The sequence below is a fragment of the Adiantum capillus-veneris genome, chromosome 13 (assembly GCF_014529385.1).
Source record: "Adiantum capillus-veneris isolate H3 chromosome 13, ASM1452938v2, whole genome shotgun sequence".
Classification (NCBI taxonomy): Eukaryota; Viridiplantae; Streptophyta; class Polypodiopsida; order Polypodiales; family Pteridaceae; genus Adiantum; species Adiantum capillus-veneris.
In genome coordinates, this window is record NC_140943.1 from 15,244,010 (window position 1) to 15,316,098 (window position 72,089).

Below are 72,089 nucleotides of genomic sequence, written 5' to 3' on the forward strand. Positions count from 1 at the left end.
GAGGATGTGAAGGGAAAACAGGTGGAAGATGGCTATATTAGTGATGTGCTACAATCTACTTTTGATCAGATCCAGGAACTTTTACCAAGTTTAGAAGAGCCGGATGCTTATGCTGAAGACATATACCAGGATGAAGAAGTCATTATCAATGCTTTCCTATGCGAGTTTGATGCATGTGGTACTACCCAAATGGATATGCCTAGCTGCGAAAGTGCTAATTTAGAGGGGGTGACTGAAAATCTCCTCCTTTGTGAGTATAGATCTGCTAGTAGCATTGCGGATTGTGAAGTACCTCAGCTAGACGAGGTGGAAGAAGAGGAGTGCATTGATAGAGTAATATGTATGTCTTGTATATATGGGGTAGCAGATGTGATGCAGATGACTCATGAAATTGTGCCTTATTTAGAGCTAGATGCAACAAGCTTTCACAATTCCATGGTAGAGGAAGGAATGACAGATGCAGATTCTCTGCATGAGGATTGGGGTTCTACGGATGAAGCTATGAATCTTCAAGATTCACAAATCAAAGATAGAGAAGTGTTTGGGAATGCTATACAGGTTGAAGTGACATTAGAGGATAGAGTAGAAGAGCAAGAAACCTCTTCGGATATGGTCTGTGATTGGGGTGATATTTCTGATCTGTGTGAAGATGCAAATAAAGATGCTTTCCATAAAGTGCCTACTATACAGGGTTCTAAGAATTTCGGTTGCCTGCAGGTATGCAAACAATATCTGAGGCATAAAAGGGATTTAGGTCTTGTGTCACAGGTTATAAATTGCAAGCAGGTTTGTCAGCATCTATCTGCTATGGATAGGAAGGGTATACATGGTGATGCCTTGAAGCAAGAAGAGCATGCTAGCTCTATGCTGACACCAGAGTCATGTAATGAAGAAGGGTTCTCCCTAGATGAGTGGAGTCATGATTCAATTGAAAATAATTTAGGGATGGGTCAAAAAGGAAGAAGGGGTGAAGATATTGTATCAGAGACTAAGTCCAAGGAGGTTTTTGAGCAGTCGGTTACAAGTGACCGGGAGCATACCTACCAGGATGATTTGGAAAGGAAATTAGACACCATATTTGAGAGGTATGCAAAGTTTTATGATGTAAAGCTGGAGAGGTATTTGGTAAAAGGTGAGAGAATTGATGAGAGGTTTACCATGCATATTTTTGAGGTTTCTCTCGATGTTGAGAAAGGCTATCTAGAGGATTCTTTTGAGAATGCAGATTCAGACTTCTATGCGAAAGAGGTACATATGGATGTAGAGGTTGGTGAGAAGGTTGAAGTGAAGTTTCAAAAATCTTTCGAGTATATTATAAGAAGCCTGGAAGTGTTTTTTGAAGAGGAGGATGAGGAACTTATGTCTCTTCGTCATGAAGATTTTGCGCATAATGGAGATTTGTTACAGATGTTTTGGAGACAGATCTATATAACAATTCCTTCTGATCCGAGAGGAATTAAAAGATGCGGAGAATCTCAATGCTTAGTACAATACAAGTTTTTGAGTTACCCATATGATCCTAGAGGAGGTCATGGGATGACAGGGGATACAATTGCTTTCACAAGTTACCATGAGGCTGGCACATGCCGGAGGATGTGCAGGTTTAGAGGGGGTGGATGTCGTGTTGTGACACGTACATAGTGGGAACACATGCTACAAGAGTTATCTTGTAACTTTTTAGATACATAGTTATATTTTCTATAATGTACATATGCATATTTAAGTATAATAATACGCCTTCTATCTCATCCTATTATTTTTCTCAAGGGTAACCTATTCTTACTTTACCATCAGAAAATACTATGGGAAAAGCGTTGTGAGCGGGATGGAAACACATAGAACGCCTCTATAACGACCCGACACACACTCTTGGGAATACACACACACACACACACACACACTATGGGGCACCACTCGGCTTACACAACACACCTGGCTGAGACAGGGAACACACCTATGGAGCGAGAGGAGAGAGACTTCCCACTTGCCCACTCAACACAGAGATACACACACACACGCACACACCCAAAAAACTCAGCTCAAAAGAGGAGAATTTCTGATGTTTAGATACAAATGAGCTTGGGCCAACACCAATGGGGCAAATAGTTTACACAGTATTAAAGAAATACACGAGATACAATCACAAAGTTAAGTAGAGGCTTCACTCATCGGAGAAGATTACACAGCAAAAACAGCAAAAAAAGAGTGAGTAATTTTTCAAAATGGACAGCGTCATCGCATCCGGAACGGCCCAAAACCCCAGTCTACAATGTCAAAGTGCTCAAATCCGACCTCGGATGAGCAGTTTATGGCCAAAACAGGCTTCAAAAACCCCAAAAACACACCTGCGGCATTTCCTCCTCTCTTCTCCACGTTTTTTCTGGTCTTCTCTCTGTTTTTTTAGTTCCCACACTTAGCTTTATTAGTTGGGCACCCTTGTCCTTTTAGACGACCTCAAACGGACCCCGAACAAGCCAAAAAATGACATCGCAGTGCATAGTTGTCACCCTGCTGCATCCATGCGCACACCTGGCACTCAGCTTTTCCCAATAATGCATCCCGCAACCACGTGAAGTAGGCCCAAAAATTTATCCTCATGATGACCTTTCTGCATAAGTATCACAAGAAAACACCCACGTCGTGTCTGTAGTCCTCCGCGTGCAAGTACTGACCCCATTCGACGTCCAGACGCCACTAGATGCCATCTGAAGCACCTGCTTACCTCATGTCGTCGGCCCGCGGATAGCTTCCTCGAGAAGTTTTACGTGCTAACAACTCCTCTTTATTATAGAAAAAACACAGTGGTACTGGTAATAGTGAAAATCGATGCACTATGTACACCCTGTCCTACCTGTACACATGTGGGCCCCACGTAACCACCTGGCTAAGGAAAATGGGCAATCCTTTATTCGATGCACCATGCATGTGTATATACATATGCGCAATCCCTTGCTCCAAAAAACTCTTGACAGCGTCAATAGCTCCGCCTCTTTAACTTGGGGCAAAAAGCATTGATTCTTTATTTCTACTATCACATTATTATGTCACACCCTAGCTAGATCCTATATCTAGGGTAAACTCCAATATATATATATATATTTCTTATTTTTCTTATATTTCTTTTTAAATAGCTACTAGGAGGGAATCAAATCCTAGTGGAACACTAGGTGGCATGATTTCAAAGATACACTTATTTTAATGCATTATTGCAAGCATGATAACAAAAATTTGTCAAGGATCAATGTCATGCTTTCATATGGCATGAGGTGTCCTTTGGAATCAAATGAAAGTTTAAGGTAAGGGGACCACAGGAAGACTTTTGCTGTCAGAAATGGACCCTATTTTGATGATTTTTCTACACAAGGTTCCAATCCGAATTGGAAAACGATTTTAAAATGAAAATCGTAGCTAATGAGCTGAATTTTCTGTCCATATTTTTACTTTTTTATTTGGAGCCACAGTCGAGGAGATATGATCAAAATACTCGACCCCAATCTGCCCACATCATGCAGGGACATATCATTTCCAACTTTTCCAGTTTCTGTTCACACTGGATCTTCTCTTCTTGTGTAAACCCTTGGGGGTTCTCTTCACCTATAAAAGGGGACCTCTTCTTCCTTGAAAACAACTCAAGCATTCAAGCCATTGATGAGAGGAATTCATGAGGGAGTGAGTAGTAATGCCAAATTGTACTTAGCCATTAACATAAGCCTAAGCCTACACTTTCTCCTAGAGGAAGACTAGCCATCCTTGCATGCTATCCTTGGAAGATCAACTCTAATCAAAGAAGGGCGTGGACTTGGCGTATCAATCAAAGTTGAATTCTCCCCTCTTCTTCTCTCTCCATCAATAATGGTGCCGAAGGGTTTGTCAAGTAAGATGTGTTCTACATTGATGTTTTCTTGATTTCTTGTTGTTTTATTTTTCATCTCTAATCCAACACACACACATATATATATATATATATATATATATATATATATATATTTAATCTCATCTCCTTAACCAAACCTATCTCTCTCACTCTTAGTAGTTCATCCTCTCTACAAATTTTAGGTTCTCCTTGCTACAGGTACATCTCTCCCCGTAGTATCCCTATTGCCTACGGGTAAGAATAGGGCTTGGGAGGGAAACTTCTCATCGCTTCACTTCTCTCATACCTACATTTCTCACATACTATCCTAGATGAATAACCCATATGATGATCATTTCTATCACTTTCACTCTGTACGATCTATTAGAATTAACGTATGGATTAGCCGTAAAATACACTTTCAACAACGTATAGTGTTTCTCTTTGGCCCAGAAAGGCTTAATGAAATACTTCTATCACTGGATCCCATCATACTACCTGTCATAGACTATAACTTTTCTTTTGACGTAAGCGTAGTTATCTTGCTATGAACCAAGAGGATTTGTACACACAATTAATCCCAATCACTAGACAAAATATATATATTATGGTAAGCACAAAACTACAATTCGTAGCCTATTTGGTCAGCCTAGATTGAATGCCATTAACTCATCTATTAACCCTTTCATATTACCCATGATACGATATGACCATAGCCTTGATGTTTTCATCTTTGTGTTGTTTTGACACTCTCTTTTGTGTTCTTTCTTTGTGTGTGTGAGTGCAAGAGAGAAAGAGTAGGGCTTCTTTGATTGCACTTCCTTCCAAACCCTAGTTCTCATGGCATCTATGGTTTAACTCTTTCATATAGTTTTTGTTGAGTTCTCTCACAAACTCTCACAGCCATAAGCCCGGTGCTTTCCTGGCAAGACCGCAAATTTCTCGACAACGTTAGCAGAACTCCTAAGGTTAAGGCCAAACATGTGGACCACAATAGGAAAATGCCTAGAAAAATTTGGAGTGAAAGACCCCACCTTAAAGCTACAAGAAGGAATCAGAGAGCTGGACAGGCCTGAACTAAACACTAGGCCAGTACCATTGAAAAGGGTTGGAGAATATTGCGAGGGAGAAGGTAGAGTTCCAGGGAGTATTTTCCAAGGCTATTGTTGACAATGGAGTGGGAGTTGCTATCGCCACCAAGGAAATCTGGAAAAAATAGGGAAAACCAGCTTTGAGGGCTACCAGAATGAAACTGCAATTGGTAGATGGGTTCATGGAGAAGCCATCAGGACTCTTAGAAAAAGTGATTGTCACTTCGTGCGGAATCGAGTATGAGCATACATTTGCAAGAGTCGATTTCGACAAAAAGAACAATTATGAGATCATCTTGGGACGACCATTCATGCGACGATTAAAGATGGTCCAAGATTGGGGTTATGACCACATATACCTCAGACATGGCGAGACAACAACTAAAATACACCTGAAAGACCATAGTTACAAAGATGTGAACCAAACACCTGTGGAAGAGTTTGATTCGCCTACAGTAGGAGGATCAGAACTACCAGCATGGTTAGGGCAACCAAAAGAGCTATGGATGTGCGGAGCTTCACATTGTGGAAGCTTAAGAAGAGAGGAATGCATCTTAGAAAGAGCAATTGAGGACAAGGAGTATATTTCGGAACCTTTCCCTGAAGATGTCTTGGAACCTCTAGAATGGGAACACATACTAGCAACATTGGATGTTTGTACCATTACCGATAATCCAACAACAAAATTTTGGGATAAGGATGGCTATGATGTGTTACCCTATTACATGGTAAGTGTTATACCAGAAAAAGAGACGATAGAACCATCAGAACAAGAAGAGTTTTACAACTCCTCTGAATATTTAGCAGTAAATGATGATGCAGAGAATGAGTGTTTAGACATCTCAAGTGAGCGTGGAAATGAAACAGAGAATATCAAGTTTTATGATTTTGCTTATCAACACCCTAGACGCCAAGAACGCTATAAGAGGAAACGAGCAGGAAACAAAGCTAGAGAGAACCTGATGCCCAGGATAAAAGGTAAAACTCACTATTTGATGCTTGTAAAAGCAGAGGATTGTGTAAAAGATCAAATATCAGGAAGATTCTCAAAAAATCGAATAGAAAGAACGCGAGAGGAAATAAAACAGGTACGAAAAGCTAAAACCGAAACAAAAGCACAAAAATCTCAAAAATAAAAAAAAGAAACAACAAAAGACCAAGAGTGGACCAAACTGGAGCGTAAACAGAAATACCAAGAACTGAAACGTTCTATGAGAGAGATATGGACTACTGAAGAAGATAGTGATGATAAAGGGGAGTCAGAAAAGGGGAACATGAATGTACCATCACACTATCGAAAATTTACTATCCAGGACAAAAAAATCATCATGACACCACCAGTCACGGAAAGAACCAACCAAGAATCTTACTATGGGCCTGAAAATGCAAAAAAAATAGACCTCGCAGAACCAGGTGAAAAGCCTCAGCCGGTCTATATAGCTAACAATGTAGAGCGTGAGGAGGAAGAACAGTTAACACAACTTCTCAAGAAGTATAAAGATGTGTTCGCTTGGTTCTATAAAGACCTCAAAGGAGTTGATCCATTGATATGCCAACATACAATTCCTTTGAAATCGGATGCAAAACCTAGCAAACAACGTCCTTATACATATAATGACACATTTGCTAAACGAATCAAAGAAGAGATCGATAAACTGATGGAAGCTGAATTCATCTATGAGATTGAACATACAGATTGGGTGTCACCCATAGTGGTAGTTCCCAAAAATAATGGAAAACTACGAGTGTGTGTAAACCTCAAAAAGGTGAATGCAGCAACCATAAGGGATAATTATCCCTTGCCAATCACAGAACATGTACTTGAGCGAGTGGCCGAAAAACGGGCTTATTCCTTTCTGGATGGGTTTTCAGGGTACAACCAACTGGCAATAGCAAGGGAGGATCAACACAAAACAGCGTTTGCCACAGAATGGGGGATTTATACGTATCAATTTATGCCATTTGGCTTAACTAATGCACCAGCCACTTTCCAAAGGTTAATGAATCACGCATTCAAGGAATACCTAAGAATATTCTTAGAAATTTACATGGATGACCTGTGTGTACACTCTCTTCTACGAGAGGAACATATTGACCATTTGCAAAAAGTCTTTGAAAAGTGCAAGACATATCGAATATGTCTTAACCCGGAAAAGTGTGTATTTATGGTTAAGCAAGGCCGAATTTTAGGACACATTGTCTCAAGAAATGGCATAACCACAGACCTAGACAAAGTCAAAGTCATTGTAGACCTACCCAGGCCTACTAATGCAAAACAAGTGCAATCCTTCATGGGACACTGCGGATATTATCGAAGATTCATATACATGTATGCGGTTATCGCACAACCTCTGTATCGTTTTCTAGTCAATTTCGAGTGGACCGAGGAGTGTGAAACTTCATTCCAAATGCTGAAGGAAAACCTTCTATCAACACCTGTACTAAAGGCACCAGATTGGGAAAAGATATTCCATGTGCACATTGATGCTTCAGCATATGCCATTGGAAGTATTCTAGCTCAACCTGGAGATGGAACAATGGATTTTCCGGTTTGCTATGCGAGCCGACAGTTAAACAGTGCGGAAAAGAACTACACCACCACCGAGCGGGAAGGGTTAAGAATGATTTATGTTGTAAAGAAATTTCGGCATTATTTGCTTGCAAACAAATTTGTGTTCTTCACAGATTATCAAGCTCTTTTGTACCTAGTAAATAAACCTTGCAATACAGGGAGAATCGTACGCTGGTTTATTATATTGCTAGAATTTGACTTCACAGTGGTGGTCAAAAAGGTTAAAACCCATCTACGAGCGGATCATCTTTCACAGATACACAACGGGGAAGCTCCTGAAGGAGTAGATGATGACATACCAGATGCTTATCTTTTCAACATTGAAATGGTACCCAAATGGTCTCAGGAAATTGTTAGCGTTCTTTCCTTTGGAAGTGGTTTTGATAATACGGAATGCAGATCCAGACATCAAATAATTCGACAAACAAAAAACTTCCAGTTGGTAGCAGGACGGCTGTATCATTTTGGATCAGACCTAATATTACGATTATGTATAAATCCGAAAGAATCCGAGAGCTACCTTGAAGAGGCACATATCCAGGATTGTGCATTTCATTGTTCAACAGTGAAGACACACTAGAGACTGAAACAGTTAGGAGTTTATTGGCCAACTATGTATGCGGACATGCATTCTTATGTTACCAATTGTACTATATGTAGTGCCAAACGACCAGTGAATCAAGCAACTTTGTTTCAGGTAAACATAGCACCCGCATGGAGTCAATATATCATTGACTTCTTGACCACCAGGACGTTCCCTGAGAACATCACAAGAGCACGGGAAAAAGCTATAGAGCTGGAATCTTGTGACTTTTAGTTAATTGGGAACCAACTCTATAAGCGAGGTAAGGACAATCAACTTAGAATCTGTGCAAGTGAAAGTGAATACCTGCTGATTCTAGAACATGCACATAGCGGAATAAGTGGAGGCCATTTTTCGAGCGCGATAAGACGACAAAAATTGTCTTAACCATAGGAATTTGGTGGCCTACGTTGCACATGGATGCTGAAGAGTTTGTAGAGCGTTTTGACGCATGTCAACGCACCAAGGTGCCAATACAAAGAGATGAGATGCCATTACGGCCAATGATGGGAGCAAGAGCATTTGCAAAATGGGGCATTGATTTCGTCGCACCTATATCACCCCCTGCATATCGCACACATACCCAATATATCATTGTGGCTACGGACTATCTCACAAAATGGGTCAAAGGCAAAGTAACACAAAAAGATGATGCACGCACCACGGCACAATGTTTGTATGAGAATGTTTTTGTACGTTACGGGTTACCAATAGAAATTGTCAGTGATCGTGGAACACATTTTATCAATGAAGTCATTGAATATCTGCTAGAGGAATTCATGGTCATACATAGGAAGTCCGCACCATACCATCCACCGGCCAATGGGCAAGCTGAGGCCACTAATAAAACACTATGCATGGTTCTCACTAAAATAGTGTCAGAATCAAGAACACATTGGGATCAGCAGCTACACTCAACACTATGGGCATACAGGGTAGCTTATAAAACATCGATAGGAACAACACCATACAACATGGTGTTTGGCCTAAATGCTATACTACCCATAGATTTTTTAATTCCAACTCTAGGAGTAGCAAAAAGCTTGGAATGGACAGGGCATGAGATCTCTTCAAGAATTGGTGATCTTGAAAAGCTAGATGAACTCCGCTTATGAGCTGTCGCTTCAATCTATGCTAAAAAGAGAAGACAAAAATAATTTTTTGATTAACATGTGCGTACCAAAGAGTTCAAAACAGATGATTACGTACTTGTTTATAACTTGAAGCAACATGCCAAGAAACTTAAAAAGCGAGGGATGGGACCATTTGTGATTAGTGATCTATCACAAAGTGGAGCTGTCAAGCTTGCTACATTAGTAGGTGAAGAAATGCCAAACTGGATTAGTGGATGTCGACTGAGGAGGTATCATCTACCACTCACACAGGAGATGCTCCAACAAATTCATCAAGGAAAACAAAGAATGAAGGAAAAACAGAGAGTACGGGAGGAAGCTCAATCCGAAGCACAAGAACGCATTGCAAAAAGACGGCTTCAGCGACAACAACAACAAAGTGGACCACCATTACGAATCAATGCCATTTGACTGACGAAGTTGGAGGAAGAAACATTGCAGCCAATAATTGCAGCCAAAGTGGGCAACAATCAAGTTGAATCAACAGCCTTGCTTGATTCGGGTGCTCAAGTAAATTTGATCTCTTACGGATTATACCAACAGATCAAAGTCACAGGTCAACTTCATCCGACTCCTCAAGTGCTGGAAAGTAGCACATCACACCTGTTGAAAACATTGGGATGGACTACATTGCATGTACAGATACAACAATATATTTACCCACACAAATTCTATGTGGTGACAGAGGAAAGCACACAACACCCAATGATGCTGGGGCAACCTTGGCAAAAAGAGTACAATGTGCAGATAGATTGGAAAGCAAAGGCAGTCAAAATTCTGCATGAACATGAACAACAGGTGATAGCTTTTGCTCAGCACTACCAGCATGCTCAACTGAAAGCCATGCAATCACTGGAAACAAAGCCAAAAGCACAAATTCCATCAAAGAACAACATGATACCCGAGACCAAAAATCAGGTAAAAGCCAACCATACTACTTACAAACACATGAAGTCAATGGCTACAATGCAAAAATCTAGGCTACCAAAACAAGGAAAACAAGTATAGATACGGAAGGATAGAAATGACATGGCAGACAAACAACAATGCAACAAAAGGATTCCAACAAAGCAGATGGTTCAACCACAAACCAGGGGCATAAAACAGATATGGATCCTAAAGAAAATGCTTAGCCATAACCCAAATGTCATTCCCATTTGGATACCAAAGCAAAAGCAAAAGGAACTCCCTTCAGTACAAGCAACAATGGAAAGAAAACAGCTGCATTTCAAAAAGGAAAACCGACATATGTGGATGCCAATAAAAGAAAAACCACTTGCAAACGAGAAAGTGTCAAACCATCTACAAAAACCGGTAGCAACAACATACCATTGGAAAGCAAAGGCAATACGGCCCATAACCATTACGGCCCAGCCAATTTTGTCCTTCGAAACAGCTACGACTCCATCAACAGTGTCGGCACAGCAATTGCCTTTTGCAAAAAAGACAATTAAACAGAGAGCAGTAGAGTTAAAGCTGTTACTTGCAAAGAAAGCAGGAAACCTCGACGGCGAATGCCAATAAGCATCTTGCTTATTCCCTTCTCTTGCACAACATTAATTTTTCCATGCATTGACCGAGTATGCATAACGTAGGGCCACATTAATCGGCCAGGCATTAGCACAATTTTTTCAACCTATGCACGACACATACTCCGAGGCGATACCTTGTCGTCCGGGAGGACTCCAGCTAGGAGGGGGGAGGCATTCTAGAGGCACTCTCAAATGCGGAACCAATAACAGAAACAACAAAAAAGGGCATGATTTTCGACTATTTTAAGGGTTGTTGTTTGATTGCAAAATTTTCTGGAGTAACCCAAGTATATATGCCCTTATACAGAATGAAGCTACAGGTATATGGGGCCAAACGCCAAATCAAGCCCCTAGGTGTGTGTATATAAGTAGAAATAGCCATTTTTCAGGCAAAATATTGGTAAAACAAAGAAATCCGGCCATAAAAATTGCATGTGAGTGTATATAATGTGTTGCGATGATGTTTGTGATTTATTATGATTTTTGGGGATTTTTTGGGTTTGATTTGCTATTTTCCTTTTAATTTTGCTAATTTTCGGTAGAAAAACTTCAAAAATACAAAAAGCAGGTGAAAATAGTTGTAATGAAAAAAAAAAAATGGGGATGATCAGTGACTATAGGACAACCTATGGTACAGTGGGGGTGCAATTATGAGACTGGAGCGGAAAGCGTGTTTTGGCCAGATTTTGACCGAAATGCCAAATTTCTGGTAAACAGAGCAAATGGAGTCCAAATCAAGAAATTTTTGAGCCTAAACCGCATCTCGCAAGAAGATAGGAGCACATGTCAAATTTCATGAAAAGTGGTTCGAGGACCTCCATTATAAAAAATTTTCACCCCATTTTTAGCTCATTCTCACTATTGACTTTGTGGAGAGAGCTTCTGCCACCTAGAATTGATCGACCTTCCAGCAACTTCTACGACGCGCACGACTACACAACGAGCTCCAGACATGAGAGGTAGGCTCACCACCTTGAGCTTTTCGCGCATGTTTGACATTATGTCGCGAAAACTAGCGTAGGGGTCACACACAAAGCGAGCGGTAGAGACCTACAAGTAGAGACGGCGGCCTAACGGCTAACCCGAAAGCAACAAGACTTCATCGGAAGCTTACCCTAGTCTAGGAGACCAGTCCTGGATAGCCAAAGGCAGTAGGAAACCATCGAGAAAAACCCTTTATTCCCAGAAACCCGCAAGAGGCCACCAAATAGGAAATCTGCGAAACGGCGACCAAATGCTACCAAAATTCATGGGTAAGAGTATCTCGACATGCTAGACAAGTCTATATGACCCGCATGACCCGAAGCGGTACTAAAATTCAGAAAACGGCATCAGACACACAAAGCGTTAAATTGCACTTGCGGCCAAACCGCAAGCCCGTTTGCCACCAAACTTCACGAGCGGCTTTCCTAGACCATCAACAACCAAGTCCTATGGTGGTAGACCACCACAAATCATCAAAGGTATGTAAACGCAACCATGGGTGCTTCTAGAGCGACAAATTGCCAAATGGAGCTCCGGTGAAGCCAAAGTCGACAAAAACCATACGGCAAGGATCCCCAAGGGATCGGGAAGCTATGGAGACCAACATCAAGAAATTTCATCGCCAAAAAGCACTCCAAAACTTCAGAAAACGGCTCGGAGGCTCTGAAGTCCACACAGGGAGTTGTTCTCTATCCATTTGACTTTTTTGTTGAAAGTAGGCTCAAAAGGGACTTAGGGGAGCCAAGGGCAAGCACTGGGAGCACCAGCAATGAAAAAATCACCAGGAAACATCCTACATGTAGGATATCTCAAGGGCACTTTTTGGCACAAAATCCAACATCTCTCATCCTGCACATGTTCTGAATGACATTTACAAGCTATCCACCAAGTTTCATCACATTTGGACCAAATTTGACCTCATATGCATGGAAAAACGCAAAGTTAGGACATAGACGCAATAACGGGCCATAGACCTACCAAATCTTGTCCAAATCCCATGAAACTTGCACAGCACATTCACCAACACATCAACAAACAATCTGTGTGGTCAGGGAGAAAAAATGATGAAATAGACATCCTACGCGTAGGATGTCTATTTGACCTTTTTGACATGCAAGGGATGATTTTTCATTCCAGATCCAATCACCTCATCATCAGGAGTCCATATATCAAGTTTGAAGCCATTTTTGACCCCCAACACACTCAAGATACACTTTTTGAGCCCAAAAACACCTCATAGAGCCTTACAAGCATCAAATCTTGTCCAAATTCAAATCCAAGAACATGGCCATGTTCCATAGGCCAAGGACAACCCACAGAACAAGTTTCATGTCATTTTGATGAAAAAGACATCCTACGCATAGGATGTCTCAGGCGTAAATTTAGCCTTCTGTGCAAAGAATGACATCATGGGAGCCAATACCATGGTGCAATGAGCCCATATACCAATTTTCAACCCATTTGGACATCAATTGCTACCTATGATGGACATTCTACCCAAATTGTGACCTCAAGCCTGAATCAGCCCAAAAATCCACTTTTTGATATCCAAATTCAAATCCAAGCATATATCCATGTTCCATGAGCCTTACACTACCTGCATGTCAAGTATGAACCAATTCTGATGAAAAAGACATCCTACGCGTAGGATGTCTAGATGGAAATTTTTGGCCAGATTTGCACTGTGAGCACATGCACAGCTTCACAAGTTCCTTTTAAGCTTTATTTTCAATTTTCAAGTCATTTGGATAAGTAAAACTCAGTTTCGCAGCTAATATGGAAAAAACGCTAACTTCGGACTACTGAGTGCAACAGGATCTATGGCAGCCTCGAAGTCACTGGCAAAGAGGAAAAGAATGAACATCAAGGATTATCTGGACAAAGTGGGACCCTTTGTCATTCCAGAAGGAACACTAAAGGCCACCAACACCTGGATACAAGAGGATCTGTTAGAGTCCAATGACCTAAAGATCTACCAGGGAGTGTTCAAAGACACTGAAGGCAATGTTATAGAGCTACCACTGCTGTCGAGATAACTCAATGAGTTTGTACGAAGCAAGATGGCCGGCTACTTGGAGAAAATTGATCTCCACAACTACTTCGAAGCAATACCGGCGGGGGTGGATATCAAAAGAGTCTGGGAGTTTGTAACAAGCATCAAAGAGGATGGAGTGGCCAAGGTAACAAATTTACAAGGCATACCAGAAACATAGATAATAATCACTGAGCGGATTGTAGCCCATGCACTAGACCTCTCCAATGAGGGAGATAGTGTAACAAAAAGAAGGGATGAAGTCAAGGTGTACAAAGAGAAAAAGGCAAATTACACCTTTGAAGACATTGCCAACCCAAAAGTGGCAATTATGAGTCAGTTATACAACCAGTACTTCCACATGTGCATGAAGAGGCCACAGAAGTACAGGATGCCGCCAGGTGCAATTGCCACAACGTTCACTTGGGCAATGACAAAAGGCACCCCAAAGATAATCAACTATGCGGCATATATACATGACAGCTTAGTAAACATGGGCAGCAAAAAGCCAGCCTATATAGTGCCAGGAGAACTAATCACCAAGGTGGTTTATGGGGCACTACACTCTAAAGGAAGGTGGCCTGACCCCCCATCTCAGAATGTTTGGCTGAGAGTAAAAGAAGACAAGGAAGATGAGCTGCAAAGGGCACCAAGGGTGGCTACGAGATTGAAAAGACGGCTAGAGCCAGTTAAAGAGGAGCAACCCGAGCAGAAGAAAGGAAAGAAGGAGTTTGCTCAAGTGCCAGCCAAAGAAACAAGGTCTCAAAAAGCGGCAAGAATAGAGAGGCTGATGGAGAGTTTTTGAGTGGAGAGAGCCCTCAAGGGTGATTTAAGCGAACTCTGGAATCCATCTCTAGAGTCTATGTCTAGATCGTCTAGAAGAGTGCAAAGGGACCGATTTGAAGATTATATCAAGAATTTCGAGATTCTTGATGCTGCAGCAGAAAACATCCCTCATGTTCCTTTCACAGAGGAGGAAGTACAGCAGATAAGGCAGAAACTGCTAGATGAGCAAGAGATCCAGAAAAGAGAAAGAAAAACAAAAGCAGACAGGGACTTAAAGGGCAAACCTGTACCAGATAGCCCTAAACCCAACCCACAGCCATCACCACCACCCTCACCACCTCCTAGCAGCCCACCACAGGAAGATAAGGAGGCTGAGGACAGAGACAAGAAGAAAGGCAAGCAGAAGATCAAGAGCAAAGACAAGAACCTGAGCCAAAAGAAGAGGCCAAGCCTGAAACTGAGCAAAAAGGATTAGATGAGGCTTACTATGCATTTTTGGACCTGCTAGCTGCAGGCTATACGAAGGAAGAAGCCGCCACAGTCGCATTTGACTTGGCGAGGACAGGGCCTAAAGAACAGATGAAAGGCATCAGGCTAGTGGAGCTAAAAGAAATTTCTACAGACACGGTAGACCTGCACCCGCCCTCCAATGACTGGGACGTGGTGATGACAAAGCTATCCGGATTGAGGGCACAATCCATGGCTTTAGAGAAAGAAATGAAAACTCTCAAAGCCACTGAAGAAAAGATCAAAATGGAAGTACATTCTCTGCAGGCACAAAGCCAAGGGCAAAAGGAGAGAGAAGCCAACCTACAGGCCAGCTTGGCAAGGGCTCTACAAAACTGCCAAGCAATGGAAGAAGCAAATCAGGAAGCAGCAAAAAGAATACAAGTAGCTGAAGAAGAGTGTCAGTAGCTCAGCAAGTCATTGCGAGATGCCGAGAAAGAAAGAGATAATCTGACACTACAGTTGGCAGAAGAAACAAAAGACGTAGAGGCCATGAGGAATGCCAAGGAAAGAGCAGAGATAGAACAAGAAGCAAGCCTGGATGAAGTCCTTGAGCTCAAGGACCAACTAAAAGTCAAAGATCAAACCATCCAGAGGCTGCGAGCATCACCTGCTAGAGTCAGAGCTATGAGCTCGACTCAAATCATTTCTGAGAGTCAACTCTACAAAGAGAAAATGCAAGAACTTCAGAAAGAACTGACTCTCAAGAAAAATCAAAGATTGATGATGGCTAAAGGTTCTATAGTCATGCAAACTAGAATGGAAAAGGGCCAAAAAGCCCTGCAAGAAGAAGTGGAAATCATGAAGATAAAGCTCGAGGAGGCGGAAAGAATAAACGACGAACTTAATGACCTCCTCGTGAATATGGGCGGACAAGCTGAAGAGGAAAAGAAAACACTCCTCAAGAAAATTGAGGAGTTGAAAGGCTAGCAAGGAGGAGAGGCAGAAAGCTCAGGGCCAGCCTCCAATGAGGGCATCGACCTCGAAAATGTGGCAGATCCTGTGGACACACCTATGCAAGAGGAAATCATAGCAGGATCCTCTCAAGAGCCACATGATCTAACACAGGAAGAGGAGGAAAAATTGCGTACGGCAATAGAAAAAGAGCTCAGACAAACCACGAAGGAAGCCTTGGAGTGGGAGTAGAGGGTCTTCAAATCTATGACCATTCAAAAGATTGACGCCAGCAATCTCAGGTGTGAGTGGATTCAACCTTCTCTCCCATATCCATTGCTGAAATATGAGGCAGCTACAATAAACAAGCGGATGAGAGAAGAGCCAGCTATACCTCTCTACAATGCAGACACCTCAAAGCCATAAAGAGTTAAGCTTATTGTGGATTCTCAGCCAAAGTGGAGGAAGGCTTGGCTTACAAAGTACCCACAATACCTAATCCACTTGGTAGAGGCACCTAAAAATATCAGAGAACAACCTCAGCTTCTGTCCTCTACCAAGGGTTAGGACGTGGAAGGCACATGAAATTTTGTAAAGAATCCAACCCACTTGGCTGAACTACCCAAAGTTGCCGGGCGTGAAGGCAGGTGAGAGAATAAGTGTCCAATGCATGGTGAAAACCCTAACGGGCGCCATAAAATTGTTCACTGGCTCGCCTGACCTCACATGCATTATGATGAGGAAAATCTGCAGAACCATCTTAGCAGTGTTCGAGACCTTCAAGCCAGGCCAGGTGACTGACAGCATCTTCTTCTTCCAGGATACATACAGATGCGCCTATGATCTGTCAGGTCAGCCTTTCAAGGAGGTGATACATGCGCTATATCAAAGGATCATGTTTCTACCATCCTATCACCTCCAAGCTTTTGAAGAAGCATTCTATACAGGGTTCTTCACCATGAATACGGACATTTTTGGCCCAACAATGCTGAACCTACATGCCAGGTACGAAAAACTGCTAAAGATGTGGGAAACGATAAGATGAAGCAATAGATCAAGGCCATGTCGGGGACGACATGAGCAAGGAAGGGGGGAGTGTTAGAAGCTGGACACACCCCACGGCCGTAACTACTCGGAGGATTATTATTTTTTGTAATTATTCATTCATTGAGGAAAACGTGATTTTTCACCTTGTAATTATTGGGACTTACAAAAGTTTCCAGATTGTATCCCAGTTTTGATAGTTAGATTGAGTAGATGGTTGATTTTGGAACTTTAGGGTTTGAGAAATTGTAAGGTATATATACCACTTTTTTACCTTAATGAAAAAAACCTTTCGTCATTTCTAAAAAACAAGTTTGAAGTCTGTGAGTGAGCGTACTGTGTACGAGGGAGAGAGTGTGAGCTTCATCTTGACGCTACGTGTGCTCTGTTGGTCAGAATCCAGTGCGGAGAAGTGCAGCGTGTGCCCCCGGCGAGAGCTACACACCGATACCTACATTATGCGCGTACGGTCTGGTTTTGCGAGCTCCTTCTACGAGCTTCATCGGGTGTTTGGGTGAGCATATGTTGTCCGATTTTGCATTGCAGCATATCCACGTGTTCACATTGAGTAGAAATACACATTAGGCACTTTAGATTTTGGAAACGAAGACCTGTAGATTTCGGCCAGACATCCTACGTGTTTCTGCACCAGGTGTTTTGGGTTGGGATTTTGGTTCATAGATCTTAGGGAGAGCGGCCTATTGGTATTAGTAGGGTCTCCTTCAAGTTCTATGGTGTTTCGAGATTGTTTTATGGGTGTTCCGCTCTAGAAAGCGTTGTAGGAAGCTTCCTCTTATGCACTCTTGAAGGCTGTGACTTAGACAATTGGTAGAGACCTCTTTAGGAATTAGTTAGGAGTCGGTCGACTGTAGGTTGACACCTTATGCTTGCTTCCACGCGCCTGCGGGTTGAGCTTCGTCCTTAGCTAACATTACATGTTAGGTGAGTTCTCGCTGTGCTAACGTCCATCGCGGCGTATCCGTCCAACATGTGGCCACTTCCAGTTGTGAGGTAGAGTACATGGCAGTCTTCACAGCTACGTTTGAGTGTGTATGGCTCAAATGCCTCATGGCTGATTTGGGTGTTGGACATGAAACTTCCAACACTATCTACAATGAGAGTCAGAGCGCATTGGCAATTGCAAGAAACCCAATTTTTCATGCTCGCACAAAGCACATTGAGGTCCATTACCACTATGTCAGGGAGAGGCTCTTAGCAGGAGAGATCAGCTTGGCTTATGTGCCAACACAGGATAATCTTGCAGATCTTTTCACAAAGGCATTGTCTCATGAGAAGTTCAAAGCTTTCCACAAAGCTTTGGGCTTACTCCCCTTTGTGGACTGATCGTGTCCTCAGGGCATGGTACTTCCCTTTACTTGGGTGCCAGCTCTCGTTTAGCACATCACTCCAGGGGGGATTTCTTACCATATACATGTGGTAGTGATGTGTATGAACACACTAGGACCATCGGGACATTTTTTCCCTCTTTAGGAGGTTTTTTCTCCCGTGCATTGTATAACGCCCATCACTCTAGGGCTATCCATCTTTCCATCACACACTAAGTAATACACTCTGTATTGTATGCCTTGAGCTTCCTTCATCTTATCCAAGCTGTGTCTGCTTTCTTGCAACCCTAATTCAAACATGCTTTTCCTTTTGAAGGCCATAAAGAAACTGCAGCCCTCAAATTTAATGGGTGACTACTTTGATACTTTATCTAAAAGAGCTTTAGAAAATCCGAGCTCTCAATGCCCCCATGCATCGCACAATGGAGATAGAGATAGATAGATAGAGAGAGAGAGAGAGAGAGAGAGAGAGAGAGAGAGAGAGAGAGAGAGAGAGAGAGAGAGAGAGAGAGAGAGAGAGAGAGAGAGAGAGAGAGAGAGAGAGAGAGAGAGAGAGAGAGAGAGAGAGCAAAAGAGAAATAGGGGGAGAGAGATAGGGAAGGAGGAAAAAGAAGAGAATTTTTATTTTCTTAAGAACAATCGGAACGGAAATCTTGGGATCTAGCCAAGGTTGGGATCTAGCCAAGAATTTGTAATTTTAGCCATAAAAATACACTAAACCCTGGTTTATTACAACATTGGGAATCTCAAATAGCCCCAAAATGGAAGGACATGACGGACATAGAAAAGTTAAATGCCCACTATAAACACAATCACTCTCTTAGCACCTCGAGGACATGCTATCCCAAGAGAAAAGGGACACACCTATTGAAAATCTATTACACCCTCACGTCATGGGGATACGGATATGTGTGTGTGTGCGTATCTTTGCATGTGTGTGTGTGTGTGTGAGAGAGAGAGAGAGAGAGAGAGATGAGCCATGGAGGCATCCATGTGTCATTTAAAGGGTGACTCTACGCTTCCTTTTGAAGACCATAAAGAAACTTTAGCCGTCAAAGTTGATGGGTGACTCTACTTTGATACTTTATCTTAAAGAGATTCAAGAAATCTAAGCTCGTGATGCTTCCACGGATTGCACAATGGAGAGAGAGAGAGAGAGAGATAGATAAATAGATATTTCTATTATCGTCCTTGGAGGTCAAATATGACCTATGGGACCAAATGAACATGTCACGTGGTGTGAGTGGAGGTCATAAGTGACTCTCGATGCTCAAAAATGGCTGAAATGAGCGTCGCAATAGAGAGTCCACATTGTGGTTGGGAGAGAGTGAATACCATACACTACTTGAGTGCTCAGATTTTGACCACATTAGGTCCTCTTTTCCCCATATATTCAGCCATGAGCTCTCCCTACATACCTTCCAAGAGAGAGAGAGAGAGAGAGAGAGAGAGAGAGAGAGAGAGAGAGAGAGAGAGAGAATTCCAACCCACAAAAAATTTCAATAGACTTCAAAGATCCACTTGGCCAAGACTAAAGCTAGAGAGAGAGAGAGACTACATCAAGAGACTTCAAAGCTCTATCTGATAAGTCTTGACCTAAAAGCATGGTATTGAGGTGGTCCAGGGTGGGCAAGAAAAGAAGGAGGCAGTTCAAACACCGAGCAACAAAAAGCGAGCGGCAAAAAGACACGAGCCAATAGCACACTTGCACACCAATAGCTATACAACTTTCATACTCTCCTTTTAACATAAACTTCAAAGCTCTAAATTTGAAACCTTTCTATCATCTATCTTCTTAAAGTCAAAATGGGTTTCTTAAAAAAAAGATCAAGTACTTACAATAATGTTCTCAAACCATTAGAGAGTCATTTTAATCAAACAATAGGAAGAAAAGAATGAATAAAACCACAATTTAACAAAAATCAATGAGATTCTAAATTCTATCTCACATGAAATTTAAAATAATCGTGAGTACCTTCAATCAATAATACTCAAGAATCATCCGCTTATGACTTTGTCCATTTAAGGCAATAGCAAACTCCATAAAAAATTCATTCACTTGTGAGAAAATTTGTTTTGTAAACAGCTAGATCCAATAATTAGCTTTGCAGGTCATTTAATAACAATTACTAAAAGTCATTCACTCTCCGAATAAAGATCATCAATTTACACACTAAGTGGTAGAGGTCTTTGTTTTGGACATCGATCATAAGCACTATTTGTTGCCATAGCCATTGTGGTCGCTTCAGCATACCAAGGAAGAACAATACACAAACAATGCCAAAAGAAACAAAACATTTCAACCCTTGAATGGAGTGGAATGTATAAGATATTCCACACAAAATGATATACTAAATAACCCAAGTCACCAATGTTTTCAAAATCACAAAAAAAACTAGAAGACTATTTTGACTAGTCATATGGGTTGCTAATAGGGTTTACTACATCATCCTCATGCTCCCCTTCCCTCTCCAAGCGAACCCTTTTGTTGCGGTTCATGGTTTGCATAAGAGTCTGAACAACAAAATTCACAACACCTGTACCGCTATCAAAAGAGAAACAAGCACGCCATGTAGCTTGACAAGCCTTCAAAACTAGTGATGTCCCACACTATCTCCAACACAAGAGCATCCTCCGAGCAAAGTAAATCCCAAATACCCTCCATAAAAGCAGGTGATTGCTCCATTTCTCCTTGAATAGACACCATTCCAGATGAGACACTTTTCTTTGTATCTGGAAGGAAATGCATCCAATGATCACTGTCTTGCATAATGTGCAATTTTTTGAAGGCCGTGCCATTTTCGTAAGTGACTTGTTTTTCCTCTCAGCAACACCATTTTGTTGAGGTGTATAAGGCACTGTACATTGGTGTTTTATCCCACGACTAGCCAGAAATGCATTGAATTCATGAGACATATACTCCCCCCCTCAATCGGAATGGAGGGTGTCCATAGTACATTTTGATACATTTTCACCCGTAGCCAGAAATTGTTTGAAGCACATAAGAACTTCGGACTTCTCTTTAAGCAGAAATACCCATGCATGCCTTGACTAATCATCAATGAAAGTCACGAAGTAAAGGTAATTTCCCAAGGACGGAGTTTGCATGGACCCACAAATATCACTATGCACAAGCTGCAACCTGCATGTGGCCTGAACTGAACCATCCTTTGGAAACTTAGAACGCTGCATCTTACTCAAAATACAACCTTCACAAAAATGTTTGACATGTGCTTCAAGAGGCGGCAAAGAAGCAACCATATCAGATTTCTGCAAACGTAGCAAACTGGAAAAATTTAGATGACCAAAATGTGCATGCCAAAGTTTTGTATATGAGATAGCCCTTGAATCTGTAACTGTATTTGCAAAAAATCTTCCACACTTGTCATACAAAATGAGCTTATACAGCCCATGGAACAAAAGCCGAGATGCAACAATTTCATCACCAAAACTGAGCTCATGACCTGTACATCTGTCATCCACAAATTTGACTACAAGTCCAAGTCTAGCAAGTGTGAATACAGACAAGATATTCTTCTTGATCCCAGGTACATAAAGTGCATCAACAAGTGTGAAGGAACTGCCATTTGCAGCAGTAAGCACAATCTTTCCAACTCCCTGAACCGGATAAGAGGAATTGTTGGCACAAGTGACTCAATTCCCATGAGGGACAGACTCGAGAGAGGTGAACAATTCACGATGTGAGGTAATGTTCTTTGTAGCACCACTGTCAAAATACCACACATGTGAATCTTCAACAACTGACAAGCATGCATCATGGACAATAGGATTGTAAGTGCACTCTGCACTAAAAGCCCATTCTACATCAACATCAACAACAGAGTCTCCTTTCATGGAAGACTCAACAATGGTTGCATTTGTAGTGGAACCAGCCTTTGCAGTGGAACCACCCTCTATCTTCTTAGCCTCTTTGGCCTTCAACTTAGAACACTGTTTGATCAAGTGATCATTAGCTTCACAGTAATGGTAACACATCTTCTTTTTGACCTTATCACCAGAATTTCCAAATGAATTGCTGCCAGCAGAAGCATTAGGAATAGAAGTTTTGCCACTCGCAGCAGAACCATAAGAAGTGGCTACATTGTTGTTACCACCCTTTCTCTGAGAAGCAATAAAATCCTATTCAACTCACACTATCTAGTCCTATTTTTTTCTAGAAAGTGACTCTTGCAACAACAATGTGCATAATGCATCAAACTTGACAACTTCTGGATTTCCTTGGGTCATAAGTCTCCAAGTACTGGCAAAAGTCTGGTAGGAATTTGGTAAGGCATCAAGAACCGTCTGCATAAGGGAACTGTCTGAAATGAGTTCACCCGCAGAAATAAGTTTCTCATTGATATCCTTGACACTAGCAAGGAAAGTTTCCATAACATCTTCCTCATGCATAATCTTCGACTCCAGCTCTTTACGCAACGATGCAATTTTAGCCTCATTTCGACTTGAATAAAGACCAGCTAGAATATCCCAAGCCTGTTTTGAATATTTTGCTGAATGGATGTGAGGAACAATGGTGTGCTTCACCATTGTAGACAATGCAATCAATGCATGAGCCTGCGCATCCTTTACATCCCAACGAGCTTGTTCTACCATAGGCAAAACAACTCTAATAGCATCAATAGAACTAGGTCGATAGGAAAACATATATATCACTTAAAAGTCAAAACTTCTTTGCTTGATTTGAATGATTGGAAATATGACAATACTTAAGAGATTACCTATGAGAGGATCCATCATGACAAGCCAACCATTCTCGGCCAAGGAAGCTGCCCCCACTGTCACACCAAATCTCACATGCTCTTGAGTGAGTCTATTCCATTGTGAACTCCTTGGAAGTGCTTCAAGCCAAATCCAATGGGAAAGTATAAAATATTTTGCCCATTTCACTTTCTTTCTATGTCATCCAAGGATGAAGCTTAACTCGTAGGCACATGGAAACAAGGAGATGGATGTCAATCACCTTCTCGACCTTCTAAGCCTATCTCTACTCAAGGAAATCAAATCTAAACGTTCATGCACTAGTGAATACAACTCAACCTACGATGTTCATGCTCTCTAAAACTAGACCAAACGCATTAAAAAGGTCATGAAACACATAGGAAACACTCTCCTCATCAAGAGGTCATTACTCTATGGACTCTAACTTGATATCCTACCTAGAACCACCATGTGCAACAATCGCGTATAAACATTGGCACCAAAATGCAGGTCACCACTTTTCAATTTTTATGATCCTAATTAGTAGCTCTTCTCTCCGTGAACCCACATGTATAAATAAATCACAAACGTGCACACAAAAGCAAACTCATCCAAAAGCTCATACGAGCTTGCTTTGCAACGACACCGGAATCGTGCAAGCTTGGCGTTGGATTGAAGCCCTAGCTGTTGCTAACACACTGGTGGTGTCACTTTTGCAATGGAGGCTTTGTAGGGCACCTAGGGAAGAGAATAAATCTCTCTCTCTCTCTCTCTCTCTCTCTCTCTCTCTCTCTCTCTCTCAGACACAACACACAGTAAACTTGAGATTTGATTAATTCCAAAGTTTTCTTAGGGTTACAAAAATTGGCTTAAATAAAATTCCTCCTTAGATACTTGTTCCCACAAAGAATAATGTCCGCTTAAACCATTACAAGATGTCATTTTGTTTCAAAAAATTGTGATACAAAAAGTGGAGAAAAGCTTCTTCTGTGTTTGGCCGTCAACACTCCCCCCTTTTGCGTCCATGTTGTCCCTAACATGATGGATCTTGATCTCCTACTTCTGGTAAAATCTCAGCCTTTGAGTCAATGGAACCCTTGGGACTTTAGCAGCTTCAAGTATGACTCGTACCTTATATTGCCCAAGGTGACTGTGGGGCCGAATATTTTGTTGTCATAAGTAAAGAAGCCGATGTAGAAGGCTTCCTCAAAATCTTGCATGTGGTAGCTTGGTAAGAACATTATTCTTTGGTATAATAGATGTACCACCTTTGAGAATGGCTTCTTTGACAAGTCAAATGTCATTGTAGTGACAGTGCCGCCTGTTGATAGTAGGATTGAGTTTGTAGCTTTGGACAGTGTGAACACTTCAATGCATGCAAGGAGGGTTTTGCATATTTTCCTGATCATCACAAACATCAAGTCAAGGGAGCCAGTGAAAATATTAATGGTTCCCTTTAGGGTTTTCACCATATAAGATACACTTATTCTCTCTCCTTCCTTGGGTGGTGGTATAGATGGGTAATTGATCCAGGTGAGATGTTTCTTCAAGATTCCGATGTGTTTTGTCCATGTGCGTACACGAGGGACTAGGAAAAATAATGTAGATGGATGAGACAGTCTCACTGGGTGGGAACCAGCTCCTATGAGATGAACAATGGATCAGTCAGTAATTACCATGGCAATTACCACAGTAATTCCCAAAGCATATAAATAGGACCCATTACATTGTAATCGGGTTGCCATAAGTCATGGGCATGAATTGAGTCATTTGTCCGTTGTACCTCTGTTTAAGCTTTTGATTCATAATCCTTAGCCCTGAGTTGTTCTTGAGCTACATCATCTTTATTGTAATCTTTCATCTGTAATCCTAAATACAGCAGTATAGTATACTCCAGTCATACATACTTTGTACTCATTCTCTCTGAGTCTGAATCTGAATTGAATTTGAACATCATTCTCAGTACTTCAGTTTGGTTTCCATTTCAATAGATGTATTCCAAATCAGTTTCTATTTCCTTGTCCAGTCTACTATTTGAACTAACACATCACCAGTAGCTGTAAACTTTCAACACTGGAATCAGCTATCTAAAGAGATCAGCTCCAATTCCATTATGGCGATCACGGTGGCTAGAGCTCTTGCTCATTGAGTAGAAAACTCATCTCCCAGTTGGAAGTTTCCGAGCTGCAATAATGGCACCCAAAACCAATCGTGGTCGAAAACCATCCTACCGTGTTGACCCTATTCCTGAGGAGTCAAAAAGAGACTCTGACCCCAAGCATGAACTGGTGACTGACACTGAGGCTCAAGAGGAGCACATTTCGGCTGATGAGGCGTAGGACTCACAGCATTCTAGTCAATCCAGACGCAGAAGGGAAGAAAGAAAAGCACACAAGGCTAAAAGTTCTCGATCCAGGCAGGGGGACGAGGGCGTGAAAGGCAATAAAGGAAGTCTCCATACTTCTAGTAGACAGGCCACAGAGGACACATAAAATGATACACAAGCAGATATTAATTGGGATGCAGATACAGACAACAGTAAGAAAACTCCAAAGCGGCGTCCAGACTCTAAGATGATTAGCGGAAGGACCAACGGTGATCGGCATGATTACACATCCTCGTAGAAAATCTCTTTTCCATATTCAAAGGAGGCAAGAAGGATGATTTGGATGTTCACATCCAAGATTTTGAGAAGTATGCAAAGCTGAAAAATATTGATGAGGATGATTGGGGTGAATACTTTCCGCAAACGCTGAAGGAGGCAGCGAGAAAGTGGTACTACCATTACCGGGCTTGCCAGCTCAGATCCTATAATAAACTACTTAAAGCCTTCAAACTGGAATATTTCGACAACAGAGGTGATGAGGATATTATTTGTGAACTGGATAAGATTAAGCAGAGAAAGTTGTCAGTTCGAAGCTATGTTGAGAAAATCAAGGAGCTGATAAGGCAGCTGCAGGAACCACCATCAAAAAAGCGACTGCGAGCATGGTTCTTGAATGGATTTCGCAGCAACAAGAAGCTTAGGGAGTAGGAGGTGCCAGCACTGACGAAGAAACTCAATGATTTGGTGCAGCGAGCCCTGAAGCTGGAACAACAATCTAAGAAGGAAAAAGGTCATAAGAAGAGGAGGTCTAGTAGTAGTAGTTCTTCTGCTGATAACTCTGATTCAAGCGGAGTTTCCAGTAGTTTTGAGAGTATCTCCAATGATAAGACCAAGGATAAGACTAAAAAGGGGTCTTGGGCTAGGAAGATTAAAGAGATGGCTCGGCAAATTGCTGAGATTAGCCAGACTAGACAATCAATGAGAAGAATGGAGACTTGGTGTTCAAAATGTAAATCTAAGGACCATGTTTCCAACGAGTGCCCACAGTGTACTTATTGTAAAGCCTATGGCCATTTATGGAATAACTCTGGCATTAGGATTCATCATTTCAAAAAGGGAAAAGACTTGTTAGTAGTGGCATATACCAATGCCGAACCAGTAAGAGTGGAAACTGCCAACGCTTCTCAGGAGGAGAAACCAGGTACCAGTGGTACTGGTCCAGGGCGCGGCAGATACCAAGAGGGTACTGGCCGGGGCCAGGGCCGGGGGCGTGGTAACTTCTAGAGATGAAGTCTGAATTGCTATACTTGTGGAAATTATGGGCATTTTGTGGCTCAATGTCCAGACACACCTGGGACTGCGGCTACTGAGGTGAAGTACCAGAGCCAGTTCCAGTACGAGTAGTTACACGAAGCAAATGAGTAGTGATTGAGGAAATCCCAGAGATTCCAGAAAAACCAGTCACTACTGAAAGCAGCAATTGGCCTCAACAGAGAGAGGTATGGAAGGCCAAGGGTAAAGAAAAGGTGGTTGATGAATGGCACAAGCAGAGAGAACTAGCGGTGAAAATCACAGAGGATTTAGCCAAGAAGCTGCCAGAGCAGCCACAAAGTTCTGAAGCATGGGTCATTCAAAAGATACCAACCCAATCTACTGAGATAGATAAGTCAAAGCCTAGCATACCTGAGACCATGTTGGCTGTAGTACAAGGGATGATTGAAGAGTTGGGAGTTGATAGAGGAGCTGAAAGCATTACAATGAAGGAATGGAATTGTGAAGATATTACCAGTTCTTTGAGCTCCAATAACAAATCTGACCAGGAGAAAGAGGAAATTCATGTCAAAATCTGTGATAGAATCTAGAAACTCACTATGGAGTTGGAAGACATTAGAAGAACTTTCCCTGAAGTAGCGAAATTCATCAGACAGCTAAGGAAGGCTGAAGTGGAGGCTAGGACAGTTGACTTGACGGCTGTCGGAGATGATGAAGTGCCGCTAATTCAAATAGATTACAAAGTTCGAAAACAATGGGAACCACTTTCGAGTGTCATCTTGGATGGAGGAGTAGGAGTAAACATTATGGGAGTACATCTTCAGTAGAGGATGGGCATTACAAATTTGAAGCCAGAACCTTTCAAAATGTGGATGGCAAATCATCGAGTAGTGCAAGCTACTGGTATGATCGAAAATATGCCGATACGAGTGGGCAAGGAGAAGTTCAAGACCAGTTTTCTAGTTCTCGATGTGCAAGGAGCATATGGAATGCTACTAGGGCGCCCATGGTTGCGAACGACACAGGCTGTTCACGACTATGCTAATCAAACTCTGACTCTACAAGGGGCCAGTGGCAGAATCTAGATTCAGACAAACAATACCAGAAGCTAGAGAAAGGAGCTGAGACCTAAAGAACTATGCCAAAAGTATAATATCAAGAAGATTGAAAGGATGTTAGCAGCTCTAAATACGTTTCCCTTAGCAGAAATTGATCTCAATGCAGTTCTACTGAACAAGGAGCAAGATGACAAACAGAAGAAGTAGTTTCCAGACCAGTTTACTGAACTCAATTCAGGAGAACAATCAGTTCATTTAACTAGAAGGCCAGATGGATCAATTGAATCCAGTACGCCAGATGAGCCAGCACATTCCAGGGAGGACACGAAAAATCTGAACAATGATTTGGAACTCAAAGGGCCGTCTTGGGATTACGATGAAGAGTCAACCAAGAGAAAAGGCGGCGGGCCTAACTGGTTACTCGCAGATGACCAAGAGATCAAGGAATGGAATCTAGGCTTTGAAGACAACCCTAGAATGATCAAAGTTAACAAACATCTCAACCCAAAAATGAAGGAAAAAGCACGCAAAATGTTCCAGCATTACAAAGATGTTTTTGCCTGGGAACACACAGATCTGAAAGGGTGGATCCAGAGGTCTACCAGCACAGGATACCACTAAAGTCAGATGCCAGGCCAGTAAGACTGCAGTGGTACCGAATGAATCCCAATTATGCTAAGAAGGTCAAGGAAGAGATTGACAACCTTCTCAAATTTGGGTTCATCATTGAAGTAGCCAGTAGTGATTGGTTGTTTCCTATTTTAGTTGTTCCCAAAAAGAATGGGAAGTTGAGAGTATGTGTGGGTTATAGGAAACTCAATGCTGAAACCATCAAGGATCCATTTCCATTGCCTTTCACAGATATGTTTCTTGATGAGATTGCAAGGTATGAGATGTACAGTTTTATGGATGGATATAGTCGCTAAAACCAATTACAAATTGCTCTTGAGGACCGGGGAAAGACCACTTTCATTACAGTGTGGGGAGCATTTATGTATTTGGTAATCCCATTTGGGCTATGCAATGCAGCAGGAACTTTTTAGCGGTGTATGATGGAGATAATCAATGATTTTCCTCATCGGTTCCTCGCCATATTCATGGACAATTTCACTGTATATTCAGTTGAGGAACAACATTTACTATTCTTGGAAATGGTTTTTAAGCGCTATCAGGAGAAGCAAATTTGTCTAAATCCATTTAAATCTGTTTTCCTAGTTTGGAAAGGACATCTATTGGGACGTGTAGTATCCCACAATGGAATAGAAATGTCCAACGACAAGATCCACTGTGTTCAGCAGGCCATGGCGCCCAGGAATGCATCTGAGTTAAGTTCTTTCTTGGGATATATTAACTTTTACAGAAGATTTGTGCATAAATTTGCCTCCCAAGCTTTACCACTGTATGAGCTCACAAAAAAAACCAGCAAGTTCAATTGGACTACTGAGTGTGAGGAAAGTTTCTAGAACTTAAAAAGTGTCATTATCAGTAAATTGGTATGCTATCTTCCATGTACATGTGGATGCTTCGGGGCTGGCGATGGGGGCGATACTAGCCCAGCTAGATGGAAGGACTGCCTATCCTGTCTACTTCATCAGTCACAAATTTAGTCAGGCTGAACAAGGTTATACAACCACTGAACGAGAAGCTCTAGGGATGGTTTTCAGTGCTACAAAATTTAGGCATTATTTGCTAGGCAAATTGTTTCATTTCTATGTGGATCATCAGACTCTCTTATTCTTGATTAATAAAGTCATTGTTCAAGGCAGGCTAATATGGTGGATGATGTTCCTTATGGAATTTGAATTTCGGATTTTCCATAAACCTGGCAAGAACCACTGTCGCGCTCATTTTCTCTCTAGGAGTACGGAGGGCTATTTTGAAGTGTCTTTAAGAGACGAACCAGTGGACGCTGAATTATTTCAGTTGGAAGCGAGAGAATCACTTGATTGTGAATTATATGAAGTATATCAGTTTCTTTTTCAGGGTGGTTTCCCAGATGACTGGAAGCAAAACCAGAAGAAGGCTCTGGTCATCAAAAGCTTAAAGTTCACCATCATTGGGGGCTCACTCTACAGATTAGGTGTTGATGGTATTCTTCATCGATGTGTGCCTATGGAGGGGAGAATGCAAGTTATCCCAGAGGCGCATAATGGAGAATCTAGTGGACACTTTTCTACTGATGTTACTTACAGGAATATTTTGCAGGCTGGTTTATGGTGGCAAACATTGATATTTGATGTCAGAAGCTTTTGCAAAACTTTTGACATATGCCAAAGAATGGGTAGACCCACAGCTACAGACATGACTCCCTTAACACTAGTACAACCACTGGGTGTTTTCATGAAATGGGGTTTGGATTTTATGGGACCTTTCAAGAAAGTTACTCCCAGGAAGAATAGGTATATAGTGATGGCCACCTGCTATGTAGCCAAGTGGGTATAAACTAAGGCTCTTCCTGACAACACAGTCAAATCCACTGCAAGATTTTTATTTGAGAATATTGTTTGTCGCTTTGGATGTCCTATGGAGATTGTGTCGGACCAAGGGACACACTTCATCAATGACACTATGGAGATCCTTATCGATATGCTTTCAGTCAAGCATCAAAAATCCACACCTTATTATCCTAGATGCAATGGACATGCTGAAAGCAGTAACAAGACCATTAAGACTATTCTCACTAAGATTGTGCAGAAAAAGCCAGACCAGTGGGATTTGAAGCTTCAGACTGCTTTATGGGCATACAGGACAGCTTAGAAGGTCACTACAAGACTAACACCATTTAGAATGGTATATGGCACTGAAGCTGTTGTCCCTATAGAGTTTGTTATTCCAAGTCTCAGAATGGCTGTAGAATATGGGTTAGATTTTAATCACAATCTTGAGAAGCGACTGGAGGAGCTTACCCAGTTAGATGAACTCAGACAACGGGCTATGCTGGAACAGGAGATTGTTTAGCAAAGAAGGAAACACTGGCATGACTGAAGGATTAAGGTCCGGGAGTTTCATAAAAAGGATCTGGTACTCCTATATCAGTCCAGATTGGGTCCTAAGAAGCCAAATCTAAAGATAGCGTGGGCAGGACCATTTGAAGTGGACTGGGTTTTCTCCAATGGCACGTTAAAACTGAAACACCTATCAGGATTACTGCTGCCAAGGGTGTATAATGGAGGTAAATCAAGCTCTACTATTCAAAAGCTAGAGAGCCTCGCCAAGAACAGGGTACTGAGGATCTGGGCGCTAAAGACCAAGAAATTCCAGAATTAGCTACCTTGGGGCTTTTTCATGTCCAGCCAGTTCCAGTTCTAGAACCAGTTTCAGACCAATACCAGTGCAGCCAAGCCAGACTTATACCAGGACCAGAACAATGGAGACAAAGTTTTCAGCTTTTAGGGGACCAACGGTCAAATGGAATATCAGTGGTAATCATTTCAATGACGGGTGAAAGTCTTGTCCAATGCATGTTTGCCACGTCAGTTGCGGTGCACAGAAGTCTAGGAACGGTAAGTGGTGGAGCTTTTATGGCGCGAACGCGTATAACAGTAAGGCGAGTAGGAATTTCTCCTCGCAAATCCCCAGCGCGACGATTACCTCCTGTTGTACACTCACCATCGCCGAGCTCTGAAGTATCTTCACTGCAGCCGCAAACCTCATCCTCTGAGGAGATCATGGATTGCCGTCTGACTTTGCCAGCCACACCTGCATACGGTTTCGACAAATCAAGTAAGTCATCTTCTTCTTCACCTACTTCATCAGCTTCACGGTGCATGGGTAGGAGGAAACTGCCAGAAAAGATACAGGACACTATTGACAAAACCCAAGCTCTTATAACTGCTACAAATGCAACTCTTCCACTCATCCCGCACAACAAAATTCAGCCCTATGTGTTTATTGATCAAGCTAAGGCTCTACTCCAACTGTGGGACTTGCGTGTGGTTCTGCAAGCCACAAGGATTGAGTTTGACACAGCCATCATAAGGCAAGTCTTGGACTCTTTCAATGCTGAAGATGGCAGTGCTGTGATTTATGGCCAGAAGGTGTCTGTCACACCAGAAAGCATTGCTTTTGTATTCCGTATGCCAAACGGTCCCAAGCCATCTGTGGCAACTGCAAAGCAGATCAATGCAACTTTGAAGGAGGATGATGCTGTTAAGAGGAAAAGGAAAGTCACTGCGCAAGGGATTCTAGTTGCAAGACTGGAATCTCCCACTACTTATTATCGATTTGTGGTTGAAGCTGTGAGTCTGAAGAATAACCCGACATATGTGTCAGAGAAACTTTTTGCCATGCTTTTAGCAAAAAGACGGGATTCCAAAGTCTCTATCAACCTCTACTAGATATTGTCGCACAATGTGCTTCAACAAACTGCTAAGTTGAAATCTCAAAGTGTATTCAAGGCTTGGTATGTTTGGCAGTTTCTGTACTGGGCAATTGCTCTAGACACCCATGATCAGGTGAGAATGACTCGGAGTCAGAAGCCGTTTCCACTATCCAAAAATATCGACTTTTCATCGGATGAAGAAGAGTCAGAAAGTCAACTCCTACTGGATTGAAAAGGAAGGCTAAACAAGATGAACCTGGCAGTTCAAAGAAGCCAAGGATGACACTGACTAAGAGCAGTGCTCTGCTGAAGCAGCTGGAAAGTCAAGTCAAAACAGTGTGTACTGAAAGAACTCCACTTAGCCAGACTAAACAACAGACTGACTAGACCACTGGTGGAATCAACCAGTCAGCAGGTCAGATTTTAGTAATCACTAGTACTGGCCAAGATCAGACAGAAAAGGCTAGTCTTGAGCAATCAGCATACCAGGTTGATAAGGGCAAAGGCCCAGCTTCTCCAAATCCACTAGGCCGAGTCTCCATCCCCATACAGTGAAGAAGCAGTTGCAAACTCATCCACTCAAGGGACGTATCCTATTGCAAAAATATGATTATGCTTCGTTACCTTATATGGCTCCTGTCACAGTCTATGAGCCAACTGATTTTGACCCAGCAACAATTAATGATGGTTGTGCAGTACTCATTGAGTCATCATGGAATACTATTGTCAATTGTATGGGACAAATTCTGGATGCTACAGGGTTAGAAGATGAACTAATTAAGGTAAAAACTAAATTAAGGGAGGCTCAGGAGCAGATTGAAAACCTGGAGCAAGGGAGAGCAGCCCATAACTTGCACCACACTCTCCTTGAGGCTCACTCAGATAGGACCATTCAACAGTTACAAAGTAAGCTAGCCAAGGTAGAGTCTGAGATGTAGACCATGCGGGAAGAAAAGGCTAAAGCACAATGAGCTGCTGATAGGTTCGAAACCGTGCTGAGAATGAAGCGAGTTGAGTTCAAATCTTTACTGATCCGCCACAATGCTCTAAAGATCACATTAGCAGAAAGATATATCTACAATAATCTGGCTGAGATCTTGAATCCAACTGGCAATGCTGTTTTCAACATGGATAACTTGAAGTCTCTTATGGAGACGATGCAGAGTGATTTGCAGGATAAATTTACTGAATATAACAATGCTCTGACAAATCAAGCTATCCTTGATTACATTGAACAACAGACTACCATTGAAGAAGATGAGGATAAGGAAGAAGAAGCAGAGAAGGAGGAGGATGAACCAGACGAAGGGCATAATGATGATGATGATGATGCCTCTCCTCCATCTCCACCTCCAAGACCTGGTACTGGTGGTACAGGGCCAACTAGAGGAAATCAGTCACACAGGCAGACCAACCAGACCAGCATGAAGGGCAGCGGTCGAGCAATCAACAACTAGAAGAGAAACAACCCAGCAACACTGGGAATCCACCGGCACACCAGTCACAACACAGCACGGATGTTAAAGGGAAAGGAAAAGCTGTGACTGAGGGACCAATAGGTGATGAAAAACATTCATTACAACTCATCATGCTAAACAAGAGATTGAGACATGAGCAGTCTCCTATAAACAGGCGGTATCTGGAGGATGATGATCTTATCTCTGATCTGGAACGCTTGCAGCAATTGTATGTCGGAGCCAGGGAAATGGTTGAGCATTGGAAATCAGCTGCTTTCCATGATCAAGAGGCTTGCCAATTTCTTGCACATCTCAACACAATACAGATGTTGGAAAGGGTGCCTGAATGGATACTAACTACTGAAGAGAGAGTAACCAATCCACATTGCCAACGGTAGTCTACTACAGATTTTCGCTCTTTGGCTATGGAATTAGAGCTTCTGCTGGGAAACAAGCCAACATATAGATGCATGAAGGATGTCAGGAATCAATTGAAAGAGGTCTTAGTGCAAATGCAGATTGCTAGGGGAGTTCTGGATCAAAGGGTGCGGACCATTCTTGAAGACCAAACTGCCACCAGCAAGGGACCTCAAACTCGAGTGTTAGTGGGAGAACATGCAACTACTCTCTAGCGACTGTTTCAGCTGGTTAGAGTAACCAGAAAAATGATGCAGCAAGAGAACTAGGCTTTCCTTACCTTCTTAGAATTTGTGCCTGGTCCCCCAGTTTTCTTGTATGCTTTACTAGCAAGAGAGGCAGAGTTGCCAATATTTTTTCTAGCACTTTACCCTCAACATCTAGAACCAGTCGATCGGCTCACGTGATGATCTTCAGGATTGGTATGAGGGATCGACTGTGGAATGGAAAACTTGGCAAAAATTGTTCAACGACGCTCTCCAATTGAATGATCTCTAGGAGCGGAAAGAGGAGGTGCAGATGATCAAACTGTGTATGGGCTAGTGGAAAATTCAGATTAGAGGCCTCACTAAGATCACCAACCAACTGATGCAACTCACTGTTGAGTCCTCTAAACTTCCTGAAAAGGACATTACGACTAAACCAGGCCTAGGACCACAGTATAAAGAGATGGCTAAGATTCTTTTTGAAGCTCGGATCAAAACCAATGAGCCTCTCCCAGAAGGATGGATCCATACAGCCTCACATTGTCAAAAACTGGCGAGAACTCGGTTCACCAAAGGCAGACGCACACTCTATGATCCCGACACCAAAACCTATCATCCTCTCACGCCTTATGAAATGGAGATGACCACAGAAAGGCAGGATCAGCTTGAGCAGGAGGCCATTTACAGACTCATTTAGAAGGAGAATGCTAGCACTGGGACTTCTCGGCCACCATCCAGGACAAAGGGTAAACGGAAGCGGGTTCAGTGGAAGGATACTGGGTAGTTCCATCTCAGAATTTGGTCAAGGATTTTTGCTTCTTCTCAGCTGGCATAGACTTTGAAACCTCGAATCAGAAGGTGGATTTTTCCACCAGTTTTCGCAGCAGACACTGTATTTTGCCACTCAGAGGTTGGTGTCATTTGGCTGACGGCCTTTGGAAGTACAATTATAAGGGCGTTCAGCACTCAATGAGCAAAATTCCAAAAGAATCAGACGGTGGATTTTTTCAGTACAAATTGGCTTGATGCCCATGGAATTACAACTATAGAGGTGTCAAGCACTCGACGAGCAACATTCCAGAAGAATTAGACGGTGGATTTTTTTCTCAAAAATTTTGGAATCTTGCCAGAATTCGAGAAAGGAGCGAAGGATGTAGATGGCTGAGACAGTCTCATTGGGTCGGAACCGGCTCCTATGAGACGAATTAATAGTGGATAATCAGTAATTACCACGACAGTTACCACAGTAATTCCCAAAGCATATAAATAGGACCCATTACATTGTAATCAGGTTGGCATAAGTCGTGGGCATGAATTGAGTCATTTGTCGGTTGTACCTCTATTTAAGCTTTTGATTCATAATCCTTAGCCCTGAGCTGTTCTTGATCTAGATCATCTTTATTGTAATCTTTTATCTATAATCCTAAATATAGCAATACAATATACTCCAGTCATACATACTTTGTACTCATTCTCTCTGAGTCTGAATCTGAATCTGAACATCATTCTCAGTACTTCAGTCTGGTTTCCATTTTAGTAGATGTATTCCAATTCAGTTTCTATTTCCTTGTCCAGTCTACTGTTTGAACTAACACATCACCAGTAGCTGTAAACTTCTAACACTGGAATCAACTATCTAAAGAGATCAGCTCCAATTCCAAATACAATGTCATTCCTGATGTTTTTGTGGCTTCCACCAAGTACTTTAGAAATCCGGGGTACTTGAGGAGCCACACTTTTCTCCAATATGGTAGGGAGCCACTATCTTCCTTGTAGTATCCAAATCTTTGACATCTCCCTCATACAATGGCTCTGTTGCTTTTTCTTTGACTCTTTTCTTGATCATTAAAACTTTATACTTTAGGAGAGGGTATGGGAGTGAAGGCTGTATCCATTCCTTCGTAAGCACATTTGTGGCAAGCCCTTGGACTCCTACTGAGTGTAGCATTTTTGTCTCCCACTCCAAGGCTACCTTGTGGTCTTCAGCTGTGGACATTTTAATCAGAATCTGGAGGCGTGTATCCTCCTCTACAGTTAACAATTGCTCTACTTCCTCTTGTGTCTCTAGTTGTTCCTCTATGTGCTGTAGATCTTTTGCATATTTAATAACCTTCAAGGGCTCATCTCTCGCATTAATCCCAAGTTCATTGGGCCTTGATTCTATTTCTTGTGTCCTTGCTTTGGCTATTTCTGTTTGTAGTTTTTTAATATGTTTTTGAGCAAGTATATATTTCTTTGTAGCTTCTTCTGCTTGATCTACCAACATCTCTTGCAGGGTAGATAATTGTCGTTGGAGCTCTTTGTGTTCTTTGTGGAGCTCTTGGTGTTGAGCCTTCACTCTTTTCTCTATGGCTAGGGACCCTTCTGCCATATGCATTCTTTGTCTTTATTCTAGTCGTAATTCCTTTTGTGGGGCAGTGATTTGTACTTCCAAAGCTGGGATAGCTTGGCTATCTACTCCTGCAACTTCCGCTACAGCCCTCAGGGTTTCCCTGAGTCTCTTGATTGTCAAATCCTAGAGCTCTAATTTTTCTTTCAGCCCCAGCATTTCATCTATTGCTGCCTCTAGCTCATCATCCACTCCTTCCTTTTCTTCTTGGAGCTTCTTTATTACCCTTTAAACCTCTTCCATTTGCAATGTTAGACTATCTCATTTGCTTTCAGCCTCTCTTAGTGTTGTACTGAGAGTTTCAAGCTCTTTTTTTGCATCCTCAGCTTTCTAGTTGGTAATGTGGATCATGCTTGAGAGGTGATCATGTTCTATGTGCATATTTTCTTCTCTGGTATGCACCATGCTATTTTCTTCAGCCATTGTTAGAGACCACGTTCTGATTTTGTCAAGAACTTGATATGTGGATCTTACATCCTCTTCATTTTCTGCAACCAAGATTCTTGTTGATGGCTTGGGAATCGGGCCAGAAAAGGGAACCTGGTGTCCCATACTCAACATGACCTCTACTAGAGGTGCTCTCCATGGGTTGGCCAATGCTCTCCATTGTGGTGCTTGCTTTGTATTTGGACCAACCCTGGCACTCCAAGTTGTGGGGAATGCCTTTCTTGCACTCTTCTCTGAGTTTCTTGGTCTAGTTGCGGTCGTTTAGATCTATCAGATCTCATCTACTCTGTAGGGATCTCCTTTCTCTCTAGTTTGTGTATGGCAGCCCAAGGTGGGGTTGGAGTGCCATAAATCACTGTAGAAGCCTCGTCCATAGTGTACCCGGGTTGAATAAGGTCTACATAAGTGTCCTTTTCTTCTTTTTTCTTGTCTCTTGGTGGAGGTGTTGCCTCTTCTTTCTTTTCTGGTCAGTGTTGTGGTTGGGATGTAGAGGGATTTGGACTTGGAGGAGGAGTAGAGGAGCCTGGTGGTGAAGGTGGTGGGGTTATATTTTTTTATTAGTCACCTTCTTTATTGGAGTCTCTGACGTTTCTTTCAGCTTTTGTTGATTTCTTGTACCTCCTCCATTGTGAAGGGCTCTAAATTTTGTTGTTCGATCACCTTTTCTGTTTCTTCATATGCTCGGATGTAGTGATCAAATTGATCCACTATAGGTCTTGAGGAGCTTCCTTTGATTTTTGTTGGGTCTGGTACCCAATACTCCTCAAAGTCTCCTTTGAGTGCCCGTTTTGCCCTGAAATGCTCAATCAAACTCTTGATCCGAGTGGCTTTTTGGCTATGTGTCTCTTTGGGCCTTGATTCTTCTATCATTGCCATCTTACCCTTCTTCTTTGGGGGCTCCTCAAGCTCTTCCTTTCGTATTGTCTCTAGCCTTCTTTGTGACTGACGGGGCTGCTGCTATTACTAACTCATCTTCTGTATCTGTCTTTAACTTGAACCATTCGTTCTGTGTTGGTGGATCAGACCACTGTCCTCTTGCACCAATAACTTCATATGCAATCTTTGTCAATGTTTTCCCACCTCCGGGATTTTTTATACCCATGCTGACCACTTGCTCATGCAGATATTGGGCGTAATTCACTTCTTTGGGCACACTGCTTTTCAATGCGCAAGCTATGGTAGTAGCCACTACATGGGGAGGTGTCGTGTACTTTTGTGGCCGCTTGTTGCAAACATGGAAGTATTGGTTGTACAACTTGTACATCTTTGCAGCTCTCGGGTCTACCAGGTCTTTGAATGTCTGATTGAGCTTCTTTTGAGAGTAGACCTTTACTTCATCTCTTCTTTCTCTAACAGAGCTACCCTTATTGTGGAGCCCTAGTGCATCTGCTATGGTTTGAGGTGTAATCATCATCTCTTTATTCTATCCATCCAAAGCAGTAATCACTGCCTTGCCATCTTTCTGAATTGAGATGACTAGCTTGTAGACTCTCTGCATATCTACACCGCTCGTGGTTCTGTGATGAAGTTGTACAAATCTGCTCTTTCTAGCTAGGTGAGTGTTTCTTCTTTATTTTCATATTCCAACATTTCTTGTGGATTCATTGGGATATCCATTGTGTTTCCTTGCGGGTCTTTGACTGTACCTTGGTATACTGCCAATCCTTCCCTTTCTAATGTGGCCTCATCTACCCAAGCCTTGGCTGGCTTCAGTGTCTCTTCTAGCAGTGTGTAAGGCTCACTGGCTGCAATGATGTCCTTCAAGGACATCCTCTTCTTCTTGGCTGGTGATTTATTGGCTTCCATTGATCCTGTGGGCACTCCAAGTGCAAAAGTTAGTGTTCTTTACAAAATCTGGCATTTTCTCAGTTTCTAGCTATCCAAATGACTTCAAATTTGAAACACAAGCTAGTTAGGACCTAAGGGTGCTATGCACGTGGTCAAAAATGCATATTAGGTGCAAATTTATGCTATGAGACATCATACGCGTATGATGTCTAGGTGCTCAAAACCAAGTGATGTTTAATATGTGCATAACTTATATCATGTACATCATGGATATATGCATGAATTTCAATTTGGATGTCATTTGGTGGACAAGCTGTGACAATTTAGAACTCCTTTTAAGATTTGAAGCTAGATTCTGGCTTAGTTTTGAGCAAATGAGATTCAAATGGGGTGACACTAGGTAGATGCTCTCATAATCATGTGGTAAAGGCTGAGAAGGGATCAAGTTAGCCTCCAGGTTCCTTTGCAGGCTAGTGAGACATCATACGCGTATCATGTCTACTTTGCTCAAAATGGCTCAAACTTGTAGTGTAGTCGGGCCTTAGCATGGTATAGATTCCTATTATGTCAGAATTTGATTTGGGTTTCTTCTCATGTATTTAAAACCAATAATCAAGTATAGAGATTGGGATGTTGAAATCTCGATTTAGATGGGCACACAGAGTCAAAAATTGATGATACTTGGGATTTGTGCTAAGATTAATGGGATAAAGGCATTGGAGCTGAGAAATCCCCCAGAATAGTCATTTGGACCTCTGGAGACATTATACGCGTATAATGTCTCTGTTGAGATTTTTGGCCCACACTTCATTTGTAGCATCCTCAGGTGATGGAAAATCCTTTGATCATCTTAGATTTTGAGTTGGAGATGAGTCATGTGTTTGGGGGACCATAAAATGTGTCTTGTGCCCAAACTTGTCCAAATTGAATGCATGGCTTTTATACTATGTGGTGAACATGCTTCTGATGAAAGCTGTGGAGTTTGGCATCTATATAAGAGAAGATACATCATACGCGTATGATGTCTACTGATGCAAAACAACTTGAAACTCCTTGGTTAAGTTGTGTAGCTTGTGCATGATGTCCATGGTCTTAGATTTGAAAGTGAGCTTGTCAATGGGTGTCAAAGATCTTGAAGGGGTTTATGCATCCAGATTTTTGCTTTTTTGGGTGATTGAAGGTCAAAAGATATCCAAGTGTGATGAAAATGTGTTGGGGAGCTCATTAAAGTTTCCAAAATCACAACAACATGTCAATTCAAGGGTTCTGGAAATTATACGCGTATAATGTCTACTTTGGCATTTTTGGCTCAAACTTGTGGTAGAGGTAGCTCATGATGTGTGTATGGCTCTGATGTGTGCAAATATGAATTTGGACTAGTGATTATGAGCTCAAGGCCATAGAAGTAGTTTATGAAACTTTGATTTGGAAATTGATGAGGGTGGTGATCAAAACATGCCCAAAGGTGCCCAAACTTGGTGTAGAGGCTATATGTACCGTGCTTTACAAATCTGGATGTTCACAAAGTTGGCAAAACTCCTCTATGACAGGTCTAGACATCATATACTTTTGCAATCTGGATATTTGAGCATAGGAACATGATGTATAGGCTATGTGCTTGCTTTGTGTAAAATTTCACTTGATTTGAAGCACTTTTGATAAGTCCAAAGCCAAATTATGGGATTAGGCTGAGACTTTGCGTTTTTTGGGTCTTGAGTACCCTAATTGGCTCCAAATCTAATGAAATTTCAGGTGCTTCATGTTTAGGGTATGCACAATATGTCTGTCAAGTCAAGTGAGTGATTTTTGTGAAAGATTTGACTGTGAGACATCATACGTATAATGTCTCTCTTGATAAAAAGCGAGTTTGATGCCTTGGGGTGTTTTGTGCTTGTGCCCTAAGCCCTACTAGCTAGTTTTCAACTTAAAAAGTCAGATGTTTAGCTTAGAAACTTCCTGTTTGAAATTTCAGTCTCTGAAAAGGATTTATTCATTTGAAGACGACTTCTCGTAAAGATTCTTCCTGAGCTCCATCTCCCAAGCTTGTGGATGCAAAAGGACACCTTTCCATGGATTTGATGTATCATTTGGACCCACGGATACCCTTTTTGGATATTTGTTGCTCAAATAGCGTCTTTTTATGAGGAGATGGTCAACAAAAAATTTTCTTGATGTTTTCTCCTACATGTTTGTTGTCGATGATGCTGCGAAGTTTGGTGGCAAACGAACGTCTCTTGGCTATGAGGGTCAAATCATGCTTTGCGTGTCCGAAGCCTAACTCGATGTTTTGGTCAAATTTTTGATGAAAGATCCAGGAGGAGGTTACATGGGCCTGTAGACATACTTGAGACATAACTTCTCATGAAGTTTTGTGTCGTTTTAGCGATCCCTTCTCGATCAACTTCTGTAGTGCCCGAAGAGGTTAGGGTTTTTCCGGTTGACCTAAATCCGTATTACAGGTCATAGAGGTGTTCTCCTAGGTTAGGGGTAACCCCATGTCAAGTCTTGTAGCTATCAAGTTAGTGGTTGAAGAGTTACGGCCCCGTTTTGGTTTCTTTTCCATGATGCCACATTGCCGTTTTTTTGGAGTTTTTCACAAAACAAAGAGAGCATAGAACAAGAAGAGCACATGGTAACGAGTCTACCTCTCATGTTTGGTGCCGGTTGCTATGTTGTGTGCATTGTACAAAGCCGTAGAAGGTCCACGCACTCTAGGTCTCTCAAGCTCTCTCTCACTTGTGAATAGTGAAAATGAGCTAATAAGTGGACCCAAATTAACTTATATCGGAGTTTCCCTGACCCTTGTTGCCAAACTTGACATGTGCTCCTCTCTTATTGCAAAATGCACTTTAGGCTAAAAAAATTCTTCATTTGGACTCCGTTTGCTCTGTTTTTGAAAAATTTATCATTTCATCCAAAAACTGGCCAAATCGGCTTTCTGCAACTTTTCTCATACTTGCACCCGTCTTGACCATAAGCTATCGTTCACTTACTAATCACTCCCATATTTTTCTTTTGACACTATGTCGCTATTTCACTTGCTTTTTATATTTTTCTTTGTTTTTCTCTACCAAATTAACAAAAAATAAAGAAAAATAGTTAACTTGATCCAAAAATACCCATAAATGAATAAAATTAGATAATAGCATAATAAACCACTATATATATCTATTTATAGTATGATTGGAGGGATTGCTCCGTTTTCTCACTTTTTTAGCATGAAAACTGCGATTTTTACATATGTATATACACCTAGAGGCTCATCTTTGGTGTTTGTACTCTGTTTCTTATTGCAACACGTTAATTAAGGACATATATACTTGGGCTTACCACAATTCTCGTAATCAAACATGAAAACCCCAATGTCATGAAAAAAAGTGCCCCTTTTTACACTTGTAGTGTGTCGTGTCTGCATTGAGAATGCCTCCCACCTTCCTAGTCAAAGTCCTCTTGGACGATGATGTATCGCCCAAGGGTCTGTGCTGTGCATAGGAATAAAAAGTGTGCTCATGATGGCCATGTAATGCAGCCCTATACGCATACTCAGGCAATGCATGGAAAAATTAATCATGTGCAAGAGGAAGGTATAAGCATGATGCTTATTGGAATTCGACATTAAAGTTTCCTATGAAAGTATGACTGTGGTGGCTGAGAGTAGTGAAACAATAAGCTCTCCAGTTTATTTGATCTTTCTTTGATAAAAAATGAAGCCAATGAAACCATGTGTCTGTGAATCACCTTGATAGTGGTAGTTGTCCATTTAGGTATCCAAAGCAGAGTTGGGCAGTCATTCTTAAGAATCCATTTTTTTTGAACTGTGCGTATGGTCGGACTAGAACATGCTTGTGGTTGTCTTTTGAAAGTGTGTACTTCACGTAGTTCCTTGGGTTGTTGTTTGGAATCCAAAATTTTGCAAGCTTACTTTGGGCCATGAGTAAGTGCTTTGGTACCCATATTTGCTTAAGGAGGAGCTTTGGTTTTAGCTTGCGGTTTGTTGTGGAGGTTGGTGGAGAGATATCTTTGAATTGACTTTGTTCAAACCTTGCAACCTAATCCTTTTCGATCCAAATCTTCTTGATAGTGTTGGTGGGAAAAGAAGGTGGGATTTGTCATGGCAGGATGTTGTGAATGCTCACTGATTGTTTCTTACTTGTTGAACTCACATCCTAGGGAAGAGTACTTGCTATATTGACTTGCTTTTCTTGCATTGTTGGTATCTTTGGAATCCACTGTTGGACAATGGTCGTTCGTAAGGGTTGCTTACCTTTATCGGCCGAGTGCATTACTGATGGCTTGTATGTAGCTACTGTAACAAAAGGAACTTGTTGTTTTCTTGAAGCAGATTATATTTTAACTATATTGTAGCTCTAGTCAAGTTGTACATTATATCTTCTCTGCCAAGGTTGCCCCGAGCAATAAAGCATGTTGTGTGTGCTTAACTTCTACCACATAAAGTTTATGCGGATAGACATATTGGTTAACCTGTAGTACCAGGAGCACTGTCCACCCATTTACCTTGGTTGAGTGCTCTCAATAAGATTTTTTTGTGTCACCTGTAATTGATTGTCAAGGGGAAGTTGCTTGTAAAGGCTATAGGAGATCAGGTTACCTTGAGCAGCTGAATCAAGCATTGTCATTGTCTCCACTTGATTGTATCCTAGTTTGACAACAATTTTGGGATCTTGCATGTTCTCTGTTTCAAAGTCTGTTACTTGAATGGCATTAATCTTCAGAGGAGGTCCATACCATAGTTGTTGTCGAAGAAGCCTCCGTTTCGCTATTTGTTCCTTGGCCTCTGCTTGTGCTTCTACAACAATCTACTGTCTTTCTTGGGTCCATTTCTTTTCCTTGTGGATTCTTAGAAGCATACTCGAGGTTAGTGGTAGATGAAAATTTTTTAGTCGACATCCACTAATCTAGTTGGGCATCTCTTCACCATCCAATGAGTAAGCTTGATGGCCCACTTGGTGATAAATCTTTGATCACAAAAGGTCCCATCCCTCGCTTCTTTAGTTTCTTAGCATGTTGTTTTAAAGTGTAAATCAGGACATACTCACCTTTTTGAATTCTTTTGATCATACATGCTTATCAAAAAACTCTTTTTGCCTTCGTTTTGGTGCATAGATGGAAGCTACTACTTTGGTGCATAGATGGAAGCTACTACTTTAAAGAGAAGCTCATCTAGCTTTTCAAGGTCATCTATTTGTGAAGACATTTCATAGCCTGTCCACTCTAGTTGTTTGGCTACTCTTAGTGTTGGGATTAGGAATTCCATAGGCAATATAGCATTAAGGCCAAAAACCATGTTGTACGGTGTCGTTCCAATCGAGGTTTTATAAGAAATTCTATAAGCCCATTGTATTGAATGTAACTTCTGATCCCAATATATTCTTGATTCTGAGACTATTTTGATTAAGACTATACATAGAGTCTTTATTTGTAGCTTCTTCCTGCCGATTAGCATGTGGGCGGTATGGAGTAGACTTATTATGAACTACCATGAACTCATCAAGAAGATTTTCAATTGTCTTATTTATAAAATCTGTGCCCCGATCATTGACAATTTCTATAGGTAGACCATATCTAACAAAGATATGTTCATATAGAAATTGAGCAGTAGTCATGGCATCAACTTTTTGTGTAGCTTTAGCTTTGGCCCATTTAGTGAGATAATCCATGACTATGATATAATGGGCATGTGTCTTGTAATCAGGGGGTGAAATTGATCCCACAGAGTCGATTCTCCACTTAGCAAAATCTCTAGCTCCCATCATTGTCCATAAGGGAATCTCATCTTGTTTTATTGGCACTTTGGTGCATTGACAATCGTCACATCGTCTTGTATGTTCGTTCACGTCTATATGTAATGTTGGCCACCATATCCCATAGGTGAGGACAATTTTTACTGTCTTTTCCCCTGAGAAATGGCCTCCAATTATTCCTTCATGTGCTTGCTCAAGGATTGAAAAATGTACATGCTTTCCATTGCATATAGCCTATGATAGTTATCCTTTCCTCCTTTATAAAGCTGATTTTCAATCAAAGTGAAGTCAAAAGCTTCTATTTCTATCACCCTCTACCATGCTCTGGTGGTATTTTCAAAAAATGTTTGCATTTCCAAGAAGCCAACAATGTATTGACTCCATTCAAGTGTAGCTGTTATTTGAAACAGTGTCACATGTTCTACTGGTGGGCTTGATGTGCATTTGGCACAACTAGTTATATAATCATGAACATCAACATGCATAGTTGGCCAATACACTCCCAATTGTCTCAAGCATTGGAAAGTTTTTGTGGATGAGCATTGAATTGTTAAGTCCTGATTATGTGCTTCCAGCAAGTAGGTATTGTATTACTCTAGATTTATGCACACTCGTAGGATATTGTCGGAGCTTAGATGATATAAACGTCCATCAATCAACTGAAAGTTCTTAGCTTGCTAAATTGTTCATTGTTTATGGTCTTGGTCGGTCTTGTCAAATTCTTTTCCGTGTGATAGTAGGCTTACTGTCTCTTGGGACCACTTAGGTACCATTTCTACATTGAAGAGATATGCATTTGGGAGATCATCATCCACTCCCTCTGGAGCCTCTCCCTTTGGAAATCTAGAAAGGGGATCCGCTCGAAGATGCACCTTCCCTTTTTAACCACTATAGTAAAGTCAAACTGAAGCAATATGATGAACCATCTTACGAATCACCCTATATTGCATGGTTGGCAAGGTACGAGAGGGCTTGATGGTCTATAAAAAACACAAACTTATTTGCGAGCAGATAATGCCAAAATTTCTTAACAGCATAAATCATTCCAAGCCCCCTCTCTTTCGGTGGTGGTGTAGTTCTTTTCAGCACTATTGAGCTGTTAGAGCTGGCATAGCAGACTGGGAAATTCATAGTTCTGTCTCCTGATTGAGCCAAAATACATCCTATAGAAAATGCAAAGACTTCAATATGAACGTGAAAGATTTGTTCCCAATCAAGTGCTTTTAACAGTGGAGCGGATACGACAACATCTTTTAATCTTTTAAATGATTCTTCACACTCAATCGTCCATTCAAAGCTCACTATAAGTCCATATAGGGGTTGGGCGAGGATTTCATACACATGTATGAATCTCCTATAATAACCACAGTGTCCCATAAGACAATGTACTTGCTTTGCCTTGATTGGTTTAGGCATTTCAATAATCACTTTTATCTTATCCAAATCCGTGGACATGCCATTCATTAGGAAAAATATGAACCCCAAGAGGGCCTTATAAGAGCAACCAATCAGATTTCAATCAACAATAGGACATAAAAGGGGGCCATGGATAGGCTATATCTATGTACCTCAAAACTATATCATGCAAATATCTATGGAAAGAGCTCATCAATGCGATTCAAATGCACTATTGTTCGACAAATTTGAACTTAAAATGCTCAAGTTATGTCCATTCAAAAAATGCAAAAAATTGGTGGGACCGTGGCCACAAGCTCATTCTCATTGGTGTAAAGATTATATTCCAAAAAGCATCTTTGACCCTAAAGGGCCTTTTTGGGATTCATATTTTCCCTAATGTTTTTGAGACAATATATCCCAAGATTCGACATTATCTGACCATAAAAACGCTGTGAGCGGGATGAAAACACACACAACGCCTCTATAACGACCCGACACACACTCTTGGGAAGATACACACACACACTATGGGGCACCACTCGGCTTAGACAACACACCTGGCCGAGACAGGGAACACACCTCGGGAGTGAGAGGAGAGAGACTATCCACTTGCCCACTCCACACAGACACACACACACACACACACACACCCACCCAAAAAACTCAGCTCAAAAGAGGAGAATTTCTGATGTTTAGATACAATTGAGCTTGGGCCAACACCAATGGGGCAAACAGCTCACACAATATGGGTAAAATAAGCCAGATACAATCACAAACTGGAGCAGAAACTTCGCTCATAGGAGAAACTTACACAGAAAAATATCAGGAAAAGAGTGAGGAATTTGGCAAAATGGACAGCGCCATCACGTCCGGAATGGCCCAAAACCCCAGTCTACAATGTCAAAGTGCTCAAATCCGACCTCGGATGAGCAGTTTACGGCCAAAACAGGCTCCAAAATGAGCAAAAACACAGCTGCAGCTGTTCCTCCTCTCTTCTCCACGTTTTTTCTGGTCTTCTCTCAGTTTTTTCAGTTCCCACACTTAGATTTATTAGTTGGGCACCCTTGGCCTTTTAGATGACCTCAAACGGACCCCGAACAGGCCAAAAACTGACCTCGCAGTGCATAGTTGTCACCTTTTTGCATCATTCGCACACCTGGCACTCAGCTTTTTTCCAATAATGCATCTCGCCACCACGTGAAGTGGCCCCAAAAAGTGGTCCTAATGATGACCTTTCTGCATAACTCTCACCAGAAAACACCCACGTTGTGTCCGTCCTCATCTGCGTGCAAATATTGACCTCGTTCGCCCTCCTGACGCCACTAGATGCCATCTGACGCACCTGCTGACCTCTTGTCATCGGCCCGCGGGTAGCTTCCTCGAGAAGTTTTACGCCCTACCAACTCCTCATTATTGTAGAAAAAACACAGTGGTACTGGTAATAGTGAAAATCGATGCACTATGTACATGCTGTCCTACCTGTACACATGTGGGCCCCACGTAACCACCTGGCTAAGGAAAATGGGCAATTCTTTATTTGATGCACCATGCATGTGTATGTACATATGCGCAATCCCTTGCTCCAAAAAACTCCTGACATAATTTGCCCACCCCCTAGCCTGCTAGATCATTCATGATCAGCAGCAGCAAAGAGAGATATGAGATTCGTCGCATCACAGGTCTCCTCATCCCTCACAGACATCACTCGCTCTTCAGAAAACTCATCTTGCTCCACCATCATCAACCTGGCATGATACAACTTAAGACGCAACCCATTTACCCTTGACTTATGTAGAACACCATCCAGGTTAGCCAGCTGATATGTGCCATTTGGAAAACACTCTACTACCTTGAAAGGGCCTTCCCACTTAATTTGAAACTTCTTTTGGAAGGTGCTGTCCAGCTTACTGTTGTAGCGCAAAACCAAGTCATGTTTCTTGATACCCTTACTTTTGACCTTTTCATTTATCTTTGCCAAAGCCTTATCCTGCATCTGCCCATAATGCTCCAACGCGCTCATCCTATCCAACTGGACCTCTTGTAACTGCAAGAGCCTCTCTTTGAATGCATCACTAGGCGGCCCAAGCAACTTCTCTAACATCTTGACCGCAGGCAACTCTACCTCCACAGGCAATAGTGCTTCCTTTCCATACACCAAATGAAATGGAGTAAACCCTGTACCTGTCTTCACTGAAGTACGGTAAGCCCATAATGCACTGGGCAATTCCAAATCCCAATTCTTTCCTTGGTGCTCTGTCACTTTAGAAAGAATTTGTACCAACTCACCATTGAACCTTTCATTTAAGCCATTACACTGCAGGTAATAAGGAGTGGTATGCTGGTGCCTAATCTTCATCTTTGCACATAAAAAATCTAGCAGTTTAGCTCTAAAGCCAGGCCCCTTATCTGAAAGTAGCTCCAGTGGCACCCCAAACTTGCAACATATTTCATCATACACAAATTTTGCCACATCCTTTGCAGTGATCTGTTTTACTGCTATAGCCTCTGCCCATCTAGAGAGATAGTCCACTGCCGTCAAAATATAGCTTTTGCCCCTGCTTGTGATAGGTAACGGGCCTATTGCATCAATCCCCCACTTTTCAAACACATCAAACGCCATAATGGTTTTTCGTAGCTCTGGCTTCAACACTCTCTTCCCAAATGCTTGACACCTATTGCAAGACCTACACTAATGGTGAACATCCTTGTGCAAACTAGGCCATACATACCCCTCTTGCAAAATCTTATGCAAGGTGATCTTTAGAGCAAAATGACCACCACATGCGCCTTCGTGATTCTCTTCCAACACTCTGTAAAGCTCCTCCCGCCAAGGTACACGTCTCAACACGAGATCAGCCCCTTTCATGTATAAGACATCACCAATCAATTTGTACCTGTATGCTCTACGCACAAAGCCATACTTCTTAGACTTCTGAATCTCCTTTGGAATGATTCCTGTTAGCAAAAACTCCTCTTCTTGAGCCAAACTTTCCCGACCATGATAAAGAGGTAAATTGGTCCTCAACACGAATAGCTCCCCAATCATGCCTTGAGCTGCTTCATGTGCCTCTCCATTTAGAGCACGTTCAATATGTCTGATACTCCATGCTTCAAACTTTTTCAACAGACCTTTAATTCTGAAACACATTTCCTTCAATGCGGTGTTCTTGCTCTTCCACACACCCAGCACTTGCTTCACAACTAACAAGGCATCACCTTTTATGCTCAACCTTCGAACCCCATGCTTCAAACAAATGTGTAATCCGGCTTCCAATGTAGCATATTCAGCCTCATTGTTACTATGCGCATCCAATTTGAACCCTCTCTTGCATACTAGCTTCCCCTCTGGATCATAAAGTGCTATACCCCCTGAAACTGCATCGTGGCTCTTTCTGTATGAACCATCAAAGAACAACACATGTGCATTGCTGATCTGTGGCACTTCTTCAACTACCTTTCTCACCACCTCTTCCTTAACAATAAGGGGATTCTCCTTGTAGGTCAACAAATCAGCTAGGGTAGCCCTTGTACTATCTTCCACTAGAAAAGAGAACTCAAACTCTTGCAGCTCAATTACCCATTTCTTCACCACATTTGACATGTTAATACCATTAATTAAGTGTGTCAAAAAGGCATAACTCGTCAAGAAAACAAAAGGCCGTGGTAGCAAGTAATGACGAAATCGTCGACAAGCAAATATTACACTGGCCATCACTAGCTCTACTTCCGATAACTTTCTCTCCGCTACCAACTTCACTTGGCTTGCACAATACATTGGCCTCATATAATGGCTGCCCTTCCCCTTTTGCAATAGCATGGCTCCAATGGCATCATCCCCTACAGATGGATTTCCATAAAAAACTTTCTCCCAATCAGGAGCGTGCATGGCTGACAACCCCCCTAACACCTCTTTCACCTCTTGAAACACTTCTTCACACTTGTCATCCCATTGCAATGGATCATGCTTTGCCACTTGCTGTAATGGATAAAGAAGCTGCGAAGACAATGGAATAAACCGTGCCATGTACTTCACTTTGTGTATAAAGGTTGCCAATTGCTTCGTACTCATAGGTGATGGAAGAAGAATAATAGACTTCACCTTATCTGGATCAGCCTCAATGCCATTTTCTGACACCATATGGCCCAATAACTTCACCCTTGGCTGTGCTAGATGACATTTCTTTGGATTTAGTTGTCCTCCACATTCATCATATCGAGCCAATACCATCTGCAGCTTCTCATGGTGTTCAGCCCTACTGTTATAAACACAGAAGTCATCCATAAAAGCCTTAACACAACTACCAATGAATGGTTCCAGCACCCAATTTGCTCTTTCTTGATAGAAAGATGGTCCATTTGACAACCCAAACGGCAACACTGTGTAGCAATAGCAGCCCCATGGCGTAATAAATGTTGTCTTTGTGCGGTCTTTAAGAGCAATCTTCAATTGAAAATAGCATGAAAAACCATCACACACACTGTACCTCTCATAACCTGCCACTGAATCCAAGATCTGATCGATGAATGGAAGAGGATATGGGTTCTTCTTAGTGGCTGCGTTTAAGGGTTTAAAATCTACACAAATTCTCCACTTCCCATCCTTCTTTGGACTGACTACTATTGGACTCACCCATTCTGTGGTCTCCACTGGAACTATGAACCCTGCCTTCAATAACTTGTCCACCTCTACCCGCAAGGCTTCCATTTTCTCTTGACCCATCCTTCTTAGCCTTTGCCGTACTGGCTTAGCACCTTCTTTCAGCTCTATATGCATCTCTTCACCCTTGAACCCTCTGATCTCTTCATATGAAGTAATGAGCAAATCAGGAAAACTAGCCAGCATATGCAAAAATATATCCTTCTCCATAGCTGAGAGGTCTCCACTAATCATTTGCGTCATTAATTCCTGCTTCTTTGACAACTCAAACTTGGTTTGCATCAGCCCTTCAATCACTTCATAAGGCCCTTCACTTTCATCTTCAACTTCATTCGCAAATGCGACTAAACCACACTCCTGGATTTCTTTATCCATCAAAATAAATGCAACATCAGCATCCTCATCACTGCTGGTAGTGCTATCACTGTCCTCATCTGTCACCGTGGAAGAGTCTTCATCACTAGACTCATCCTCATCTTCATAAAGCTCCTCTAATCGTTTCCTTGTGTCCATATTATAAAGCTTCTTGGTACCTGTCTTTCCATAGAGGCTAATTGTACCATGTCGCCAATCTTGAACAACTCCCACTGCACGTAACCATGGTCTGCCCAGTATAATAGGATATGCTCCCAACCCTGTTGGCATCACATGAAAATCAACCACTGCCTTTGCATCATATGCCTCCACTTCTAAGCTCTTTACAACACCTAAGCATTTTACTTTTTGATGGTTTGCCAATCTGATCCGAAACCCTGACACCCCAGCCACTGTGAGACCCATCTTCTCAACGCATGAGTGTGTTATGACGCATATTTGGGCTCCGCCATCCACATAACCTTGTCCCAAATTTTTCCTTTTATGCCACACATCTACTATTGGACAAATGTCTGGTAGCTCATCCATTGCCAACACCTTTACTGAACCTCTCTCTGGCTCTTTCTCCATTGGGTTAACCATCCTCTTCCACTGTCGCTTTAGCTTAGGCACCATCTCTATAAGCTGCCCAAAAGTAACATCTGCCTTCCTGCTCGTCAGATCCTCCCTCAAGTCATAGCTTAATTGCCCATCCCCTAGTGGAAAATCTGAAACATGAAACTTTCGACGAACTCTCCTTTTCCTCTTGGCCTTGACATCCTCGTCTTCATGGCTCTTTCCTTTCTTCTTACTAGGACCTGGGGCACTTCTTCCTTCCTTATCCTCTGTGGTCCTCTTCCCAATAGGCATCACTAATGTATCCTCTAGCTTTTATGCCTTCTCCAAGGTGACTACACTTAGCACTTTTGTCTTTCCCTTTTCCTCCTGGGTCAGTCCACTGGTTCCTTCGTCTCCCTTAATTTCGATGCCATAATCATGCGACCTAGTTAGCACCTATTTTGGCAATGGATACATGTCTCCCCCCATCCTTGGTGGCTTATCACATTGCGGGCTGATGTGGCCCAACTCTCCGCAATTATAACATGTGGGCGTCTGCCTCCAAAACCTACTATTACTTTGTCCAGCACCATTCCTAGGTCTTTCTTCACCTGCTGGCTGATTTGCAAACCGCCCTCGACCTCGAGTATTTCCCACTTGACCTAGCATGTTTAGGCTGAGATTCTTCATCAAATCTACCATTTGCCTCATGTCTTGCCTTAGCCCATCATCTTGCACTGCTGTAGTGACCACTGCTGGCATAACCTGAGTAGTAACAGGAACTACTGGTTCATGATGAACCCCTGACATACGACCTTGTAAAGAGTCCATAGGCTGAAATTCAGACCTCATTGGCAAAGACTCCACCCCTAACTGGCTCATTTTCCTCAGCTTCCACTCTTTGTTCCTTGCTACCTCTAGTGCATCTTCATATGTCCTAGGCTTCTTTAGCTCCACTCTCCAACGTATATTCTCCCAAAGACCAGCCAAGAACCTGCCCTTCTTCATCATGTCAGGCGGGGGTACCTGTGGTGCTAAAGCCTTGCACATTCGCTCCCATGCCAATGAAAACTTACGTATGTACGCATCTACTGGCTCACCTTCCTTTTGCACCAAAGCCTGTACTTCTTGCCACACCTTGTCAGGATCTTCTATTTTCACAAACTCCACTTCCAACCCATGTCGTAGATTGTCCCAACTCAACCTTACAGGTGGATCAGCCACATGCAACTCCTCTTCAAATGCTTTAGACCAAACTCGTGCATCACTCTTCAAAAAAATTTGGAGAAGGCGTAACATTTGCGTAGGGTCATGGATCTGGTTGCTAATGCAGGCAACCTCCATCTTTTCCAAAAATTCTTCCACATCTTCATCACTTCTTCCATGAAACTCCGGATAAGAGAAAGCCATGGCTAGAGAAACCCTTCAAACACACGTGCAAGAACCCAAAACTTTTCACTACCCAATCCCCAGAGACTTCAATGGAGCTCAGCTTTAGATGAGAACAAACACATGCACATCAAATGAGTTTTCATAGTTGATCATCGGAATTACAACAGGCAAAGGACATTCCAAGATCTCTCTCAATCTTCTTGGCCCAAACATAAAGACTATGCGCTGCTGGAAAAAGATCTTCCTGGACACATGAACATTAATCTGAATTCTTTGAGTTAAATGAAAAGGAGTGAACTGAGGGCCATTTTGATCATCCATTAAAGCCAACCATGAAGCTCCCAAGAAGGCACACCTGACTCAACCTCTGATTTTGCCAGAATTTCAGCAGCATAACAGCATAAATGGCTCAAAATACCAAAAAACCAGCCATCATAACTTGGGAAAATTTCGACAGAGTTTCCCCAGAAGTAGAGCAGTAGGAACCCAAAATATAGACTGTATCTGTATGCATAAACTGCCAACAATAGAACCCGAGCATCAAATAGGACTCACTAGTACATAGCCTATGGCGAGGTCACAAAAAGGGTGCTCCAGCTACCTGTATCACCGAAAGGATCTCTACATTTGAGAATCCCCCAGCTCAATAAAAACCTCACGCTATCGACCCTCACACGAAGGCTAATGCAAATCGGGTATAGTCAAGTCTCAGAAATGACTATCTTCCAGACCAAGTCTCAGAAATGGCTGGGACTGCCAAATACAACCAAGTATGGCTCCACATATGCGTACAATGGCAGTTTCCACAAGTAACGTACAATCCAGCAGACAATGCGCTCAAATAGGCGCCAAGTGATGCATTCCCACAACAACTGCAAGTGACATCACTCCTAGTATATCATTGTACTCCAGCTACCTGTACCTGTGTGAATCACCTGTACCTGTACCTGTCCCTGTCACCTGTAACCTGTAACCTGTAATCTGCAACCTGCAACCTGTAATCCCGAAGCTCAAAGCTTGAAGCTCGAAGTAGAAGGTACTCGAAGAAGATCCTCCGTGGGGGCACCAAAAGAATGTGAGCGGGATGAAAACACACACAACGCCTCTATAACGACCCGACACACACTCTTGGGAAGATACACACACACACTATGGGGCACCACTCGGCTTAGACAACACACCTGGCCGAGACAGGGAACACACCTCGGGAGTGAGAGGAGAGAGACTATCCACTTGCCCACTCCACACAGACACACACACACCCAAAAAACTCAGCTCAAAAGAGGAGAATTTCTGATGTTTAGATACAATTGAGCTTGGGCCAACACCAATGGGGCAAACAGCTCACACAATATGGGTAAAATAAGCCAGATACAATCACAAACTCGAGCAGAAACTTCGCTCATAGGAGAAACTTACACAGAAAAACAGCAGGAAAAGAGTGAGGAATTTGGCAAAATGGACAGCGCCATCGCGTCCGGAACGGCCCAAAACCCCAGTCTACAATGTCAAAGTGCTCAAATCCGACCTCGGATGAGCAGTTTACGGCCAAAACAGGCTCCAAAATGAGCAAAAACACAGCTGCGGCTGTTCCTCCTCTCTTCTCCACGTTTTTTCTGGTCTTCTCTCAGTTTTTTCAGTTCCCACACTTAGATTTATTAGTTGGGCACCCTTGGCCTTTTAGATGACCTCAAACGGACCCCGAACAGGCCAAAAACTGACCTCGCAGTGCCTAGTTGTCACCTTTTTGCATCATTCGCACACCTGGCACTCAGCTTTTTTCCAATAATGCATCTCGCCACCACATGAAGTGGCCCCAAAAAGTGGTCCTAATGATGACCTTTCTGCATAACTCTCACCAGAAAACACCCACGTTGTGTCCGTCCTCATCTGCGTGCAAATATTGACCTCGTTCGCCCTCCTGACGCCACTAGATGCCATCTGACGCACCTGCTGACCTCATGTCGTCGGCCCGCGGGTAGCTTCCTCGAGAATTTTTACGCCCTACCAACTCCTCATTATTGTAGAAAAAACACAGTGCTACTGGTAATAGTGAAAATCGATGCACTATGTACATGATGTCCTACCTGTACACATGTGGGCCCCACGTAACCACCTGGCTAAGGAAAATGGGCAATTCTTTATTTGATGCACCATGCATGTGTATGGACATATGCGCAATCCCTTGCTCCAAAAAACTCCTGACAACGCATTTGTCCTAGAGTCTCAATCTCGAGAGAATTGGCATGATATTTCGTTTTTAATGCAGTCCTCAGCTTTTACTAGAGATAAAAATTTTGTTTTGTTCCTCATTTCACATATTGGATAATCTCTTGCTTTATGTGGTGCCCTATTTTCTTTGTAGTGTTCTTGACGTTTAGGTTTTTGATTTGGAAAATCGTAAAACCTCACGTCCTGTATCATTTCCTCTTGCTCACTAGGGTTGTCATAGCATTTATTATCTGCATCGTCATCTTGTTCATCAAGATGCTTTGGAGAATCATAGAACAACTCCCTATTCACCTCTTCCTTGTGTTTACTTTTTCTTGGTTGTCATGAGATTTGTTCATTTTCATCATTGTCTATTAAGTCAACCATGTAGTATGGAACCACATCATCATAACCATCCTGGTCACAAAAGTTAGTCGTCTGTTTCTTCGTAATAGCACACACATCGAATGTTGCTAGAATATGCCTCCATTTTAAGGGTTCTTGGGACTCCTCTAGAAAAGGTTTCAAAATGTATTCCTTATTCTCGATAAATCTTTCTAGAATACATTCTTCCCGTTTTAGGCTTCCACAACTGGATGCCTCACACATTCATAACTCCTTTGGTTTATCTAGCCAGGCTGGAAGTTCAGATCCTACTAATGTAGCGAAATCAAATTTCTCTATTGGGGTTTGGCCCACATCTTTGTAGCTATGGTCTATAAGGTTTATTCTCGTAGTGGTTTCCATGTGTCTGACATATATATGATTATAGCCCCAATCTTGGACCATCTTTAATTGTCGCATGAATGGTCGTCCAAGTATTATGTTGTAGTTATTCTTCTTGCCAAAATCCACTATTGCAAAGGTATGCTCGTACTCAACTTTGCAAGAGGTAACATCTACCTTTTCTAGGAGCCCTATGGGTCGCTCCGTATAACCATCAACAAGTTGCAACTTCATTTTGATGGTTTTCAAAGCTGGTTTTCTCCATTTCTTCCATACATCCTTGGTCGTAATGGAAACACCAGCTCCATTGTCAAGAATTTCCATGGTGATGAGACTTCTAATTCAACTGGGAGCGTGGATTTTCCATCTTCCCCTTCACAGTATTTTGCTACCTTGTTTAAGGGTATTGGTTGCATGTTTAGTTGAGGTTTCTCTAGTTCTCTGATTCCTTCCTACGTTCGTAAAGTCGGATCCTTTACCCCAAAATTTTTTAGACATTTTCCTATTGTAGTCCACATGTGAGATCTTATTCTAAGAAGCTCGGTGAGAGTAATGTACAAGTCACTAGAGTAGACAAGATGGTTATCAACCCCTGGGAGTCCTTCCCCTTCCTTACAGAGAGTCTCTATGATGGTACAACTTTTACATCCGACTTTTCTTCATACCCCCCCATATAAGAGGGCAAAGCTCTCATAGATATAGGTTGACTATCCAAAGATCTCACGGATCCCTTGTCTCCCTAATACAAGTGCATCTCTAGGTCTACTTGATGTCCCGCTTCAAATTTTTAATAGGAGGAAGAAAGACACCTCTTCCCATATTGGTTTTGTTAACTCTTTGGCTCATTTCATTAGCCTCATTGTCTTCTCTTATCTGCCTCCTAAGATCATTCAATTCATTGTCCCCTTTACACATTTCTAGTATGATAGGTTGAAAACCTTTAGACTCCTGTTCTATAGTGTTCATCGCTATCCCAAGTCCTTCAATTCATTTCTCCGGTTCCAATTCAATTTTTGAACTAACAGATGTCCTTTTAGATTCATGTGTTGGAGGGGTTCTTGGTATTGATACTAGAAGTTCTACCCACTCCTCTGGTTTTCTTTCAATTGGCTCTAGTAAGGTTTGGGCTATTTAAATCATGTTTTGACACATTTCTAGTCTTTGTTTTTCTAGCTCTGCATAGGAATATTTCATCCATCTTTGTTCTTGTGTTTGGTTGATTTTAAGCCTTGGTTCATAGGCCTTCAAGAGTACATCTAGATGTTCGTTTACTTTCTCAATTAGCACACGTCCTCTTAATCCTGCAATTTTTTATTCCCTTTTCTTCTCAAGCTCTATGTCTTTTGGAGTTTCCATTTTTTGAACAGTTTGACTCTCAAGTCTTTCCAATATGTCTTTGGTTCATTTTACTTCTTTCTCTAGGGCCGTCTGTTCTCTTTCTTTCCTAGCTTCCACCAGTGCTTTCCTAGCCTTCCATGTGTTTGAGTGTTACCATGCACCGAACGATTTTTTTCCGAGCAAAGACAAACCCGAGCAAGTGTTTGTACATGATATAGTAAATTTTATTGTCAAGAATATATTTATTGTTTGTTACATATTCATGAACCACAATAAAAAGGGTTATCAATGGATAGACTACCTCCTAAATTCCAAACGATCAAAGTTTACTTTTAAGAAAATAAACACAATATTTGAAAATATTATCTTCTCTTTTAGGCTCTCTTGGGCTTCACATCATGTTTGAGCATAGAGTAAGATTGATAGACTAATAAGAGCTTTGGTTGTGCACTTAATGCTCAAGCCATCGCAAGTTTCTTTTTGTAAGGTCATTCGTAGTGCTCCTATGTCTAGTACTTTGGTTCTTGATTGTCATTTATACTTGAGAGCATCTTAGACGCATCAATTTGATAGCAATTTATTACACCTCATTAGTTCATTTATACACCAATCGTCTTTTCCATGTCGTCTTGCCCTATCTATACTACAAGGCTATGATCTTCATACAAAGACACCCTTCTTACACGACACATCACCAACAAACACCATTAATTATGAAAGACTTCTTTTGTTACAATAAATCATGTTTTTCCTTAATTGACCAGTATAGTAATTTTTCAATCAATTTACAAAAACAAAAACCAAAATTTATAGAGTTCTATGCCTAAAAGTTTCTTGAAAGGCATCGTCATAACTGGAAAAAAGAAAAAGTTAGTTGTATATAAATAAAATAATTATAATCTTTTTACCATGCAATGTGACAACCTCAAAGCTTAGGGGCATGAGTCTTCATATGAAGAGCTTCTTTCACAAAAGATTGAAGTTGCTACTCCTTTCTATTTTGAATCATTGTTTGAAAATGTATGGCAAATATCAAATATCAGGAAGGCCATAACATCCACCACTCAATGGACAAGCACATTATAATTTCAATATGCTTTACATACTAATTGCTCATACGAAATATTCATGTTCATACGAAATATTCATATAACCACCAATTATAAGAGGTACATTCTACTCCAATCTATGAAGATCAAAGCCATGCCCTACTCTAAAAGGTAGTATTGGAGCCTTCTTCACATCTGGAACGATAGTTTCCACATGAGGAGAAACCGCTGTAGTGATTTTGCATACTATTTTTTTTGCGACAAAATGCAATCTGTTTCGAGCTTGTGTCTGCTAAAGATAAGGTCTTATGGAAATCTTACTAGCTGGATGAGGGAAAGAGCTGCATCGTATTAACAACGCATTGTTTTGCAATTGATCATGTCCCTCTACCATAAAGAACGACTCTAAGTGAGAGAAGATTCTTAGATATCTCTCTCTCTCTCTCTAAAAATTAGAAACAATATCACTAATAGGGGCACATTAATTAGCAATTGATTTCCATAGAAAACCGGTCTTTAGTGTATTTTCAAAGCACAAAAATTGAAAATTCTCAATTAGTTTTGAGGGTCACCTTGAAGAAAACCAGCTAGATTTGGCAGGCTTAAAGTGTTAAACCCTCAAAAAATTCTTTATTTTATGTGGAGATCTTCAATGCTCTCCTTTTTTCCATTGATTCCTAGGTGTTCGGGAAAAATGTGTCTCAGCTTAATATCGTGCCCTTTTCAATTTAAAAAAGGCAAGTATGTCCCAACAATTTTTGAAAACAAAAGTATAGCATGAATCCCAAGAGATTCTTGTTGCAAAGACAAAGGAAGGGCGTGGAGTCATCTACTATAGTATGTTGGCATGAGCAATAGCGTGCGGTCAATGACACACAGTCATTGACGACAGCGTGGCCAATTAGGTTTTGGGGGGGCCTAGTTTTATTTTTTTTATTAATGCACTGCACTATGCCGCGCAGCATATGCGACTTCCTACATTGTTAGCCCAGCTGACTTGAAGATGCGCGTGTGGAGCAGCAAGATTTCGAGTCTAGCTTGCTAAGTTTTTGGTTGGACAACTTGCAAAGGGCTAATGTTGCACCCGTTGGAATCTCGACAAGATTGCATCAAATATAATAAAGAACCTATCAGTATGTTGAATCGAGTAGTAGGCCAATTGAGGGTAAGCGGAAAAGGCGAAATTCCACCCCAATATAGAGAAAAATAGTGCAAAGCCCCAAAAAATAAGCTTAATTTTCTTAAACTTTCTCTTGGCACATTCAAGGAAAGGAATTTGTATGTCTGGAAAAATGGTTTTTCCTGAACAGTGGTCCCTACAAACGTTCTTGGTGAACACTGCCTCAGAACGATGGAGACTAGCTTAGCTCTCTCTCTCTCTCTCTCTCTCTCTCTCTCTCTCTCTCTCTCTCTCTCTCTCTCTCTCTCTCTCTCTCTCTCTCTCTCTCTCTCTGTGTGTGTGTGTGTGTGTGTGTGTGTGGTAGATCTTATATCTAATTAGCTTGAATCTTTGCAGATTCTTCTACCTCCTTACACCAATGCGCATATGAAGAAAAATTCTCGTGCGATGTTACTAGGAGTTGAACTCGCCACCGATCGAAAAGCAAGCGATCCAATTTAGCTAGCCAATCTCATCCCTCCTACTGGCAACTACTGGCTCTTCACTACTTTATTCATTTGTTCTAAGATGCTTCCACATCTTCTGTCTTCGGAACGCATCCCCCTCGACGCTCACCCTCCAAAAGGGGGAGGAGGAATTTAACATAGGCACGCATAGAATTTTATTCTATGAATTCTGTAGATGCTCCATGTTGCGTTTACAAAAAAACAAATTTTATCTCCCCTACCTCAGCCTACCGCTCGCGGAGCTTCTGCACCCCCCCCCCCCCCAAAATTAAAGCCCCCACCATACCTTTTCCCCCCCTTTTACGAGCGTACCCCCCCCTCCACCTCACTTTCCGCTTGGACTCTTCCCTGCTCACCTTCCTCTGCTCTCTGTCTACTTCGATGCCTGAGCGGATATTGTTGGATTCGATTGTTTTTTCCATTTTTTATAGCTGGGTACCCCCTACCGTAGGGAGACCTTAGCATTCCAATTCCGCACTAGAAAACCAAGCTGCAAGCGATGTCGATTTGTAGACTTAAATGCTATGACCACTGTACTTGCCACCTTCACAGCAACTCCAAGTGGGAGTCTATGCATCCGTTGCTTCTCTAATTACCCCTACTTTGCACGACACCTTAAGGTGCCCTCATTAGTCACATCTCATTTAATTCGCATTTTTATCGATAAAGTCCAGTCGGTACCCACTCTTTGCTTGATTCTTGTCTTTAACGATTTAAAAAAATGAATTGTGGGCACATATTCTTTCAAAATGTGTAGCATATACTCTCTCTTTTTCCCTTTCTTTCTACTTGCCCATTCCCTCACCCGCCTCCTAACCCCTACAGCCTGCTGTCATACTCGCCCTAACCTCCTGTAGCCTCGAATAGTAATTCGCACCCTGCTCACCTTGCCAAGCCTGAGCCCTGACCAATACACTGCTCGCCTTCTGGCAAGTCCCCCACAACCCATCTCCCTCGCCCTCGCTTGTCATGGAGCACTGGCCCCTCATGCCCTTATTGCTCACCCAAGCTTCACATAGTACTATCGTTGCCCTATTCTTCTACTCGCCTCACGGATTCCCCTCCTGCTCGCTGCTCGCTAGCCGATATATAACCAAATCAGACTCGCTCTGATCACCCTCGACCACCTACTTGTCTCACCCTCTTGCCATTTTTTATTTTTGCCAGCGGCTATATTCTCTTGCCATACTGGCACATACTATATCAAGTTTAAAAAAAAAAACGGAAAGAGAGAGAGAGAGAGAGAGAGAGAGAGAGAGAGAGAGAGAGAGAGAGAGAGAGAGAGGACTTCAGCGCCCAACAGGCGGAAAGCAGGATGGATAGGGCGGAAGCATGCAGCTCGGGGGGGGTGTATCGCCTCATGGATTTCCCTCCTGCTCGTTGCTCGCGCTTGATCACCTACCTACACTTGCTCTGTCCTCTCCCTCTCATGCATGCACTAGCCCTATCTCCCCCTCTGGTCAGTACCCTAGCCAATCAGCTTTCTTTGTCCATGAATGCCTTTACCACGTAGCCACCCGATTTACCCTCCTCCAGTCCTTTCCATCTCTTCCCACTCACCATGATAGGCCCTACTCTCCACTCGAACCACTCTAAGTTTGTCGTTGCGCTTCCCCTGCTAGACTGGCTCTGATCACCCTCGACCACCTTCTTGTCTCACCCTCCTACCGTTTTTTATTTTTTCCAGCGGCTATATTCTCTTGCCATACTAGCACATACTCTATCAGCTTTTAAAAAAAAAACTCTCTGAAAAAGCGTGCGTCGGCGCGCGCTCTTTCAGAGAGTTTTTTTTTAAACTGATAGAAAGAGAGAGAGGACTTTAGCGCCCACAACGAGGCTGCATTAACGACGGTGGAGGTGTACGCGACAGGTCATCCGCTGGGGCGGAAAGCAAGGTGGATAGGGCGAAAGCATGCGGCCCCGCGGGGGGGGGGGGTCTGTTTGTTTAACAAGATAAAGAGCGCACGGGATTGCAGCACTGGCATATGCCTGGATGGCTTAGCCCAATAGCATAAAGTATAGATATGATTGGTAAGAGAAGGTGCAAGAGAGAAATTCCTCGAAGAGATTACGAGGAATCTCAATGATATTTGAATAAATGCAGAAGGTGCCAGTAGTATGGCTCACGCAATGGTGGCGGCAGCAAGACAATGAGCACTGACAAGTGCCGCGTGAGGTCAACTGACAAGATAATGAGCAAGCAGTGGTAGCGGCATGGACCTTCGACAATAGCTGTAGGTGCTGAGAAAATCATTTTTTCTACTTGTAGAGGTTGACCCTTCAGACAACGTGAGGGATCTGCTCAGATGGTTAGCGTATGTCTTTGAGAGGGTCTCCTGGTTGTGTGATCAAGTCCCATTGCTCAAATCTCCTTTTATCCTAGGTTGCCTTGGAATGAGGAAAGTGAGGGACAATTTCAACTACTTGATAATGTCAAATTGGATTATGTGAAAGTTGTAACTTAAGCTAGTGTACTAACTGTCACTATCCCTAAGAGACACCAGGTGAAATCCGCCGCCATAAATGTGTCTGTTATAAGCAAGCTTTAACAAAACCTTGCTACTCATTTAATGTGCTACTTGTTGTTGTTGCTTGCTTCATCAGAAAAAATATAAACAGGAAATGGTATAGTGGCCGTCAATGTGCGTCTTTCTTTGTTAGAGAAAAATGGAAAAAGAAATTATATATCGATTGCCAATGTGTGTCTTGTCTAAGCCTATCATAGACGAGTCACCCCTTTGTGGTCTTCTTACAAGGTTTACTGCATTAGGAGTGTTGGATGCTCTCAATCAGTTTGCATGAGTAGGCCGTATCCATTGCCATGGAAATAGCATGTCTATGTATTCTTTGGATCTTTGTAGAGTTGATTTTTGAGATAGACTTGGGCCATATTTATCAGTTGCTTTTTGAAATAATTGTGGCTCATGCATGGTTGCACGTATACCAGTTATTTGCCCTACATGGAACAATGCAAATCTTTCGGTAACTATGCCAAAATGCTGACTTTTGGAGAGAGAGAGAGAGAGAGAGAGAGAGAGAGAGAGAGAGAGAGAGAGAGAGAGAGAGAGAGAGAGAGAGAGAGAGAGAGAGAGAGAGAGAGAGAGAGAGAGAGAGAGAGAGAGAGATCGAGAGATCTTAGTCAGTCTCCATCGCTGCCCTCTGCCAGTCCCCACCAGAAACTATGGACTCTCGACTCTCTCCCAGGAACCCCTGCTCCCTCCCCTTACTTGCTTGGTCCAGGATGTTCCCGATTCTTCACGCTTGTTGGTAATGATGATGGCAATGTGGTTGATACTCCATTTGCCGCTTGTTGTGTTGCCTCCCAACACTTTTCATTCAAGTACTACCCTCACTTTGGCCCCACCTCCTCAACCTGCCGCTTTTTTATCGCAATACTATGCCTCGATCCATGCAAGTAAGGGTCTTTTGTGCTATAGCCTCATTTTTGTTAAGGTGTACTAGTCTATCCACCTGTCCTTTGAAGAGAGAGAGAGAGAGAGAGAGAGAGAGAGAGAGAGAGAGAGAGAGAGAGAGAGAGAGAGAGAGAGAGAGAGAGAGAGAGAGAGAGAGAGAGAGAGAGAGAGAGAGAGAGAGAGAGAGACCTATAGAATATTGAGGGCTACTCTATCAAACAGCCCATGGAGATGGTGTTGGCAACCCAATACATTCTAGTACGTAAAAGTTGCCGACCTCCAGCACACGACCCTGGAGCATCTCTCCAACTTTTTCTTACCCGTGTTGATGTTGTTGCCATTTGCAATTGCAAAATGTGCTCATGAGGCTGTCAATATTGGGCCTGCACGTGATTAATAATCAAGACTAAGACTAATCTGAGCCCTTGGGTGGTCGGCTTCAGCTTCTTCAAGATATCTTTTCTGCCTTCAACCTGGGCATCACCGTGCTGTCTGCATCTCGATTGGCCGGTGTCAACAATGGGCTCTTGCTGAGGGCCATTAATTGACTCGATCACTTGGTGGAGATGGCACGTTGGCTGGCCTAGAGCTACAGTTGCAATGGCTGCAGCATGCCATGCTTCACCTTCTCCATGACTCGCTTTTCTTTTGGGCCAGAGAGAATGGGCGTACCTCATTTTCCCGTGGGGACATCCCTTCATGTGGAAGTACAGCTGCCTCCTGCACATGGCCCATTGGTGTTCTCATCATGAGGTTCTTCCTCTTCTCGGCGAGGCCGGCTATGATATTGTCCATGTACAAAGGATTATGTGCCCAATTCTTCCATGGCAGACATACATCAGTATAGTGCATGATGCATTAGGGAATTCTGACAACTTGGACCCCTAGTCCAATGTGATTTTCATTGAGAAGCAGCTGTAGTGGGAGTAAAAGGCGGATATGCAGCTAGACAATGATACAAAGAGAATGGCAGTAAGGAGTTTATGATGATTTTGGTCAACCGCATGTTTGCATGGTTGGAGAGGTATGCATGCAACGTGCTATTCAAGGATATGCCCGCAAAAATTTTAAAGGGTGTGTTGGCGCCGCTCATGCACATGTGTCCGCACCCAGCTTTGTGCGAGGCAGTTGTGACATAGCTTAAGAGGCAGATGTTGGAGGTCTTCCCAACTGGGCATGATGAGACAGTAAGCAGACGGCCATGTGGGGAGAGAGAGAGAGAGAGAGAGAGAGAGAGAGAGAGAGAGAGAGAGAGAGAGAGAGAGAGAGAGAGAGAGAGAGAGAAGAAGAAGAAGAAGAAGAAGTGAAGAGCTCCCAAACTCTCCTTGAGATTTGTAAGGTTTCCAGTTTCTGAAACCTTAAAGGTTGTATAAAGCTTAATCAAACTGATATGATTATTGAAAAAGCAATGTAGATTGTCCGACCATGGCAAATATTGGTATTTTTGGAATCTTAAGCACAGCAAACCCCGGGCTATAAATTTTCAGAATTGAATTCTGATAAAAACTGACATAGTTATGACCCCTGAAAGTTTACGCTGTGAATTAAGTAAAATAGGTAAAATTGAAGGGTTGCAGTAATCATTTAAGCATAGACTTTATTAAAGGTCTCCCAGATATTTACAAGATATTTACCAATTAAGCAAAAATAGGTCAAATTATAGCAAAATTGACATTTTAAAAGTTGGCAGGTAATGGGAGGGTCATCACTGACCTGCCAGGGACTCATGTAGCAGCAGGGGACGTTTTTTGACTTGCTGGGGGCTGCTTGAACTTCATGCAACTGCCTTTTTCAGCCGGTGAGAGCTTATGAGTGCCAGAAAACTATAAATAGGACCCCTAGCTTCACATTTTACACAGACTCGGAGCCTTGACACACTCTCTCTCATCTAGAGAGACCGCTACACAGAAATCATTAGAGATTAATCTCTAATTGATTAACCTAAATGGTAATTAGTCAAATTTTTCTTAATTAGCAAGGTTAGATTAAGATATTTGTTAATAAATCAAAGATTATGCCTATGTATGCTCCTCAAACCTCTCTTAATTAATTAATCTCTGCTGATTATTAGAATTAAGCTTAGTAATACTAAGATAATTAATTATCCTATTATAAAAGAACTGAAATTAGCCAAATTAACCATGAATTAATGGTAAATATATTAATTAAGATTAGATTTAGGTTGAAGTAATTATCAGAGATGCATTAGACAGTTATTAATCTAGGAAAATTATCCTATAATTTTCTGAGAAGTTTTCCTAATTAATTAGGCATAATTACTCTATTTTTTGAGCAATTTTAATAGGGGAAATTAGTAAATGGATTTCAAATGTTGTGATATATTTATCAGTAGTTAATTAGGTGTTCAAGAACACGCGATAATTAGAAAAATATCAGAAAATTAATCTAGCTAATTAATTTAGCAGAAATACTTTGTTTTTTGAGTAATTTAAATAGGGGAAATTAGTAAATGGAATTAAAATGTTGTGATATATTTATCAGTGATTAATTAGGTGTTCAAAAACCCGTAATATATAGGAGAAGCTCAGAAAATTAATCTAGCTAATTAATTTAGCAGAAATACTCTGTTTTTGAGTAATTTAAATAGGGGAAATTAGTAAATGGATTTCAAATGTTGTGATATATTTATCAGTAGTAATTAGGTGTTCAAAAACCCGTGATAATTAGGAGAAGTTCAGAAAATTAATCTAGCTAATTAAGCTAGAAGAAATACTCTGTTTTATGAGTGATTTAAATAAGGGAAATTAGTAAAGAGATTTCAAATGTTGTGATATATTTATCAGTCGTTCAAAAACCCGTGATAATTGGGAGAAGCTCAGAAAATAAATCTAGCTAATTACATAAGCAGAATTACTCTGTTTTTGGAGTAATTTAAATAGGATAAATTAGTAAATTGAATTCAAATGATATGATATATTTATCAAGAGTTAATTAGGTATTAATAAACTTGTGATAGTTAGGGGAAGCTCAAATAATTAATCTAGTTAAATATTTTAGTAGAAAAACTATGCTTTTTAGACAAATTAAATAAGGGAAATCAGCAAATAGATTCAAATTGAATTGAGTTATTTATTAGAGATTGATTAGAGATTATGAAACCTGTGATAATTATTTTGATCTCAGATAATTAGTTTAACTAATTATCTTAGTAGAATTACGTTGTTTTTAGGGTTAAATTAAAGGGGGAAATTAGTAAATCATGTTCTATAGTTACATGATATTTATCAAAGCTATATTATAGGGTAAGAAGGCCGTGATAATTATGACAAGGCTGGAAAAGTAGTATAGATATTTATCAAAGTGAAATTACACTATTTTTAGCTAAAAACTAAAGAGGGAAATTAGTAAATCATGCTATATGATTACATGCTATTTATCAGAGATATATTATAAGGTAACAAGACTGTGATAATTATGTGAAGGTTAGAAAAGTAGTATAGATATTTATCTAAGTCAAATTACACTATTTCTAGCTAAAAACTAAAGAGGGAAATTAGTAAATCATGCTATACGATTACATGCTATTTTTCAGAGCTATATTATAGGGTTAGGAGGCCGTGATAATTATGCCAAGGTTAGAAAAGTAGTATAGATATTTATCCAACTCAAATTACACTATTTTTAGATAAAAACTAAAGAGGGAATCTAGTAAATCATTCTATATGATTACATGCTATTTATCAGAGCTATATTATAGGGTAAAGAGGCCATGATAAATATGCCAAGGTTAGAAAAGTATTATAGATATTTATTTAAGTCAAATTATACTATTTCTAGCTAAAAACTAAAGAGGGAAATTAGGAAATCTTGTGCTATAATTACATGCTATTTATCAGAGCTGAATTATAGGGTAAAGAGACCGTGATAATTATGTCAAGGTTAGAAAAGTAGTATAAATATTTATCTAAGTCAAAATATACTAATTTTGGTGGGAATTTCAAGCGGGAAATTACTAAATCATGCTATATGATTACATTCTATTTATCACAGTTATCTTACATAATAGAAAGGATGTGATAAATATTTCAAGGTTAAAAAAGTATTATAAGTATTTATTTAAGTCAAATTATCCTAATTTTAGCTGAAAATTGAAGATGGAAATTATATAACTAAGTTGGAAAATAATAAGATAATTACCAGAGGTCAAAAATATCCTTATCTACTTGTGGTAATTATACCATAGTTAATTAGTGAGTTAGTAGATTATAACTGACCAATAGTCTTATTTTTAGCAAATGATTAATTAAACTAAATAGACTTTGTGGTTAAAAGTTTTTAGAAAAATTATAGTAAGTGCAAACCCATGATATCAAGTTAAGAAAATGAAATATTTAAGAGAAATAAAATACAATAAATATTAAGCCCAAAATAAGTAGATTATTAGCTTAAAAGTTGATGGGAAAATTAGGAAAAAAATATAGAAAATTATAAGAAAGTTAGGAGAGCTTAGAAAACCCTTAGGGAAGCAGTGGAAAAAGTTATCATGCTTATATAGACAAATAAGAAATTACTAGGTCAATAATTTATCAAAAACCCAATAAATTTAACCTTGGATGGGTTACGGTTGAATACAAAGGTTAATTCTAGATTTTGAATTATTTACTTAATGATTAGACGTCCTTTTTATAAGGATAAGAAGTTATGGCACCAAAAAGAACCCGAGAAAATCCTACATCTGATGATGAGGAAGTAGCTCCAAAACAAACTAGAGCGTTGCACGACGACGAAGCCGGGCCTAGTAGTAGGCCTACAGAGGAGAGTCTTCAAGCGCCAGTGCAGCAGCAGATGGCCAATCAATCCCAGGTGGGTGTCCCATTGTTCAATTAAGTCTTTAATTAGTTTAAGTTATTTTATAAGTTAGCATTGCATACGTAAGAAGGATAAACTGGCTGAAAACGGAAGGTAACTTCCAATGTGCATTTGTTTATAATATAGGAAAGAATTGTTTGGGTTAAAACTGGTTGAATTAGGAAAGATATGTTTGATCATCCTTAAGACAGCTTGTCTCAAGACACCTCCGACTCCTTGATATAAATTGATGATAATGATTGGCTTTCTAGCCATGGTTAAGTCGGTTACCCCCATGAACGATGAGTTTCTACTCTGTGTCATGTCTTGATGTTTCTACATAAGTTAGGATACCGTTTTTATCCTAGGGCAGCCGCTCGGTTGTATGGGCAACTGGTTTGGGGTATGGGCACCCGGAACCTTGGGTGGGGGTTTATTTCACTCCGGATTTGAACAAGGAATGGGTGTTGTTTTTCACCCTTAGGTGGTCTTGAGACAAGAAGAGTAATGGTCATGGTTATTATGGATAATGTTTTGATTGACAGTACCCTGTCTTAAGTTTAAAGATGTCTGTTTTCTAAAAGAATGCTTTCAATGCTGTCTTCAAGGAATTACTGTGATGGAACATTAAAAGAAACCATTATTTTAAATGTTAAAACAATGTGATAATAAGATAAATGAATCTTGTGTGAGTGCGGGGTGGCAAGTGGGGATTGACTAAGGTTGTCAATCATGGACGGGTGGACCTGATTAGTCAGGTAACTATCCATCCCTGCGCACTAAAATGTTTAGACAACTTCTTCACTTGGAGAGGAGTCCACCAACGGCTGTGCCCTCACATCTGTTAGAGGGAAAAAAGCGTTGGTGGAGGATAACTTAGACGAATTGTGGCAGTTATAGGGCCGAAATAGTTTTTTTTAACTTTTACTACATTGTCCCGTTTCCGCTGCGAGACAGGACTAGGTCTTCTTCTAAGGCTATAGACCCAAGCCATTGTCAATGGTAAAGGTCTATTCCTTGGATTTTTCTTGTTTAGAGACTCTGATTTTTATTAGACCTAGAGACCTATCAAGGATCCCATCCCGATCTCGATATAGGCGGGATGGGGACCTTAGAAGATTTGTTTTAGTGGCAACAACCTTACCTTTTTAGTGTAAGGCTCATGGTTTAACCCTTCGATTGGGGGGCTGCAATTGGGGAATAGTTTTTCATCACCGTTTTTATGGAAGCAATGGAAGTATGACATATTGCAACCATGGTATACATACACCAATGTGTCATATGTGATGCTTAATGTATAATAAACACCCAAATTGTTAACAAGCTCTATGAGGTCTTGCGTGTAAGGAGGTAGGAATATAAGATTTATATTCAACAAGGATCAATGGCGGTAGCAAATTGCAATGAACTTTCGATATTTGAGAGCAACGATTTGCAAGGAGAGGACTATCAGCATGTCATTGTAATGGTTCCAAGTGTTCTAGCCCATCAAAGGAAACACTCTACCTAAACCTTGTGTAAAGGGTTTTGTTGGTAAAAAATTTGTGGTTGATTTACCATTAAAAATAGGTGCAATCTTGAATTAATTTTTTATTGTTGTGCTTGAAGTCATCTAAGAAATCATCTTTGGTTTTTGTTTTGTATATATGCCTTGCCCTATCTCGCTCGTTTTAGGGATTTCTCGGAAAATCTCGCTCGAGCTTTAAGATTCCTCCATGTGTTTCACTGGCTTTTTCGTTCAATGCTAGGTGCTTTCAGTCTTGGTTCTTCGGTTATGGGTTCCCCTTTCTCTTTCTGAGCTTGCGCTCTTGTGATAATCTGTATAGGTATTAGAGTTTTGTTTTCCAAACCACTGCTTGAAGGAATTGCCTCCAAGATGTTCAAATTTTTTTAAACCAGTTTGTTTGGATTTTTTGAACAATCTGCGATCAAATGATTGACGTCAAGTTTGGACAATATGCATTGACTCAAACAATTTTTGTATGAGGATAGTCTTTCATGAGGTGGTCGCCCCCACACTTATAGCATGGTCCCAATGGTTGTCATGGTGCTCCTTGAGCTCCCCTCTACTAGTAAGCAGGCCTCGGTCTACCAAAGCCTCCATTGGCTATGAACAACAATGTTCTCTCATCCAAACTATATCTACTTTCTCCTGCAACATGTGCCGTTGTTGGTGGTCCAACATTGCCGATCATGCTCCACAGTTCTGGTGCTTGCAACTCTTCTAGTGGGTAGTATGCAGGACAAGGCATAGGTCCACTTGGCTCTTTGTAATATAGAGGTACATGCACTAAGGCTTGTTCCTCGGGTTCTTCTACAATGGACGTATACATCACACTTATCGGCCCTTTCTCCTGGGAGTGGTGGTTGTTGCTCCAAAACTGGCTGTGGTCTTTCAACCCCGACTGATCTTGGCACATTCCCTGTCGTATATCTAGGCATTGGTGGTATTTGAGGAAGTGCTACTTGTGCATCAAGAACATACTGTCGTTCTCGCACATAACCCTTATTGTAGTAGCACCCTTAAGTCGCGTGATTTGTCCATTTTTGTTTGGCGGTGCACCACTTTAGTTGCTTAACCCTACGGCTTAGCAAACAGACTAATCCTCTTCAGCACCACCTCTATGAGTTGCACTTGATTAAGCGTCGGTTTGCTTCTTTGTGTTGATTTTCTAGACTTAGTTCCACTTTGTTGAGATGATGAATCATCATCTCACAAAAAAGTGATCTCCATCCTTGTAGATTGCACAATTGTCTACTAGGAATAAAGCCTCTTTGATTAACTCATTAGAGTGGGGATTTTCTTCATATGCAAATCCTTTTGAAGGTCTGTATTTCTTAGTCCCTCGATAAATATCAACATGAGTCTAGATTGAGTAGGTAATTCTTCCATTGGAAAAAATTTACGTATCGTTCCCCCTCTTTCTACGTGAACTTATGGAATTGTGAGACAGTATTGTGGGCTATCTCTCTTTGAGAGAACTCCTCCACAAATTCTTCAAATACTTCTTACATGCTCTCAAAATCCCATCTTTCAACAAAATCAAACCAAGTGGTGGCATCTTCCTCTAAGGTGAGTCCAAATCCGGCAAACTGTGTATCAAAGTCCCTGACCTCTTCTGCTCATATCACTCTCAAGAATGTTGCCACGTGGTCTCTAGGGTCTCTTTCCCCTAAGTATTTCTTGTTAACCCATTTTTGAACTTGAGAGGGTCTAACACGTCTATGGTCTACTAGCCTAACTGTGGAATCTCCTCGTCCCTCTCCTCTTACAGATTCTCGTTCATATCTCAATCTATCGTCAAATGCTTCTTCCAACCTGTATCCTCTATAGGTTCTTTCAACAGGTGGTTCCACTGCAAATCTTCTTTCCAACTTGAATCTCTCCATATAGGGGAATCCTACTGTGGTCAACATCATTGTTGGTCCCTTGCTCTCCTTGGGATAAGAGTAAAAATAAGTGGCATAGTATTCATGTTCCCTCGTTATTGTGGGGTGCAACTAGGATTGCAATGTTTCAAGATTTGGGTTGAGATATGAAGGAAAAATTGGTGTTTCAACCACTCTAGCTTGTCTAGTTGGAAATTTGGTCGTATCCTCCACTTCCTCAATGGGATTTGTAGACTTGCTAGGGACAGGGTTTAGGCCTTGAGTTGCATCTCGATCTGTTGGAATAAATCCAGTGAATACAATCTCGCTACTTTCGCTTTCTCTATTGACACATACTCCCGTCCATATTTGTCATCATATATTATGAGACCCCGTTTACCTGATTTGTACGAGAGCAAGTATAAAGTCTTTTCGATGCTTAACTCAAAGGCGTAAGGTGCTAGACACCAAAAATATGTTTTGGCCCTTCTATTCATGTCCTTGTAAATTCCTACCACTCCTTGGTTGGTCACTACTTTAGTCACTTTCTTGTCAAACACCAACGTGGTGTTAGGAAGATCTATCCGAGAAGGTAATTCTGTGATTTTGCAAGAGAGAGAATAAGAGAACATGACAACAGTTGAGGACCGGATGTATGTGGAGCCAGTCC